Source organism: Eschscholzia californica, unplaced genomic scaffold (genome assembly GCF_041429995.1).
Source record: "Eschscholzia californica isolate CP2 unplaced genomic scaffold, dmEscCali1.0.p SCAF_1, whole genome shotgun sequence".
Classification (NCBI taxonomy): domain Eukaryota; kingdom Viridiplantae; phylum Streptophyta; class Magnoliopsida; order Ranunculales; family Papaveraceae; genus Eschscholzia; species Eschscholzia californica.
In genome coordinates, this window is record NW_028238198.1 from 51,596,597 (window position 1) to 51,651,785 (window position 55,189).

At 37.8% G+C, this 55,189-nt stretch overlaps 5 protein-coding genes and 1 pseudogene across 6 annotated transcripts; 2 read left to right on the plus strand and 4 right to left on the minus strand.

The window, feature by feature from the left end:
• Window positions 1-13,527: 13,527 nt before the first annotated feature.
• LOC147567496 (F-box protein SKIP14-like) lies at window positions 13,528-17,445 on the plus strand. Of its 2 annotated transcripts, XR_015230778.1 has the most exons (4): window positions 13,528-13,850; window positions 13,954-14,947; window positions 15,225-17,207; window positions 17,250-17,445. XR_015230778.1 is itself a non-coding variant. In XM_086654119.1 (3 exons), exons 2-3 carry the CDS (start codon window positions 14,150-14,152, stop codon window positions 15,708-15,710), a joined length of 1,284 nt encoding a protein of 427 aa, XP_086510245.1. In that variant the 5' UTR covers window positions 13,528-13,850; window positions 13,954-14,149; the 3' UTR covers window positions 15,711-17,445. The 2 variants fall into 2 exon arrangements, 1 of the variants encoding a protein (XP_086510245.1); XM_086654119.1 differs by having other exon boundaries at window positions 15,225-17,445.
• A 361-nt stretch (window positions 17,446-17,806) lies between these two features.
• LOC147567497 (Tetratricopeptide repeat (TPR)-like superfamily protein) lies at window positions 17,807-21,383 on the minus strand. Its single transcript, XM_086654118.1, has one exon. It carries the CDS (start codon window positions 21,057-21,059, stop codon window positions 18,507-18,509), a length of 2,553 nt encoding a protein of 850 aa, XP_086510244.1. The 5' UTR covers window positions 21,060-21,383; the 3' UTR covers window positions 17,807-18,506.
• Window positions 21,384-31,596: 10,213 nt separating this feature from the next.
• On the plus strand, window positions 31,597-34,773 carry LOC147567498 (putative carboxylesterase 11). Its single transcript, XM_086654120.1, has 2 exons — window positions 31,597-32,996; window positions 34,034-34,773. Exons 1-2 carry the CDS (start codon window positions 32,104-32,106, stop codon window positions 34,569-34,571), a joined length of 1,431 nt encoding a protein of 476 aa, XP_086510246.1. The 5' UTR covers window positions 31,597-32,103; the 3' UTR covers window positions 34,572-34,773.
• Window positions 34,774-35,574: 801 nt separating this feature from the next.
• LOC147567499 (26S proteasome non-ATPase regulatory subunit 6 homolog) lies at window positions 35,575-39,856 on the minus strand. Its single transcript, XM_086654121.1, has 8 exons — window positions 39,419-39,856; window positions 39,210-39,324; window positions 37,817-37,907; window positions 37,564-37,709; window positions 37,256-37,475; window positions 36,317-36,425; window positions 36,036-36,204; window positions 35,575-35,921 (listed from the first exon to the last, which is right to left on the minus strand). The coding sequence occupies exons 1-8, from the start codon at window positions 39,552-39,554 to the stop codon at window positions 35,747-35,749; spliced, it is 1,161 nt and encodes a 386-aa protein (XP_086510247.1). The 5' UTR covers window positions 39,555-39,856; the 3' UTR covers window positions 35,575-35,746.
• A 1,297-nt stretch (window positions 39,857-41,153) lies between these two features.
• LOC147567500 (uncharacterized) lies at window positions 41,154-41,786 on the minus strand. The gene has a single exon (XM_086657430.1). The coding sequence runs from the start codon at window positions 41,784-41,786 to the stop codon at window positions 41,154-41,156; it is 633 nt and encodes a 210-aa protein (XP_086513556.1).
• Window positions 41,787-41,852: 66 nt separating this feature from the next.
• LOC147567501 (protein FAR1-RELATED SEQUENCE 5-like) lies at window positions 41,853-44,035 on the minus strand (annotated as a pseudogene).
• Between the last annotated feature and the right edge of the window lie 11,154 nt (window positions 44,036-55,189).

Genomic DNA, 55,189 nt, shown 5'->3' on the forward strand with positions numbered 1-55,189 from the left:
GGTTTCGGTTACTGAAGATAATGAAGATCACGGTTACTTTGTTTAAAAACGTGATTGGAGAGAGAAAGGTGGGAGATAAAAATAGAAAAAGATATTTAGGGATTTTGAAGGTAAGTTTGTTTTTATATATAAGGAAGGTTAGTTTAGGTATTGAGATTTATTATGTATTCTGAGGATTTGTGTTTTCTCTCGAGATGGATACAAATGGACTAGATATCCATGTACATTAATATTTTGGTTTTGAAACCCTGTATAGGATTAGAGAGGGCTAAATGTCTTATTAGGGCCCGTTTTTTGGACTATAAACCCAAAAATTTAAAGAGAAATATAAGTTTTGTTCCAACATAACACTTAGATTTGAGATGTTCTTTCGTCAAATTTGTTAGATTTTTGTTTGAATCTTTCCCAAATACAAGTTGTATAAAAAAAACAACCCAAACCAGGGAAGATCTGTTCTTCTTTATGAACCCTAGAACTCCTTGAAATAAAAAATATAAAACCTAGAAAATGATTTTTGGTATCAAACGACCAACAAATCTGTTCGTGTTTCGTGACAAACTACAAGAAATCCTCCCACAGTTTCGTGGCAAACTACAAGAAGTCTTCTCATAATTTTGTGGGAAAACCACAGAAGCAGAACCAAATTTTCGTGGGTTTTCTACGAAATTCTGAAACCCATCTCTTTTACTTCGAATTTTGCTCATTAAATCTTGTCCGATTCTTCCAAATTACAAAAACGAAAATACAAAACAAAATAATAAAAGTTAAGGTTGTACTCCCATGAATATCATTATTTCTTACTACAGAAACACCTAAAAAAACTTCTTTAAGTGGAGATTGAAGACTTTTATCTTCTTCATCCATCTAGAGTTTGAGAAATAAGATAATGCAGTGGTAGAAGTTGAAATTTACTTGTAGTAGTCGTAAAAGAATAAGAATAAGACTAACAAAAAGAAAAAGATGATGAATATTAAGAAGAAGAAGAAGAAGAATGACAATTAGGTTTTTATTTTAATTTATTATATTATTGTTTCTAGTCCTCAAATAAATTAGTGTTTTAATATTTAAGGTCTTATAAAGTGGTCTCTTTATTAGTCAAGCATATTTGATTTACAACCGAACCGGAAAATAGTTATCCACATAAGATAATTGAGTGTCCATATATTGGTTGTAGGGGTTTAAGGACCTATCTGAGCTTCCCCAATCAGAAAAAGTATATAAGATCCTAAACCTTTCGTTTGTTGTCTTGGGAGATTCTCTCTTTATATAGGACATATAAACTTTAGTTTTATTGGTTGGTAATATATTTGCATTTTAATGTGGAGACTGGATTCGGATCTTATATTGCCCAAGTACAGTAAAATTTTTATAAATTAATAAGGTTGAGATCGGAAAAAACTATTATCATAGTGAAGAATTAATTTAACGATAGATTAGTTTATTATTTTGACGAGATAATCAATTTGTGCTGAAAAAAATTAATAAGTATATTGTTTCTAAAAAGTTACGATATGGTATTTAATTAATATCATAATTTGATCATTTTAACAAATTCATGTACTTAGGTACATGATTAATGAGGACCAAATTTCTAAGTTTTAATTCTCCATATAATCTTATTTGAAATTCGAGAGTTAATTTTTTTCCTATTTTCCTTATTTAAATTCTATAAGAATACTACATATAATCAAAGGTCGTCCAGTAAAAACACCTAAGCATGAGCAAAGCTAGGCTTTTGACTCGATTTTTTTTTTCGCTATAACCCATTGCAGTTTAAAACAGAGGCAACATTTATAAAACACCTTAAAGCGTAAATAACATTCTCTGTTAATTGCTATATAAAATTACATGATCTTTTACTCAGTAGTCAATCTACCAGCCATTTATTTTATAATATTTATAATGCAATTGGTGAACAAAAAAAATATTTTGTTCTTATTATATCTTAATCAAATATCTATAAGTGGTTTAATAAGCATATTATAACTAACTCTTCTATTGATGAAAACGAAAAGGGTTATTATATTACAACAACATTTAAGTTATGTTCTTAATCAATCATTATAACGTATCCACTTCGTATACAATAATTAAAATATACTACACATTATGTAGTACAACATAATTATATATATGATTATAAGTATATATGTTAACGGATCTATAGAATCACATTCGATTGGCAGCCTGTCATTGGATATGTTATTGAAAGAATTTAGATAAATGTAACACATGCTTTAGTTCTTTGCAAAAAAGAAAACCCATGATTTAGTTACTATGAATTTTGAAATGAATTGGGGTCAACCCTTAAGGACAATATAAAGTAGATGTACTGGCACATGTAAGACTTACTAAAAAGTTAATTAAAACTATAATTGAGCTAGTGGAAGATCCTAGACTAATAGATTTGGAGTTGATTTAGCTAATACCTGTAGCTATTACGGAAAACACGAGGCAAATCGAACAAGTGTGCATCAAAGGAAGACGAAGCGACGAAACCATCTAGGGAAACAGCAAGTAACAGTTGAAGAACAATCAACGCATCTACACAAACCAAGGTTAGTCTGGATTTACATTAATTGTTATTTAATTTCGTTTTTAACATGTGTCACACTTAGTCTGTAAGAATTTGGATCGTTCATCTTCCCCCCCCCCCCCCCTCTTTGCATGGCCCGAACCGTAGAAGAAATTACTCCTGGCGGCCTCTCTTTGGTTGGTTCGATCGACCCTCTGTTCATTCCTCTCTCTCTCGTATTCCCGAGAAGCTATAGAATAATGATCATCTATTGGTTTAAAGATCTCCTTCTGGTGCAGTTCTCAAAGATATCTTTTGGAGGTTTCCTAGATTTTCTTCCTTATATTATCCTCTCTCATGCCTTCTCAATAAATTCATCTCCCATTCCCACCCAGCCTGAGACAGAGACTCTTATCCTCACCCTCTTTCTTTTAATGTCGTCTCGTTCTTCTGATATCGATATTGAAAAGATCTCTGGTAACATGGCCATCCAGCTTAACCTCTCGGATTATGGCAATTTAACCATTACATACCCGAAACCAGCAGAGAACAAGGAGCTTCAAGAAATTTCATCTGGCTTTGTGGCGAGATTATGTTGTCACTACAATTATGAGATAGGATTTATCAGGAGAAATCTATCTTATCAGTCTAAGTTTTTCAGAGAGTGCAAGATTGATCCGGTCAACATGGGTCACAACTATTTCTCCATTCAGTCGAGAAATAGCATTGTGATGAATGAAATCAATCAAGGAAGACCTTGGATTATAAGAGGTCTTTTGGTGGTGATGCAGGAAGTGGATTTCCCGCTATCAGGAGAGCTCCCTGAACTGATGCAAGAGCCGATGTGGTGCAGCTTCACTGGTCTTCCCTCCTCAATCCAGAATCAACATGATCTTGAGATAATCTTTTCTTGTATGGGTCGTATTATGCAGGTACAACCTAAAAACTTTAGTATGGTGACGAACTCATACATAAGGATTCAATTCATGTATGATGTTCGTACCCCACTCCTAGCTACCCTCAATTCGATCTTCACTGATGGTGGAAAGCCTGTCAACTTCAGCTATGCCCGCTTCCCCAAAGCTATTTATCATGTTTGTAGTTTTATAGAGCACCCACTCACCCCTTGTATCCGTCCTAATCACCATCAAATGTTTGCTCCTATGGAAATAACCCCACCCAATCCCACTACCCCTCCCACCTGGGCTATCTCAGTAGCCACCTCTCCTGTTATGCAAGATTCACCTATTCCCTCTCACGAGCTTTTCCAGTATAGAGGTAAGAGGAAGGAAGGACAGTCCCTGATAGAGGTCAAAGTGGAAGAAGGAGAATTCAGAGAATATCATAAGAAGAAGCAGAGAGAGATGTGGAGAGGAGGTAGTTCTTCAGGGGTCAATAGGAAAGGCAACTGGTCCTCCAGCAACTCTTCTGATTCTCTTGGTCTTTCCCCCATTATCCCAGCTAGCTGGTATTGCCCCCCTCCAGAATCAGTGGACAGCTAGGAGGAGAGAAGGAGGCATATATTTGCTGACTCTCTTTTAGAGTCACCTGAGCATAACTCGATTGCAAAGGGAGTGGGTGAAGATGGGCAGTCCAATTCTCAATCTTAACCTGTTGGTTCAGTTTCAGTTTGTAGTCTTAGTTTGGTTTCTTCTCATGCAATTTTATTTCTAGTACTTGGCCGATTGTAATTTCTTAGTATGAGCAGTTGTTGCAGGTTTTTTGTGTCGACTAGTATAAGATAGTCGATTTCTTTTGATTTTGGTTCCTGCTAGCAGACTTGCATGTTATTAGTGGTGGTTTGTAATAGTCCTTTTGTATTGGAGGTTTTCAGCCTTGGAAGTAATATCATGTTCATAGTTACTGTTAGTTGATTTGGTTAAGCCTCTTTATAGTATTAACTGATATGTAGTAGTGGTTTTAATTAACTAATCTTGTTTCTTAGTTCCTTAGTTCTTTCTGTTTCTGCTTGGCTGTCCTTGTGTACTGTTATTAGTTTTCTTTCTTTCTGCTTCCTCTTCTGTTTCTTGTTTTTCGGTCTTGTTTTGTGACTTGGGTGAGTAGAGGTGGAGTTGGTTCGGTTGTGGAGACCTAGTCTTTTGGTTAGGGTGTGCCCCTAGTACTTTGGTTTGCTCTTTTGGGGCCTTGGTTTGGGCCCTATGGAGCACCCTACTATTTTGAGCTGGAATATTAGAGGCACCTCCGCCTTTAGGACCAAGAAGCACCTGCTTAACCTTATTCGTAAGCACCAACCTGATCTTATCTTCTTGGCTGAGACGAAGAACAAGACTTCCACCATTAACAAGAATATTCCTATTGCCAAGGAGTATGCTAGTTATATGGTGGAACCTATGAACAAAGCTGGTGGCCTTGCATTATATTGGAAGCACCACTTACAGGTTCAAGTCGAATACTCGGATAGTAATATTATTCAGGTAATGCTTCGAGACCACAATAATCACAATAATATTAATATCACGGGCTTTTACGGGTCCCCTTATAGTAAGAACAAGCTCAAACCTTGGAAGACCCTTCGAGACATTAACTCAGATAGAGACTCCCCTTGGATTATGATTGGCGATTTAAATTGCATTCTTGACAGTTCAGAGAAGAATGGGGGCAGCAAGGGTTCTAACTCTAACATTGACAGAGTTAAGGAGATCATTAGTGAGCTTGATCTGCTTGACATCGGCTTTCAGGGCAATCCCTTCACCTGGAGTAATAAGCAATATGGTGAAAATCTGATCCAGGAACGATTAGATAGGGCCCTAGCTAATCATTCTTGGCTCAACAACTTTAACACTTACAGTATTTCCCATCTCGACACGGTGGGGTCGGACCATTTACCTATTCTCCTAGAAAGTAAAGATAATAAGTTTAGTAAACCCAAACCTTTCAAATTCATTAGAACGTGGATGTCTCATCCAGACTGCTTTCAGTACATATAGAAGACAATTGGAAGAAGATCAAGAACAGCAAAACTCCGAATAATAACCAGATGGATCTTAAGAAGTTGAGTTCTAAGCTGACCATCTGGAATAAAAAAGTATTTGGTAATATAGATAATACTCCCTCCGTCTCAAATTAAGAGTCTCATATTGGTAATCCAACTTATTTTCATATTTTTTCTTCTTCCATGTTTACCCTTATTTATTTGAAAACTTTTCTTGAAGTAATTCAAGGATTATAATTTCCATTCTAGAAATACATGTAGCTTTTCTTGAAGTTATTAACTTTTCTTGAAGTAATTAACTTTTCTTGAAGTAATTGAAAGATTACAAAGAAAAACCAACTTTTGTATTGGAAAATGCCAAATATCTTAATTAGCTTAATTAATGCACCATATATTAAGAATATCAAAGAAAGGGTATTCATGGAAAAGTAAGGGATTTTATATGATATATTAGGAATGACACTCTTAATTTGGGACATCCAAAAAAGGAATAGTGGACTCTTAATTTGGGACGGAGGGAGTAATATTAACTGGATCATCAAAGAGCTCCAGAATACCAGGAATAAAGAAGCTTACAACAATCTTAATTCTGAGCTAGAAGAGTTATATAATCATCAAGAAAGCCTCTGGAAGGAAAAATCTAGGGATAATTTCCTTAACTTAGGAGATAAAAACATGAAATTTTTTCACTCCCAAGCTATTCAACGGAACAGAAACAACAAAATCAGGGCGATTAAGAATAATAATGGTGAATGGATTGAGGAGATCTCGGATATTCAAGATATTTTTACTTCTCATCTTCTCAACATCAATACCTCTATCAATCCCAGAGAAGATAGTAATATTCATAATATGTTTCATCACACCATTACCTCTGATCAGAACCATAACCTCATTACCATCCCGGATTCGGAGGAGATTGATTGGGCTATCAAGAGTCTGAAGAAGGAGGCTGCCTCGGGTCCGGATGGGTACCCCCCCCCTTCTTCTTCCAATCTAATTGGGATACAATTAGAGAAGATATTTATGAGTTGGTCAAAAATTTCTTTTCCACGGGCTTTCTTCCTCCTGGTATTAACCATACCAACATCTGTCTCATCCCGAAAACTCCCACCCCCAGACTCCAGCAGATTATCGTCCTATTAGTCTCCTCAATACCACCTACAAAGTCATTACTAAGTTATTAGCTGAGAGACTTAAAGCCACGTTGAACCCTATCATTTCTCCTTTTCAAGCGGCCTATGTTCCGGGTAGGCAGATAACTGATAACATCATTATGGGCCAAGAGATTATCCACTCGTTTAAAAAGTTGAAAGGTGCTCACGGCTACTTTGGACTTAAGCTAGACATGTCGAAAGCGTTTGATAGGGTGGAATGGAAATTCCTGACGGATGTCATGAGTAGTTTAGGATATGATGATCAGTGGATCAAGCTCATTCACGCGTATATCTCCACCCCTTCTATGTGTGTCCTTATTAACGGTAGGCCGGGGAAAACATTCTACCCCACTAGGGGCATCAGACAAGGGGACCCGTTATCTCCGTTCCTGTTTACGATAGCCATGGAAGGGCTCAGCAGAAGATTAATGTCTCAGACGGGCCAGAATAGCTTTAAAGGGTTTCCTACGCCTCACTTGGATCAGGAGATAACTCACCTTCTCTTTGCTGACGACTGTATCATTTTTTTGTCAAAAATCTATAGATAACATTCATAATCTTAAAGATATTTTACAGGATTTCAGTGAAACTTCAAGTCAAATGATTAATTACGCCAAATCTAATATCTTCTACTCGAAGAACTCCTATCCCAAGTTTAAACGTATCATAATGAGGACTCTAAAAGTTAGACATGCGGCTACTTCGGAGAAGTATCTGGAAGCGCAGTTATTTATAGGAGCACAGAAGACTAACGTGTTCAAGGATATTCTTGATCAAATTAATAACAAGTTGAACAAGTGGAGTCATTCTTTCCTTTCCCAAGCGGGTCGCACGGTGGTCATATCGGCCATAGCTGCAGCCGTACCCCGATATCAGATGCAGTGCTTTGCAATTCCTAAAGGAATTACGAAAAGCATCAAGTCTGTTCAACGGAACTTCTGGTGGGGTAAGTCAAAAGGTATATGCACCAAAGCATGGTCATATATATGCCTCCCTAAAAGTCAGGGAGGATTAGGTATTCATCTCCCGGAAATAGACAATAGTGCTCTTAACGCTAAGATGGCATGGCGTCTTAAAACTGAACCGGAAGCTATATGGGCCAGGCTTCTCAAAGCTAAATACTTCCCTAATTCGAGTATTCCGGTCCGGCTAAAAACCATCACTCGTGGAATTGGAAAACTATAAGAAAGCATTATAATATGATTAGTGAGGTTTCCACGTGGGAAGTGAATTCAGGGCAAGAGGTGAATATTTGGACAGACAGTTGGATTCCAGAGCTTAATGTACCTATCAATAACGCCAATAACTCCCCGCTTACCAAAGTTGCTCAGCTGATCACTAGTAACAACTGGAACGAAGAGATTCTAAGGGTGAACTTTGATACATACACGCAAGAACTCATCAAAACTATACCAATCAATAATGAAGGAAAAGATCAACTGAAATGGAAGCTAACCAAGACGGGTAGATTCATTGTAGCCTCGATGTACCAGTACCTCATCAACAATAATATAGCGATCAACCCGACTACACGCAACTGGAAGTTCATTTGGAACCTGCCGACTATCCCGAGAATCAAGAATTTTGTTTGGAAGGTCTGCATCGAAGCTCTCCCAGTGATTGGAAGAATTGGCAAATATATTGGTAACAATTATAACTGCCCCAATTGCAATATCACGGAATCTATAGAACATGCGCTCTTACACTGTTCCTTAGCTAAAAACATTTGGTTCTATTTTGACATCATCTCGGAGAATATCCTATCCATCTCCGACTGGATTTTCTCTTGGGAACATAATGGGAACCTTTGCTACACAAAAGGAAATATTCACCTCACTACAGTTCTATGGGTGTTATGGAAGGTTAGGTGTGATCACTGCTTCCAACACGAGATCAATGATTTGAATCACGTTATTAAACTGATAGAAAACTACCCGAAATTAAGCAAAAAACCTAGCAATAATGATAGAAATAATAACTCTTCAACTGATGAAAAATGGCAACCCCCGCCAAATACGGCTATAAAAATTAATGTGGACGCCTCATTTACTAATATTACTTCTAATATGGGTATCAGTATTATAGCACATAATGATAAATCTATATTCATCGGTGCACAAGTAAAATCTAGCAGAGCGAGAAACAGCGAAGAAAGCGAAGCTAAAGCAATCCTACTTGGTATTGAATGGGCTAAAGAGATGAACCATCTTTCCATCATCATAGAAAGTGATAACATCAATCTTATACATCATCTACACAATGCGAAACATGCAGTTCAATGGCAATCTATCATTCATATAAAGAAAATCAAAACATATATCCCAGATTTTCAGATGATCAAATTCCAGTACACCGGAGAGAGCTGAATCAGAATGCAGACAAATTAGCTAAATGGGCCAGAAAGAATCAGCGTAACAAAGTATGGTCGAATGTACCGAGTATTTTAGTGAATAAATATTGTAATAACGTTTTGATTTAATTTAATGCAATATATTTCAACAAAAAAAAAATCACTTATATATCTTTGTTAGAATTAGTTTTTTGGGAGAACATTAGCCTAAATTTAACACTGAGAACGGAACTTAAGTAATAGGCCAATGATGACACAATTAGACTATTTGACAAAACCAAAACAAGTTGAAAACATAAACACTTTAGTTGTTTGAACAAGAAATAATTATTGAGAGAAGTCAAAACTTAAACTTGTTAAAAACAAAAATAAATTTGACTTAATATATGTCCTCAAGCCTAATTTGTCAAAAGTAGAAAGGAACTATGACTAATATATGCCCTCAAACAACTTGTTAAAAGTAGAAAAAAGTTAAACATAAGCCCTCAAAATCTGTTTTGGTAATTTGGAAAGTAGTTTTGATTTCAAATATATCCCCAAGCCTGTTACATATATTTGGCTTCCCAGAGATTTAGTGAAGTTGGTGCCTTGTTATATGACATGGAGGACCATGATTGGTCAAGAAGGATATACACATGATAAGGCTAACTTAGTTATTAAGTCATTTGAGCAAGAGGTGTCCTAAGTGGATGATAATGAATTGAAAAGCAACACCTAATGCTTGCATGCAAGAATGATACGTGGGTATGTAATTAGACTTTGGTTTTGGGTATACATACCCATCCCATACTCTTTTTCCAGAGAGAAAGTAAATGAAATACCACTTTTCTACTATAGTCTTGAATATCATCTTTCCCTCATACTCTTATACTTTACTGAAAGGATTTAGTTTATAATTATTATCAAACAACCAAGATAAAACTACATTAAAGCCTAAATTATTAAAAGTAAAAAAAAATTATGATTTAGCATATTTCTTGAAGTCTGACTTGTTAAAATCAAAAAAGAAATGATTGTTTAGTGTATATCCTCAAACCTAGGCCTAACATATGTTCGCAAATAATTTGTTAAAACTAAAAAGAACCGAATATTTAACATGTATCTCAAAAACTTTAATTATTAAAAGTAGAAATAAATTACGATTCACCGTATGTTTGCAAGCTTAACTTGTTAAAACTAGAAAGAAATTATGTTTTAACATATTTCCTCAAGCCTAGTTTGTTAAAAAAAAAACTTTTAAAACCATATTTCATTCATAAGTGATTAAATCACTGATTTACATGGACAAAATGATTATTCCTCTCGGTTCAGCGACATATGAGTTCCATAAGTAAATTCTCAGAACTTTGAATGTAAAGTACCTCGTGAGGTGAGAGAAATTGATTAGACTCTGACGAAAAAGAAAGAAGAAAGAAGAAAGATGAAAGGATCCTAAAGATCACAAATTAAAAGACCCTAGAGGTCAACAAAAATGAAAATAACCAAACTAAATAAAATTACATCAATAATAATAAATCTAATAAAAGTGAAATCTTGATCGGTCTTCTCTTGTTTTGTAATTCATCTTCAATCTTCTTGAGATGATCATCGTAGAAATAGGCAACATTAACTCTTCTTTTCTCATGACCTCTATATTCATTCTTCCATTCTATAACCATGTAAATCACAAAAAAGTTGATTATATCCTTCATCTAAATGTAATTTTTGTAAGGCGATCCATGTTGGAGAGAGGAGAACGAGAAGAAGAGAGAATTGACGATCATGAAAATGATATTATTTGAGTTAAGAGAGAAAGAGAAACATTGTTTAAGATGGATTAGATTCCGTAATTTCTCTCTAAAAACATACAAGATCTTTTATAGATCTAATAGAACATAAAAACTAAAAGAGGAAGATCCAGAGGAGGGATCCCTCCTCCAGAGAAAACCAAGATCTGGAAAAAGTTTAAGAAAGATAGAGAGAAGAGAGGAACGGTTATGGGAGAGAAGAGAATCACTTGTGTTTTTTTTCACATGTTTTCTCAAACCTAGCTCCTTAAAATCAGGGTCGGCCCTAGGTAGCGATGGTCCTAAAGCGAACTCTAAAATTGAGGCCCTTCAGACAATTTATAAGAAAATTTTATATAATTTTGTTACCTTATTCCTATTACTAAGGTGTAGTTATTGTTAGGTTACATTTTTCGGATGCACGAACAAATTTTTATTTATAAAAGAATTAAACAATGTGGAAACAAAGTTTTGTTTAATGAAAGTACAATCTTGCTGTCAATTTTAATATGAAATGCATATTAATTTCAAATATTTGTAATAATTATAAATCTTACATACCACTTTGTTTATGATAAAAAAATGAGAGATCATTACAGTAGCATTTACATTAATTTCGATTGGTATAACAACTTTTTAAATTGGTTCAAAAGAGAAAACTTTCTTAGTAGATAGTTAATTTTGGTAATGTCATGTATGTGATAAAATTTAATTTTCACGAAACAAAACCTCTTATAAAATAACCAAAATTTTGTTAAACCTCAAGTTGCAATTATGTAGCGAAAATTACATATGAATAACAAAAATAACATATGAATAACAAAAACTACTTCCCAAAGTAAAAGTCAATTTAATTTGTATTGATGATCAAGAAATTTCAACAAGAAAAGAAGATCAAGAGAATTGATTAAAATAAGAAATCAAATAGAATATCCATGAAATAAATTAAGGGTTATTTCCCTAATGGCCCCCAACTTTGTGACCAGCTTCCCGCCTGGCCCCCTACTTTACGAGAAATACCCATATGGCCCCCTTCCGTTATAACACCGTCACTCTCTCTCCTCCATCATGTTTTTTCTCTCTGCCAACTCACGCCACATCATCTGTTACGCCACCTCGTCACCTTCCCCGGCAGAGGTCGCCGGCCGGCCAAATTTCCGGCCGGCGACCTTCAAGCTAATTTTTTTTTTTTTCTCTCTTCCTCTCTCTCTCTCTCTAAAATTACTCCGGCGAACCCTTCGCCGGAGTGGTCTGTTCGTGAAGAGCAGACTCGGGTCTGTTCGTGAAGAGCAGACTCGGGTCTGTTCGTGAAGAGCAGACTCGGGTCTGTTCGTGAAGAGCAGACTCGGGTCTGTTCGTGAAGAGCAGACTCGGTCTGTTCAGTGAAGAACAGACCTGGTCTGTTCCTTGAAGAACAGACCGAGATATGTTCTTCACTGAACAGACCTGGTCTGTTCCTTGAAGAACAGATCTCGGTCTGTTCTTCAAGAACAGACCACTCTGGCGAAGGTCTCCCTTCGCCGGAGTAATTTTAGAGAGAGAGAGAGAGGGAGAGAGAGGAAGAGAGAAAAAAAAAGATTTTTTTTTTTTTTTTTAGTTTGAAGGTCGCCGGCCGGAAATTTGGCCGGCCGACGACCTCTGCCGGAGAAGGTGATGAGGTGGCGTAACAGATGATGTGGCGTGAGTTGGCAGAGAGAGAAAACATGATGGAGGAGAGAGAGTGACGGTGTTATAACGGAAGGGGGCTATATGGGTATTTGTCGTAAAGTAGGGGGCCAGGCGAGAAGCTGGTCACAAAGTTGGGGGCCATTAGGGAAATAACCCATAAATTAATTGAGATTAAAAAGAAGCAAAAAAAGATTATGAGGAGGGATCAAACTCATAACCTCTCTATTTACAAGAGAAAGGTTTGCCACCTGAACTAAGTCTACATATGTTACTATGTAATGTTTAGTTACTTATATATTTGTTCACCACTTAGGGGCTCATGTTTCCATCATGGCTTGGGGGCCTGCTTAAAATTAGAAACATATTATAATTAATGTTGTAAATCAATCCCACATTGGTGGTGCAGTGTGGTGCTCCTCTTAAGAGGTTAAGCACCCTTCCCTATTGAGGTCTTTTAAAACCGCGAGGTTGAGGTGTGTCAAAGCGGACAGTATCACTAGCATCCCTGAAGGCTGGTCCGCACCATCCTATAACACGTTATCAGCACGATTCGCTCTACTATGATATGATCTTGGGAGAGTGTGTTGTAAATCAATCCCAGATTGGTGGTGAGATGGAGTGCGGTGCTTCTCTTAAGAGGTTAAGCACCTTCCTGAATGAGCTCAGATGTGTCAACGCGGACAGTATCACTAGCAGCTCTGAAGGCCGGTCCGCACCATCCTATAACAATTAACCTGTATTGATGCCAACTTGTTAAAATTATAAATAATTGCTCATGATTTAAAATATATCTTCAAGCTTAAATTGTTAAAAATAGAAATAAACCATAATTTAACTTATATCCCCAACCCCAAGTATGAAGGGCTACAAGGACCCAAGTTAAATTTTAAAAATAGAAAAGAGAAGTAAATACATGTGTGTTTGGGCGGGCGTTGTGTTGAGAGAGATGAGGCGCTTCCCGAACGATTCGCGCCACATTTTACTTCTTTCTCTCTCTAAAACCCACACGTGTCAGTTTTCTACTTCTTTTGGGTCCCTAAACTTAGAAATTTACGGTTTTCTTTTCTCCTTTCTATTCTCGTGTATATATTCTTCGCAACTCTTCTATTTTTGGGTTTATCTCTCTTCTCTTCTCTCTCTCTCTCTCTCTAGTTTTTCGATCGGGGAATATCGGAGTCGATAGAGAAGAGGTTCAAGTTGTTTTCGTTTGAGTAATCGAATTCTCTTTTCTAGGGTTACAATCTCCAAAAAGGAAACAGATCCTTATCTCATTATCTCTCTCTCTAATTTGCTCATATTATCTTTTAATCTCTCTTTTTCTCTCTCTCTCTGTCAATTTTGTTCATATCGTGATCCTTTAAAAGATAAGAGTTCATAGGGTTTTTTGATTGGGGTTAATTTATTTGATTCGGGGTTTGGCTTCGATTCTATAGGAGAAAAGGTCGGTTTTATATTCTCATTCAATTCATCTACCAGTTTTTGTTTTGTTAGGTCAAAATGGGAAAGAATTGATTATTATTTTTCTTTGAAGATTGTGTTTATAGGTATGATTAACTTTCGGAATAACCAAGAATCTCAGTGAAATTTATTTGGTGATTTTGTATTTTTTTTAATTGCCATTTGAAATCGAGGGTTTTCTTGTCCGATTTTTTTTAGAGATTTTGTGTTTATAATTTAGGGTTAGTATTAGGGTTTCGGTTTGGGAAAAAAAAAAAAAGCAAAATATAAGTGCCTTATAGGATGACCTTGAATTTCACTTGCCATAATTTATATCCTCCAAATCCCTCAGAAGTAGGGATCACTGAGAGAAAGGAGGATAGTTGGGGTAGAATCCCTCATTTTAACTTGGAATATTTTGGGATTGATATGGGTGACAGTGGAGAAGACTTCTTTGGGTCTGTTCGATTACCAGTAGATCCTTTTGGGATGATGAACATAACTGGTTCTTCTGGGGCAATTACTGGTGGAGTTGAGAATTCTGATTCAGTAGTTGAGAACGAGAAAAGGAACCCTCAGATTGATCTTGGAAATGGTTTTGATAGATCAAACCCATCTGCTAGATTTGAACAAGTGCTAGAGGAAAATGATCTAAGGGTTGGATCATCTGATGCTCGACGACAAACCCATGTTTCTGATTGTAAAGGAAAGGGAATTGTGATTTTCAACAATGAAGATTCGCTGGTTATTGGTAATCGAAATGGAGAATTTAGCGAGGGAGCTAGTAGTTCGTCTAGTGGAGATGGAGAGGCTCCAAATGAGGGTCTCATGTATGCCCTTAGCTATTTGAGTATACAAGATCTTCTTTCTACGGAAATGGTATGCAGAATAATGTGTTCTGTAGTTCGGGATGATTCGCTTCTATGGAGGGATATTCACATTGATCATCATCCACTGAATGAGAAGGTTACTGATGATTCTCTTCTACAATTGGCTAATAGGGCTCAAGGCAATTTGCAAAGCTTAAGCCTGGTGGAGTGTTGTAAGATAACCTGTGATGGTCTTAAACGTGTTCTCGAAAGCAATCCAAGAATAACAAAGGTCAGTTCTTAGCTGTTTTAGCATTGATAGAGTGATTTTACTATCGTAATCGAGTTAATTGTAGTAATATCTCTGCTAATTTATTTTGTAATTTTCGATTGTCTCTTAATGATAATAACATACTTGTATTGGTTATGGATTTCTACTTTTGCTTCTTATATCTCCTCATAGGTAAATAGTTATTAGGGTTTGTTTATGTTGGTGTCTTCTTTCTTTCTAATGTTGGTGGGTATGTTGATTAAGTGAGTTATGATACATATCTCTCTTCTCTATGCAGCTAAATGTTCCAGGATGTACAAGACTTACCATTGAGGGGCTTGTAAATTGCTTGAATGCTTTTAAGACTATAGCCAACCCAGGCATAAAGCAGCTAAGAGTTGGCGGGGTTTACGGGATGGCACTCCCATATTTCGAAAAGTTGAACTCTTTAATTGTTGTAGATGACTCTGTTCATCTAAACTCCCGCAAGCCAATGTTTTTTCGGAAAGGCAGCTACTATCTCCCTTACGATGATGATCGTGCCATTGATGTGGAGACTTGCCCTAAGTGTGACAATCTGAGATTGATCTATGATTGTCCAGCAGAGGGTTGCCAAGAGGAGAAAGACGAATCTCAATTGTGTAGGGCATGCATAATCTGCATTCCGCGGTGTCGCGAGTGTGGAAGGTGCGTTACCAGTGATGAATTCGAGGAGACGTTTTGCTTAGACTTGAATTGTTCAGATTGCAAGTATCAGAACGACTCCCAAGAGGGGGACAAATAGGGTGGTGATCTTTAACAACGTAGTATCTTCGTTTATGGAAAGAAAACGTTTTAACAACGTTTGGCTTCTGATTATGGACAGCATAACTCAAAGTAGCTTTGGAAATCTATAATGTGGTAATAGAATAGAGCCAAAATTATTTTTGTGTTTTCGAATTGCCATCATCTCAGCTAGCATGTTTGAAGGGGTTTAGTTTCTTACTGCTTGAACTAGACTACCTTGAGTAACCGATTATTGCAGCGAGGATGATGAAGGATGGAAGAAAAAAATGAAAAAAAAATAGAAAATGGGGAAAAAAAACAAAAAGAAGGATGATGTATATAGTAAGAGGGATGGAACAAAATAGAAAGCTTGGAGCTTTTCATGGAATTTACTGTTTTGCTGGTATATCAATTGTAGTGACAGAATGTTCTCTTCTGGGGATATGAAGCAATTAAGAAGCAGTTAGATAAGAACAGTTCTCATTCTATATGCACTTGAGATCAAATATCGGTCGTTATCGGCAAAGTGGGTATTAATTTTTCTGAAAAACACAAGCAAAGGACTGGTTTTGATTGTTGCTGCTGAAAAGAAAATTGTGTTAAAAAGATCGCTGCTCTTAACTTAGAAAATTTCAAAATTGTGAGCTGATCTTATGAAGTGAGCAACTATGGTTGTTCTTGGGGTAGGTGGGTGGTATCACTTCTGCCATTGCCCCTTTTTGTTGCAAATTACTATTTGAGCAATATTCCTGTTATGTGTGTTCTTTTCAAAAACCCTGTTTTCGAACAGCGGTGGTGTTGAATATTGTCGGAGGGGTTGTTGAATAGTGGCTCTCTGACTTGTTGTTTAGAGATGGTTTGGGGAATCAAGACCCTGTGATTGCACACTGCAGGGCAATTATGGTCTTAGAGATTGATTGTGTCTTGGTTCTAGACCTACCTGAGAGATGTATCTGGTTCTCGACCTGGTTAAGCTTTTGCTGGAAGATCAGGAAGACATTTTCCGGTATAATCAAAAGAGATGCCTTTCATATTGTATCTGGTTCAGGCTTTACTGAAAGACCAGGTAATGCTTGGAATCTCATCTATATTATGGTTGCTTCAAGGATTGATACTGTGCTTAGGTGCCTGAGCCCAAGTCATCTTGCAAAATCTATTATATGACTCCCTTATGAGTGAGGGAGATTTCTTTGAGCCCTCCCGACAGGGTTAAGTTTCCGTGAGCAAGAGGCTCCTAATCCAACAAAGGAAGCAATAGTCAGACCCTAAGGATGTTTCTGGTAATGCACATAATCTTCATACACCTTGTTTCGGCACAAAAAGAGTGTAACTTATCGAGACGATGAATTGGCTCCTGCTCATCAATGTAATCCCTTAACTGAGACAGGATCACAAACCTTTTATGCCGGTACAAGATATATGGCCTGTCATGGGGCTACGCTATCGGAGATAATGTTCGTTGGCTTGAGATCATCATGTGGTTTCAATGTCTCTGGTTCACGTCAGATGTCTAGGAGTTGGTTCCGATGTCCGCCGAACTGGTTCAGACTCAATGAAGACTTGGTTCCGGTGTCCGCCGAACTGGTTCAGACTCAATGAAGACTGAGGTATAGTTTTCTCCAAAATCTGTTAGTCTTTGTATTGTTTTATTCAGTTGACTCTTTTGTTGTTTGACTATGTTGATGAATGATGTAATAACTATAAATCGTTTAGATTGAGTTTTCTGCTTTTAATGTCTTAAAACTTCACTTTTATAATGGTAGGCGTGCAAGTGGATAGACGAAATTCGTAATCGATTTGCATTCGTGTTGCAAATATAGTGAGATGTGGATGTCAAAACCTGAAACCTAAAGCTAATTAGCTGTAAGTTGATAATCCATTCACCCTAAAGTTGCTGTCTGTTGAACTGTTGTGCCTCCTTCAGTTCTTCCTTGAACACTCCGAGTTGATTTCTCATTCTCCCCATCTTTCTGATCTCTATCTCTGATCTCTCCATATCTGAACTACATAAATGGAGCCATCATCAACTCTAGCCCTTAGGGTTTATTTCTTTCTATGTAACTGTTTTCTCGCTGTTTTCTCGCTGTTTTCATATACTAATTAAGGCTTGTTATATTTGCAATGAAAAAATTCAATTGAAATTTAGACGAATTTGAACTTACGGACTTATCTCTTTCAAAATCAACTTTAATCCAATACCCGTTACCATATGGGATAGCACATTTGCTATCCTTTCGGATTTTGGATGCTTATCAGATATATGGTTGATATGATTTATTCCAAATTCAAGAATCCAAGGGTTTCTAGTTGCCAAACAGGCCAAGGAATCACGTCATGTAAAGGTACTCAACATTGACCAAAGTTACTGTTAGCTCTTTGTTGCTTTTAGCAATTGGGTAGGCTCTTGTAAAGCTTCGACCTTTCGTCCTCCTGGAAGCCCAGAAAAAGATACTGATAAACTCACACTGCCATTGAAGCCGGAGCCCGGAGCTTCATATCTATGACAACTTACAAGTTCAGAAAATGTTAGCAAAGATGAGAAAGGCCACATTTATTTTGCTACCATGTCGGAAAAACTGCATTATGCCCACTAAAATTCTGTCAAAACCATTCACCCGTCATTTATGATTTGAGGTGAGTTCCAGCACCACTTCAGAATAACTCAAAACTAGCTTATTTATGAAAAATCAGATGTTCACCCGACCCTTTTCTTGCATAGACGGAACGACGAAACAATAAGCTGTTCCAACTTCTGAATTCATGTTTAGTGTTCCATGTTTGCATTGAATTTTAACCTCACAATCTTTCTTATCAATCATTCATCAAAGACTGCAGCTGTATCAGGGACATAACCAGCACCTTTGAGTAATTCCGTCAACTCATCCAACACCATATATATTGATTCAGCTTCACTATGAGCTTTATCTCTTGCAATGAACGTATGGACATTGCTATTCACTTCAATCCAACTATGTCCTGGTTCTTTCAACACTTTATTCTTGTCCATTCTCTTTCTTACATTTTCTACTTCACCCCACATACCTTTCGATGCTAAAATATTCGAAAGTAGTACATAAGATCCACTATCATTTGGATCAATCGAGATTGCCTTCTCTGCTGCATATTTCCCTAAGTTGACGTCTCCTACCATTCGACACGCACTAAGCAAGCTTCGCCAAACAATTGCTGGGGGATCGATCGGCATTTGATCAATGAACTCCTTGGCTTTACTTAGTTTCCCCGCTCTGCCCAAAAGACCGACAACACAAGCATAATGTTCCGTTCCAGGTTCAATTTCAAAGACAGGTTTCATCGATTCGAAGTGATTAAGCCCAATCTCGACAAGGCCTGCGTGATTACAAGCAGATAACACACCAACGAATGTTACATAGTTGGGATGTATTCCTTCTTCTCGCATTCTGTCAAATACCAATAAAGCTTCTTTGGCATGCCCGTGCTGCGCGTATCTCGAGATCATGGAGTTCCAACACACAACATCTCTTTGCTTTGCCGAGTCGAAAAGTTTTTGAGCTTCTCCGATGCTTCCACACTTTGCATACATATCTACAAGCGCATTCGAGACGAATGGCTCCAAGTCAATACCAGTTTTTATGAGCTGGTTATGGAACTGCTGACCATGTATAAGACTAGCTAGGTTGCTTGCTGCTGTTATAAGAGCAACAAATGTGAACTCATTAGGTTTAATTCTTGAATTAGGGAATTCTAAGAAGAGTTTGAGTGCCTCCTCGCCTTTACAATTTTGGGTATATCCAGAAACCATGGCATTCCAAACTACAATATCTCTTTCGTTCATCTCCTCGAATACAAGTCGTGCATCATTAACAGAGGCACACTTCGAATAAACATCAATTAGAGCACTACCAGTATATATATCCAAAGCAACTCCAAATTTTACAATGAGGCTATGAATTTGCTTGCTCAAATCCATGATGGATAGTGAAGCTGAGATCCCCAGAAGACTAACAAATGTTAAGAGGCTAGGACTTAATGAAAACCTCATCTTTTGAAAGAGTTCAAGTGACTCATGAAGCTTTTCCTCGCGTGCATACCCTTCGATCATGGCATTGTAAGAAATCACATTATGTTCCGTCATAACATCGAAAGCTCTTCTAGCATCTAACAGCGAACCACATTTAGCATACATATCAATCAAGCCATTTTTCACGAAATCATCAGATTCAAGATTGGATTTGACCGTGTAGGAGTGCACTTGTATCCCTTGTTGCAGGGCTTCCAGTGAACCACATGAAGTTAAAATGCTAGTGCAAGTAAACCCATCGGGTCTCCAACCCAGACGAGTCATTTCCGAAAAAAGCTTCATTGCATCATGATGAAAGGAATTCTGCATATAACCAGCAATCATGGTAGTCCACGAAACAACATTCTTAACACACATTTGATCAAATAATTTACGCCCAATCGAAACTTTATGACACTTCAAATAAAAATCTATTAGCACATTCATCACGGAAAGATCGGTTTCTGTTCCATTTCTCAACACATAAGCATGGATTTGCTTGCCTCCATTGAGAAATTCCAACACAGAACATGCACTAATCACACTTGAAAGAACATATCGGTCGGGAATCACATCTGTTTCTCTCATTTGGTTAAACAACCTCAAAGAAACTTCACTTCTACCGCTTTGTGAATAACAAACAATGATAGTGGTCCAAGTAACTGCGGTCTTCACCGGTAAATCATCAAAAACAGATTTTGCTTCCTCTATATGTCCAATTTTCGAATAAAAATCAATTAGAGAGGTTCCCACATAAACATCTTGATCAAAACCTGCCTTAACAACAAATCCGTGCACTTTAACCGCTTGTTCTACATCCCTTACTTGCGTACAAGCACGAAGAACACTAGCTAAAATGAACTCATTAGGATTCTCAAATGAAGATTCCCGAAATTGCGAAAATAGCATCAATGCTTCTCTACCTTTACCATGTTGGGTATACATGGAAATCATAGTAGACCATGTAACTAAGTTCTTCTCAGACATTTTATCAAACAATAAGCGCGCATCGACAAGGCAATCTGATTTTGAGTAAGTACTAAGTAGAATATTTGTTAAAAACAGATCAGATTGATAACCCAAAACAATAATTTCTCCATGAAGTTTTCTGTTGTAAAGATAGGGTTTATCTGAAATATGGGCTTGCAAGAGTTGAGCGAGTTCATGCTTTCTCTTACGGGTTTCATGACTAGGCAAATGGGGGATTTTAGGAAGAAGTGAAGAACAAAGAAGAGTAGTAGAGAAATTCAAGGTTAGATTTTTAGTAGGTTTTCTGTAATTTTTGCTACAGAATATAAGGGAATTAGTTATTGAAAAATTAGCTCTCATTTTTTAGAGAGCGAATTTTAATTTATATATATGTACATAATGAGAGAGATTAGAGAGAGAGAGAGAGAGGCAACGGGTGATAAAATTTGAAAAGTAGGTAAAAGGAAGTTTATGTATTTGGAGGGAGGTTTCCGATCAAAAGTTTTTTTTTGAATCCAAGGGAAACATATCCATTAATAGTGATAAAATCACAATGATACAAGGATAATAATTGTTATTTCTCTCTGTCGGATACGTCATGCTATTTACATACCTGTAAATGCAAATGCCTCCTAAAGGGGAAGAAATTGGACTAGACACGGACTCAAACAAAAGACCCTAAAGGCCGACAAAAGATCCTAAAGATCGTGAATGAAAAGACCCTAAAGGTCGACAAAAGAAAACAGTAAAACTGATAAAAGAACCGCAGCCTTGTTGCCGGAAAACCGTCGCCATCGCCGGAAAATCGTTGTCGTCGCCGGAAAACCGCCGATGTCGCCTGAAAACCGCTTTCGCCACCTGAGAATTATCGCCATCTCGTCACCACATAAATCACGTCACCACCACACCATCATCGCAAAGCACCACCCCCTCTCGCCTTAAAAACCTATCGCTCCACCACCCCCACCATCCACCACCATCAATAAAACACACCCGAAACCCTCTTCTCCACCACCACCCACCACCATCATGAAACACTACCACAGAAAACCCACATCCCTCTTCTCCACCACCACCCACCACCCACCACCAACATTTATACACCACCACCAACCATCACATCACCACCACCACCATTGTTAAACAAATCTCTTTGTTCCACCACCACTCCATCTGTTGGTACTTTGAATTTCGAACCCTAGAAGAGAAATAGATAGATTCAAGTGTGATTGAAGGCTTCCAAACCTCTATACAACCACATAAAAACCCTAGTTCCTCACCAACCTCAAACCCTAGTTTTAGATCCACTTCTTTTCCCTTTTCTGTTCCTGAAATCAAAACCATCTTTATATCCTTCTTTAAAAGCCTACCTAAGATTGGGATTCTTCTAGATTTAGTGAAGATCAAATATGTCTTCTTCTTGAGTTGGATTCAGAGATAGAGTTTCCATCATTCCCCATTTTCGAGTTAGATAGAGATCGCTAGTTCCTCGATTTAGGTTTATAGCCCCAGACCTGAAATAAAAGCAATTTTATTTATGTTACACGAACTATTAAAGGATCCGGCGAAGGGAAACCCTTCGCCGGAGAAGCCACTGACGATTTCTGAGTTACTAAGAAACGGTTATATCCTCTCTCTCTCTCTCTCTCTCTGAAAAAGTAGCCCACCCACCTTTTTTCCGATCAAAAGTTTTGACAAAACGACTTTTCTCATTTTGAATGAAGTAGTGAACGGCCAGATTGTTGGGGCAGACCACATGCGGAAAGGTGACGTAGTCAACCACAATAATTCAGATAGTTTCTCTATCCTCACGACCTGACCAATTGGAGTCGACCACCTTTTAGCCTGTGATCATCCCCAAAAATCAAGGCATTTTTGTTTTGAATCACCCTTGATTTAGAAACACCAACTTAAATGTGAAAAGATACATTATTTATTTAAGTTAGAAAACTTTATAGACTAACTAATGACCCTTTAAGTTACCAATGCACAACTATCCTATGGTACATTTGGAAAGTCAAGCTGTGATGCATGCTTTCAATGCACTGACCTTGTCCAGGTTATGACCAAATTAGGGCATTCCCTATCAACTCGGTTAGACCAAGCATGCCCATAAACAATAAGACTGCTAGCATATGGACTCTTCCAGCTCAACCATTTCTCAAAATCAACATGGATGCATCGTTCAGAAAAGGAGAGACAAACATAGGTATCACCTTTCATTATTCATGATCATAGAGCTAAATTTATTGCAGCGAAAAATTCGACATCTATAGCAAGAACCAGTGAAGAAAGCGAGGCAAACGCTATCTTATCTGGTCCTCTATGGGCGGCAGACAATCAACACCACTTTATATGCATCGAAAGCGACAATAAGAGTGTTATCAACCATCTCAACGACAAGCGGAAAATCGTCCAGTGGCAAACTTCCCCACAGATCAAACAAATGGAGAAGCTCACTCCCGCATTCACTAGCATCCAATTCAGACATACCAATCAAACCAGTAATGTTCAAGCCAATAAACTAGTTAAATACGCAAGAAAGCGAAGTCTGGACAAAATTTACGTTTAAGTATTAATCTACTTTTCCCTTTCAACAAGAAAAACTAATGTGTTCAACAGAAAAAAAAAATAACTTGATAGACTCATACACTAACAATGTAGTAATCAAAGTGCACATCTAGGTTGGAAATGTTGGCGGTTTAAATGAGCTTCTTGATAGATTCCATGAAATAGGGATGGTCAAATCAATAAACAATTACTTTGAGGAGGCATCTTCAATTGACAGTCAGAATGGTACACCAGAACTCTAGAATAGTATTGGTCAAAGTGTTATGTTGCACACATATACGACTGTAATAGCTTTTTGACCAAATTTGTCATTTTTGGTTTTTGCTGCAAGTTCCTAGATTCATTAAGAAACAAAAGTATTTACAAGAGTCTTGTTCTTATAGCTCCTGGATCTCTTGTGAAGTTTTGGGAGAGGCCCATCTACAAATGTTCTTTGAATTATTTAGTTCTTGAATTACATAAAAATCTGAGTTCAATACCTTTTTCGAAAAATTAAGCTTCTTGGCTCATTACAGGGCTGGCGATTGCTCAACACTTTCCGAGCCAAATAATGATCAGCTATGACGAAGTTAAGAAGTCAACAAAAAAACCAAGAAATTAAGAGGTCAATTTGTATTCAAGTCACCAGAGAGGCGAATTTGTCAGAGCTCTGCTGATAAGCCCAGAACTCGGTATGAGTTTCATGATGAGACATGAAAATGTCCCATCTGAGTCAATTCACCTTAGCGAGTTTGTCAATTTCGAAGTGTTAGTATAATGATTGGTTTACTTGATTAGGTCTCTTTTATGGAGTTTAGAGTGAAAAACAGATAAAAAATGGAAGAAAGACACGCGAGGGCCATTTAGTCAATTGATGTGATGGGTATTATAGTAACGACCAAGATCAATATGCGGATGAAATGTATAGTCAAAAACAAACTCGGCGGCGAAAACATAAGTCAAATCGGAGTCTGGACAAGAAAGTTATAGAAGGAAGAAGATTTAAGGGATTCAGGACTAACACGGTAAGCATTTGGGCAAGCAAAACAAAACGAGACTAGGTGGCGCAATCTGGGAAACGTCGCAACTTAATTTCGTAAAGCACAAAGTACTTTATCACGCCTCGAAATTGAACCTTCCAGTACATCACACAGCAATTTATTTTGTGGCCCCAAGCGTCTATCTCCGTCCAGATCCGCGCAAGTTTAATCCACGACCTCTATGCGCGTCTCACCGTGCTTATGATGTTCCGCGAGTTACCAAAGCTTGGCTGGCAAGGGCCTGATTGTCTGTTAGGCGAAGCAATCTAACGTCCATACTCCGAGCACACGTGTCAGTCAACATCAACGTCTTCTCTCAACCAACGGTTCCTGTTGTTATTTTAGAAACCGCCGAACAATCCATATTACCAAAATTAATACAGACGCATCTTTTACTAAAATCAACAATTGTATTGGTATTAGTCTAATTATTCATGATTACCAAGCCAATTATACTGAAGCAAATGTTGCAACTCTTACAGCTCGAACATCAGAACAAAGTGAAGCCAAATCTATCCTCAATGCAGTCAGATGGACATTGACCTTGTTAGAACTAAAAGTCGCGGAAGCTATCGAACCTATCCTAGAAATTGATCCGATTATGAAGATTAATCGAAAAGCTAAGTCAAAATCAAATATGCGAACAGAATTCAACGAGGTTCGGCTTTAAAGCCTACGTCCTCGGGCGAACAAGAAATCTTTATTGAAGGATAGATGAAGACGACTCACACAACCCGCAAGTTCGTCCCAAGATGGTACCGTATAGTAATAACCTTCTATACTAAATCTTCGACGACCGAGAAATTTAACACCGCTCAAAACTATGAACAAAAAATTTCTCTCTCACTTGCTCTCTCTCTTTAGCTCTCTCTAAAGAAGAGTTGTTGTTGCTTGTGTTGGTGTTTTGATTGTGGTGATTGGATCCCCTATTTATATATTATTATAAGCCGACAATTGAAGCCAATTTGAATCCAATTTAGAAACCAATTGAGCTTCACCAACCGACTTCAACCAACCGACTTCAATTGATTTCCAAAAAGCTGCCTCCAATTGATTACCAAAACCGCCTATAGCTGATGTGAAACCGCCTCTAGGAATCCAACCAAAACTGCTTCTTACAATTCTCCACCTCGTACACAATTTGATATACTTCAAATTTTGGACGAACACCAGGATACTCCTTGTAAGATATGTCTGCTTCTTGTAACTTCATCCGACTGCGCCATATGACCATGGCTGCCTACGTACCCTTTTACAGGATCAAGCCTACCGTAGTTCTACCAACCCTTCACATAAAGATTACCTTGTCGCCATTACGCCCTTTCGGGCAACTTAACACGAGCCGATTTGTAGCAATTCCAGACAATGCTGAAACTTGCTACATGTCACCGCTTTAGTCAACATGTCCGCGGGATTCTCATCTGTGTGTACCTTCATGAGAGAAACATCACCTTCCTCTATGACATCTCGTACAAAGTGATACCTGACATCGATATGCTTAGTACGAGCATGATGGACCTGATTCTTCGCCAAGTGGATCGCACTTTGACTATCACACCATACATCCACGCACTCCTGCTTAATCCCTAGATCATCCAGAAGACCCCACAACCACAATGCTTCCTTCACACCCTCGGCCATAGCCATATACTCGGCCTCCGTAGTAGATAACGCAACTGTAGATTGTAACATCGATCGCCAACTAACTGGAGCACCATGTACCCTAAATACATAACCAGTAGTAGATCGTCTTCTATCTAGATCGCCAGCATAATCCGAGTCAACATAACCGCTTACCTGACATGTGTCTCCACCAAAGCACAAACCCGTATCAACGGTACCCTTCAAGTACCTCAACACCCATTTCACAGCTTCCCAATGTGTCTTCCCCGGATTTGCCATAAACCTACTAACCACACTGACCGCTTGTGAAATATCAGGACGAGTACACACCATAGCGTACATTAAACTGCCAACTGCACTAGCATACGGTACACGATCCATATGATCCTTCTCCACCGTAGTAGTGGGAGATTGTTTTCCCGAGAGCCTGAAGTGTGGTGCCAAAGGTGTTGACACCGCCTTCGCATTCTGCATCCCGAATCGAGAAACTACTCGTTCGATGTAACCTTTCTGATTCAAGTAAAGTTTCTTACTTGACCGCTCTCTCTTAATCTCCATTCTCAGTATCTTCTTTGCAGCGCCCATGTCTTTCATCTCAAACTCTTGACTGAGTTGAGATTTCAACTTATTTATCTCCACCATGCTTCGTGAAGCAATAAGCATGTCATCCACATACAAAAGGAGATAAATAAAGTCACCTTCGCGAAGCTTCTTGATGTATACACAACAATCATAGTCACTTCTGCGAAAACCATGTTTTAGCATGAAAAAATCAAATCGTTTGTACCATTGGCGAGGGGATTGTTTCAATCCGTAAAGAGACTTTCTCAAACGACATACTTGATTTTCTTTGCCCTCAACCTTGTATCCCTCAGGTTGAGCCATATAAATTTCTTCTTCCAAATCTCCGTGCAAGAAGGCGGTTTTAACATCGAGTTGTTCCAGCTCAAGATCACTGTGAGCAACAATACTCAATAGCACCCGAATAGAAGTATGTTTCACGACCGGTGAGAAAATCTCATTGTAGTCGACCCCTTCTTTCTGTGCATAACCCTTGGCCACTAGTCTTGCCTTATACCTTGTACCCTTGATTTCGGAAGAATCCTCTTTCTTCTTGTACACCCATTTACAACCAATAACAGACTTACCTTCGGGCAATGGGACAACCTCCCATGTCTGGTTCTTGTGAAGAGACTCCATCTCTTCTTGCATAGCAACCAACCAACTCTCTCTTTCCTCCGCGGTAATAGCTTGTTTGAAGGTGACCGGCTCGTCGTCTTCCACCGAGAGTGCATATTCAACCACATTTGCCTGCCCGTAATGCCTAAGAGGTTTGTCTGACCCTAACCTCTGTACCGGCTTATATAACCGTTTCGGCCTAGTGTGTACCGAAACATCCTGCTGTTGTTGTTGTAAAACTTGTGTACCTTCCCCTTGAACCTCTTCATGATCGGGTTCATCAATTTTCTCATCCTGAGTATTATCCTGATGCTCCACCTGATCATGATTCCTAGAAACCCGTTGGTCTTCGGCTTCTACTTCCACTACTTGAGCTTTAGTAGACCCAACATCACCACAACTAGGCACCGTAGCTTTCGCCATAGCTACAATAGACGACTCATCAAACACCACATCTCTGCTGATTACAAACTTCTTGTCTTCCGTACACCATAGCCGATAACCCTTGACTCCTGTAGCATATCCTAAGAAAATTGCCTTCTTTGCTCTATTGTCAAGTTTGTTACCTTTAACATGGTAATAGGCCGTACAACCGAAAACCTTAAGTCTCCCGTAATCTGCATGTTCACCTGACCACACCTCGTAAGGTATGCCGCCATCTAAAGAAGAATGTGGAGATCTGTTCACAATATAACAAGCTGTAGCAACAGATTCTGCCCACCATTCTACGCCTAATCCCGAATTGGAGCGCATACATCTAGCCTTCTCAAGTAGTGTACGGTTCAATCTCTCTGCGACTCCATTCTGTTGAGGTGTGTTTACTACTGTCCAGTGCCTCACAATGCCTTCCTGATTACAAAACTCCTTGAATGCCCCATCCGTGTACTCGGTCCCATTATCCGATCTTAACGTCTTCAGCTTTCGACCAGTTTTGTTCTCAACCATTGCTTTCCACACCAGGAACGTGTTGAATACCTCATTCTTATGCTTCAGAAAATAAAGCCAGACAAATCTCGAATGATCATCAACGAACGTAACAAAATACCTGGAACCACCCTTGGAAGGTAACTTTGTCGGTCCCCAGACATCGGTATGTACATAGTCTAATACCTCTTTGCTCCTGTGCTTGCTTGTAGAGAACGTCACCCTGTGTGCCTTCCCGAACACACAATGCTCACAAAATTCCATGCAAGGCTTCTTCATGTCCTTCAACAAGCCTTTCCCGCACATCAAAGATAGACCCTTTTCTGACATATGCCCAAGGCGCATATGCCAAAGCCTCGTACAAGCCGTTGGATCCCTTCCATTGATTCCTACTGCTACATCTCCAGTAATTGTTGTCCCCAAAAGTTTGTATAAATTACCGTAACGAGTACCTCTCATTACCACCAAAGAACCCTTAACGACTTTTATGGAGCCATTCTCTATAATTATCTTACAGCCGTTCCGCTCCAACACACCAAGGGAAATTAGATTTTTCCGCAAATCGGGTATGTGTCTTACGTCCGTCAATGTTCTCACCACTCCATCGTGCATCTTGATCCGTATTGTTCCGAGTCCCACAGTTTTACATATACTATCATCACCCAGTATAACTGTACCACCATCTATACTCCTATAGGTAGTAAACCACTCCCTATTTGGGCACATATGGTGTGACGCCCCTGAATCAAGCATCCACTTATCGAAGATCTTCTCAGACACCTCTGTCACCGAGAAACATTCGTCCGCCTCTTCTGACACATATCCCGCCTCTTGCATCTCTTGTTTCTCCTTGTAGCCTTCGTTCTTTTGCTTCAACTTTCTCTTTGGACAAGCCGCTTTAAAGTGGCCAAGCTCACCACAACTAAAGCACGTTTTCTTGAAAGAGCCTCTAGATTTGGATCTAGATTTCCCGCCCTTTCCCTTTCCCCTTTCATTACTCCTCCCCCTCGTTACAAACAACCCTTGTGCTTGATCCTTGTCTACTCCACCCGACGCCATACTGCTAGTAGCAACCTTACGAAGGTCATCCGCTAATAGCGAATTTCTCGTCTCTTCCATGCTTAGACTATCACCAACAAGCATCAAAGTTTGAACAAGGTTTTCATAGGAGTTTGGCAATGAAAGTAACAATATGAGGGCTTGGTCCTCATCCTCAACCTTAACATCAATATCCTTCAAATCTGAGATAATCCCGTCAAACCTATTCACATATTCCTGAATAGAAGAACCCTCTTCCATTCTACATGTGAATAATTTAGATTTTAAGTAGACCTGATTCGTTAAAGTTTTCGTCATGAAACTGCTTTCTAGTCTTAACCACACACCCGCCGCCGTTGTTTCTTCGTCTACTAGGAACGCCACGTCCCTCTCAAGACACAACATAATGGTAGCCCGTGCTTCGAGATCTAACTCCTCCCAATCCTCATCTAACATATCTCCTGGTTTCTTTCCCGTCAACGTCATGTGTAATTTCTGTGAGATTAGCAAATTCTTCATCTGCATCCGCCAATAAGAAAAATCGTTTTTCCCATTGAACTTCTCTATCTCATATTTTCCTGATTTGACCGTACCACTTCTCGATCCCATCTTCTCTTCGTTCAATTTCAACAAGACTCTGGTACCAATTGTTAGAACTAAAAGTCGCGGAAGCTATCGAACCTATCCTAGAAATTGATCCGATTATGAAGATTAATCGAAAAGCTAAGTCAAAATCAAATATGCGAACAGAATTCAACGAGGTTCGGCTTTAAAGCCTACGTCCTCGGGCGAACAAGAAATCTTTATTGAAGGATAGATGAAGACGACTCACACAACCCGCAAGTTCGTCCCAAGATGGTACCGTATAGTAATAACCTTCTATACTAAATCTTCGACGACCGAGAAATTTAACACCGCTCAAAACTATGAACAAAAAATTTCTCTCTCACTTGCTCTCTCTCTTTAGCTCTCTCTAAAGAAGAGTTGTTGTTGCTTGTGTTGGTGTTTTGATTGTGGTGATTGGATCCCCTATTTATATATTATTATAAGCCGACAATTGAAGCCAATTTGAATCCAATTTAGAAACCAATTGAGCTTCACCAACCGACTTCAACCAACCGACTTCAATTGATTTCCAAAAAGCTGCCTCCAATTGATTACCAAAACCGCCTATAGCTGATGTGAAACCGCCTCTAGGAATCCAACCAAAACTGCTTCTTACAGACCTGAAATACACTCACATCATAATAGAAAGTGAGAATCAAAGCTTAAATCATCATCTTCATGATCCACGTTAGAAGATTCAATGGCAATCCGCATATCACATCAAGCAAGTAAAAGCGCTCATTTGGGAGTTCAACAACTTCTCATTCGCTTACATTCTCAGTGCTTAAAATTCCCATGTGGATAAGCTTGCTAAATGGGTTCATAAAATTCAGAGCAATAGATATCGAAAATACATTCCAAAGTTAATTCTTAAGATGTATTATTTTTATGAGATTTGACTCTAAGAGTGATTACATTTCAATAATTGATACATCATGAATATAATATGTAATACATCCTAAATTTGAATAAGTACTATAACCGCCAATTAAAACATTTTGGGTCCTACGAGCCATCCTAAGAGCCTGAAAGCCTATCTACTAGAAATAAAAATAAAAATTGTTACTCATTTTAGTCCAGATAGATACCATTGTATCATTTTTCTAGGTAGTTAGAGCAAGTCCAATGGGCAGCGGTCCCAGGGCCCTTAATTCACCTTTTCATTCAAATTTAAGGGCCCGAGCTCAGACCCTCAAAATCAGCTCCAATGGGGAGCGGTCCCGGGCCCTTAAATTTAAAGTTTCTTTAAGTTTTTTTATTCAAGTTTTTTAAGTTTAAGTTTTTTAATTCAAGTTTTTTAAGTTTAAGTTTTTTTATTTAAGTTTTTTATGTTTTTAAATTAATGAGTTATTTTATTTATTTTTATTTTGTTTTTACAAAAAAAAGAAAAGAAAAAAAAAAATAATCCCACCGTTGGATGTGATCCAACGGTGGGATTTGCTCCCCAATGTGACCGTTGGGGAGCAAAGGGCCGGCCCCTAATAAGGGGCCGCCCCTTATTTGGCTCAGCCCTCCGCCCGGGACCGGCTGGAGTCCAATGGGGAGGATGGGGTGTCCCGGGCCGCCCGGGACCCCTCCCCATTGGATTTGCTCTCGTCTGCATCTTCCAACAAAAAAGTACTCCTAAAAATTACTACTGTCCTTTATTTGTCTTGATTGGTCGGTGGACAAAGATCGGCACGTTAAAGTCCGTGAACATAGTACTGTTGTTGTATCATTAATGTCCTCTTAACCATCTCCGGATACTACTGTCATCCTCTATTTACTCCCCCAATCCATCCTTATCGACCGTCCATTCCCAAATGATAAACAATCAAACTAACGGCTTAGATCGTCAGATAAGTTGAAAAACTTTCACACCGTCAGATCTTAAGGACGACAAGATCAAATAAAAAGGTGTACACTAAATGAGACACTTTTATCTCACACACTCCATTATAATCCTACCTGGTAAAAAGGTGTACACTAATACGACTAAAAAATACTTGTATGCGTATCACGCACCCACGCCACGACCTGATGAGAATTTTATAGGCGCCCTCAATATCTGTTAAAGCCGCCCTATAGATGTGTCAAAAGCGCCTCCCTCGTAGCAAATTCGAGGGAGACTTTGTCAAGGAAGGAGGCGCCTTTGAAACTTATCAGTGGCGCTTATAAATCTTCCCACTACCTAATTGCTAAGTAATTCCTTTCTCTCTATATATTCCTCTCCTTAATAAGGCATTCCAAATTGAATCAAACTTTCTCTCTCTAGAATTCTCAGACGCCATTGAAATTTTGAATTGAATAAGTCATCGTTTATTCATTTCAAATTTTCAATCAACATTTTTTCAAATAAAGGTGCCCCCTTATAACTTCTTTCTTGGTCTGCCATGAATTCACCTTGAGGGATTCAAGAGTGAGAAAGTTTTAGAGAGAGAGAAAAGGAAGTGGGAGAAGGAGATATGCCTAGCGTGACTGTAAAAATTTACAGCGTCTTCTTTAAATTTCTTCTAAAACAGAGATTACAGAATCGAATTCAAATGCCTATTGATGATACCAACAACAATAATAATAATAATAATAAACCATTTGGCGTCACATCTCGACCTGAAGAATCTGTTGTTGCTGCTAACCCTAGTTTCACAGAAGGGGTTGCTACTAAAGATATTCACATTGATACTTTAACCTCTTTATCAGTTAGAATTTTCTTACCTGAAACTTGTCTCTCTGATTCAAAATCCCAATCTTCTAGGGTTAGGGTTAAAAATTCTTCTTCTACACAGTCGTCATCCAATCCCAATTCAAGATCTTCTTCACCTTCTGAATCCAATCATTCTCTTCGACGTAACAGCTATGGTCCTTCCTCTGTAATAAACCCTAAAGGTGCTTCTTCAGTGGACCAGCCTCGAAGGAGCAGTTATGGTGGCAATATTAGTTCAGAAGGTTTAAATTTGATGAAACAAGAAGGTGTTTATAGAGGGTATTCTCCATTAATAGAGAATAAAAATCAGATCTTTAGAAAATTGCCTGTAGTTTTACAATTTCATGGAGGTGGGTTTGTTTCAGGAAGTAATGATTCAGTGGCTAATGATTTCTTTTGTAGACGAATTGCGAAATTGTGTGATGTGATTGTAATTGCAGTTGGGTATAGACTTGCACCAGAGAATAGGTATCCAGCTGCTTTTGATGATGGATTAAAGGTGTTGAATTGGTTAAGAAAGGAAGCAAATTTAGCAGAATGTAGTAAATCACTTGGCACTACTAGGATTGGATCAGATGTTCAGAGACATATTGTTGATGCATTTGGGGCATCAATGGTGGAACCTTGGTTGGCTGCTCATGGAGATCCCTCCAGGTTAGATTTATAATCTTCTTCAATCACCATTGAGTAAAATTTGAAGTTTTTCTTTTAGGTTTCTTTCAATTACAACTTGCCGCTTTTAGCTTGTTTATGACTTAGTAACTAGATCATCCTACACAATTGTTGCCATTTCTTGAGAAAACCTACTCTGAATCTCGAATCTTAGTAATTTTTTAAACCTTTTTATCAATGTTAATATCACTTTGATTAGCTCTGAACATTTACTTATTGATGAATTAGTTGCTTTGAAGTTCATGTAGTCAACTTCCGTATACTTGCCTTGTTCGTCCATTGTTCTTAAAGCATTCTTTGTGGCCCTATATTCGACTTGGTATCTTTGCAGATGACACCAATAAAGGGTTTCCGTTTCAATTATTTGATGGTTCGTTTTGGTTTTTGTGGGGTCGTCAGATCCAATCTCTTTCGCATTTATTTTAATTTTTGTCGTATCCACACAGCATAGCATAATAAATATTCTGATTCTAAACTCAACACTAGATTACTCGGGTTTTTAGTGCAGCTAGAATCTTCTACACATTTGGATGAATACGATGTCTAAGTTGCATAAGAACCTACAGGTGGCACCTCAGCAATATTTTCTGTAGAATCCTAGTTTGGACATGTATTAACTGTGATAGATTCTTCCCGTGTAACTTCGTTCCAAAAATGGCAAGAGGCAAAAAATTGGTGGTGTCTGTATGTGCGTGTTCATGTCTTCTTTGCCTCTGACCCGTATGCTATAGTAAAATAGTGAAATTTGTGTAAATTTCATCTATATGCAGATTCTGTAGTTTTATTTATCATATTGGACTCTTGCATTTCATTGTTCAAATCTCAATATGTAAAATTGAATGAACACTTGTGTAATTTTTGTTAAACAATAAGTACCACCAGCCCATCTTCGCTTCAACAATCATGGGATACATTATATATAATCTTGCCCTATATTTATTGTTAAGTTTGTATCAATTAGGATCTGAACATTTAAACATGTACGTAACCTATTACATGGTTTTGTGTTGTCGAAATAGATGTGTTCTTCTTGGAGTTAGCTCTGGTGCAAACATTGCAGACTATGTAGCCCGAAAGGCAGTCGAAGCAGGCAAGCTTCTGGATCCTGTCAAAGTAGTAGCCCAAGTTTTGATGTACCCTTTCTTTATGGGCAGTGTCCCAACTCATTCAGAGATCAAACTAGCAAACTCTTACTTCTATGACAAAGCAATGTGCATACTTGCATGGAAACTATTCTTACCCGAGGAAGAGTTCAGCCTAGATCATCCAGCAGCAAACCCTCTCATCCCTGGTAGAAATCCTCCACTAAAGTTAATGCCTCCAACACTGACAATAGTGGCAGAGCATGACTGGATGAGAGATCGTGCTATCGCCTATTCGGAAGAGCTTCGAAAGGTAAATGTAGATGCACCTGTTCTTGAGTATAAGGATGCCGTTCATGAATTTGCAACCCTTGATTTGCTCCTTAAGACACCACAGGCTCAAGCTTGTGCAGAAGATATTGCTATTTGGGTAAAGAAGTTTATCTCTCTTCGAGGGCATGAATTCTCGTACTAAGTATTTTTTTCAAAGTTCAAACTAGGCCGTCTTGTGATGTGAGGTCAGTTGATTCTCTTCTGTCTGTAAGATATGGAAGTCTTTATATTAGTAGCATTGCCAAACTATGAAAGACATTTTCACCTTTTTTTTTTCTTTTTCTGTAAGATATGAAGATGTAATCTTTGTTGTGAAATAGTGAATTTACTTGAACAAAAACAAATTCTTTTATTTTTGCTCAGAGATCTTTACGAACACATTTCTTTTAACTGAGGCTATACACAAAACAAGATGCGAGTTGCTTGATTACAGTACAAGATAACCAAGTTGCTTGATTACAGTAAGATAACCAATGCAGGTTTCTCGCTCTTGGGTTTTTAATAGAGTATCATGTCATTTCCTACCATCAAGGGTATTGAGAAAGACAAAAGTGACAGAAGGAAAATAAACTAGAAAAGGGTATTTGTTAGGGTATTTGTTCTGATTCACTCTCCCTCCATGAGATGTCATTGGAGTTGAGTTATCCCAAACAGAGTATCTACGCAAGTCCTAAACTCCGTCATCTTACAATACACGTCTCCCTTACCATTTAGGCCTTGGTGCAACATAAATGAAGCCTTTGATCTTTGCTTAAACTGATTTCTGAGTACATTTTTATAGAAGTGGGACCGCATCTCAAGTAAGCATCTCTTTCAACTCTCGAAGACTTGTAAAACTGCAAATATTTGTTCGTTCCCAACCCCCCGAAGAAGAACAAAACCTTTATAAATTGAGCACATTCAGGGCTAAGGGCTACAAAAGAGTGCAAATTTAGCAAGTACCGAAGTCTTCTGGATGCGCTAACAATGTGTCTACTCCGGGTGATAACGGTGCCCAATTACCAATACTCTCCCAAGAAAATGAAATAAAAATTTGGACAATCATTTGACCAACTTCAGGTGAACCCGCTGCAGATTAGCTTACAATGCAGCCAACACAGTTGAACCTCACAACAAAATACTTGTTAACACAAGTTGGATTGTTATTGTTGAGGAAGTTAAAATGTTAAGTTTTACTAAAAAAAAATAAATATCTTAACAAAAGCGATAGTCATAAAACAAACAACCAAACATGACATCATAACCAGTTCGCAATTTGGTCTATCATATGAAAGGCTAGCTATCGGGCCTGCTCGTTTTTTTGCTTCAGTAACTGTCTCACAGATCGATCACACGAGATAACTTCTGAATTCTGTTTAACAAGAAGTCTCCTTGCTTGATAGTTGCTTGGTATAGAGCATTCTTTGCATCAGGCCTGTTTGTTTCTAAAACCCCAGCAACTTTGTCGATTTTGCAGTGTAGTTTCCCAGCAGCAATAAAACGAGATAGCTCCCTTCAGTACACACAATAGAAATGTCAGAGACCCAATTCTCTGAAATCGGAGCACAGTTTAACAACTAAATAACTAACAAGTAAGCACTTTTGAAGTATACGGTGGAAAACTTACAGATCAATGAAGTTGACTGTCACTCCAAAAGCAGTTGCCATCGCTTCCATGGTTACACTCTTGTATGATTCCAAAAATTGGGAGTACACAACTACTCGAACTTCCCTCATATAATATCGGAAATGAGGATTTAAATAACGGTCCAACTTTATTTGCTCCGTCAAACCAGCTGAGGAAATCATAAAGACATGGATTTATTACTAAAAATTGAACAGATATAATTGTTGATACAGTATAGAGGAAGAACAGAGTTATAACCTAGTTCTTAATAGTGCACTTACCAAACGCTAAGAAGAAAGACTTGTATTGGCAATCATAAAGAGAGTTCATAAATTCTGCGAGATGTGGAATTTTCGCAATCACCGTCAGGATTTCTGGAGCGTCCACAACCTGTCATGTATAACCATGAGAAGACTGATACTAATACATAATGAGACAAGTACTGTACAGCTTCCAGTAGTCCTAGATTGGGTAAAGTTTCTCATAATTGGAATTTGCAGCTTCAGGTTACTCCTTCCTCAGTTATTCCTTGTATTTGGGTTGCTCCTCCTCCAGGTACTGTTTTGATAAATACAGATGGTTCTTATAGTAGTGATCAGGCTGGTTTTGGTTGTGTGCTTAGAGATTATACAGGTCAAGTCATCATTGGTGTTCAAGGTGGTGCTCAGCCTGTTAATGTTCTTCATCATGAGCTTCAGGCCATTAATGAAGGGCTCATTACTGCTTTGTCTCATGGTTTTGAGAATGTGATTGTTGCCACTGATTCAAAGAATGCTTGTGATCTGTTAAACAGTGCAGATGCTATTCCTCCTTGGCAATCCTTAAGTGTGTTTAGAAGCATCAAGAGTAATATGACTAAATTTAGATCTTGCAGCATTGAGCATGTATTCAGGGAGATTAACCAGCTTGCGGATTTGTTATCCAAGGCTACACATACAGTGGGAGTTGGCTACCTTGCAGCTAGTGAGCTTAGTGATGCTATGCAGTGTGTGGCTGGTGATGATAGGCTGGGTCTTATTAGGCTTAGGCTGAAGTGATTGGGGTTTTTTTGTGTGTTTTTTCCACTTAGTCTTGTTTTTATGTCTGTTATTTACTCTTGGGCTTTTGTATGGGCTGGGGTTTTTGTTGATGGCTTTTTGTCTTTTTTCTTCTCTTTGTTTGGTTTCAGGTTTTCCTTAAACCTGCTGATTAATGCAAAAAAAAAAAAAAAAACTGATTACCTTTTGTTTTAGCGAAACTCTGTCCAAAGATATGATGCTAGTAAGGACAGTGTAGAAGATGAAGGTGTCATAGGGGAAAAGATCATAAGTTGTGAAAGTAGAGATAGAATCAAGAAATAGGTCAGCAGCTTTCTTGAAGTTTCTTGTGGACATGCAAAACAAGCCTTCATACACCTTCAACCGATTCTTCCTCTCCCAATCTCCTCCTTCGTCAAACAACCTGTCAGCAGTATAAGATCAATTAAGGCACGTTTTGGTTGATGCTTCATTCTCAAAATAACATTATGTCAAGACAGTTTTGATTTTACTTTTTCGCTTTATCGATGCTTTTTGAGATGAGATCGAAATCCATATAGAAAAAGCCAAGCTGTAGGGTATAAAACACTAAATCCATCTTTTGGCCCACAGCTACTGTTTTGCTTTCTGTTACCTTAAGCTGCTCCAATGCTTTTTCCTGGATGTTTATAACAAAATTAGCTAGCCAGATTTAATTCATGTATCAAAAAGGAACTTAAGTTAACCAGTAAAGTGTCTGGATGCATTATAGAAAGCTACACATACCTTGTCACTAATTCGAATGAAAAATAAGGATTTAGCTAAATGAGCTTCTCGAACTTCACTCTCACCCAAGTTTTCTTCAGCATCAGCAATTCTACGGTTCAATTAGAATATCGTCATTAGTATAATGAAAGGACACCTTAACTTAACTACACAAACACCACCAAAGACCTAATAGAGCTTGAAATTAGACGGAAGTACTTGGCAGTCATATATCAAGAATATAGGCAATGAGCAAGACTCTATAGACCATCTATCCAACGTCTATGCTAACATTGAAATGAAAGAATCAAGAGATTCACAAAAATGTTTGATGACTTTTGCAGGCATAGATAATAGATGACAATCGCAGTACTCAAATAAAAGCATCCATGAAAACCAAATGGCAAGTCTCATAATAAGTAATGAAAAAAATTTTACAGGAGTAAGTTCTTAGCTTGCTCTATGCATATATAACGGTATTGGTTGTCCTTTGCTTAAGCGAATGTTATAGTATCATAAAATAATTACTCTTGTATAGTTGTATTTTAGTGTTCCTCAACAACTGCTTTGAATATAACAGCCATTCCAGTGATCTTTTGGGTCTTTCTCTTTTAGTTTTTCTCATGATTTTGTTGAAGTTTGTAACATGCTAACATAAAAACTACAGTTCATCATTTCCACCCACAAACCCATCCCCCACCAACCCAACTAATTTAACTTCTATCTCAGAATATTGTTGTTAGGGTAATGAAACGACAACCCGATTGCACAAAATCACCGAAGACCTAATAGTGCGTGGCATTTAGAAATAGTACGTCGCAGTCATATATAAAGAATATACGCAATGAGCAAGACTCGATAGACCATATATCCCACCTTCTATGCTAGCCTAGAAATAATGAATCAAGAGATCGACAAAAATGTTCGACGACAATAGTAAAATTTAAATAAAACCATCCATGTAAACCAAGCGGAAAGTATGAGATTAAGTAATCAAGGAAATTCTTGGCTTGCTCTCTGTATATATAAAGATATCGGTTGCTCTTCGCCTCTTCGTGTAAGAGATGTTATAATATAATCATTCCTATATTTTCATGTTCCTCTAGAAGTTGCTTCTGCTATAAGCCCTAGTCTAGTGATCTTCAAGGCTTTAGTTTATCTCCTCTTTGATTTTGCTACGTTTTTGTAATTTCTACCATCAAGTACCCTTTTCCCACCAATCCAACTAATTTAACTTCTACTAACCCAAGTATGCCCTAAGTCCCTAACTCCACACGAATGGAAAAGTCTGGAAATTTTGAAGTTGTATAAATCATAACAAGAAAACAAATACAGTGAATATCAATATTCCATATACATAATTTGAGGATACAAGATTTAATTAAGATCAGATTAGGTCAAAAACGAAACTCACTTTTCATCAAGTTTCTTGAGTTCTTCCTCGTTTTTAGAACGCATCGAACTAAGAACGACCGGATCCAACACCAAGACTGAACTTGCAGCTAGGGTTTCATAAAGGGGAGCCATGTCTGCAAAAAGAAGAGATCGATACCATAAAGATTAGTATAAACACGGTTAGAATGAGAGATCAAACAATGGGGAGATTTTCTTTTTTGAGTTTACCATCGGCTTTAACGGATTTGAGGACTTCTTCTCTGAGATGAACTTTCTCGATGTCTTGAACGTCTGGGTGAGTGAGAAGGAATAGTTTGTTAGCAAGTATCAGATGTGGTTCTTGAATCCCTTCTTGGCCTTCCATGATTCCTCCTGCAATTCTCTCTCGATCTTCCTCTCTCTAAAAATCCTCTCACTTCCTCTTCTAAGCTGTTTCTTGCTGAGAAGGACAAAGAAGTTCTTTCTTGTATAACCTTTAGGGCGCGTTTGGTTATGTAGACTTGGACGACCACTATTGGACTCACCCGTTCAATATAGGCAGACTTTTTCTTTTCTCTTTTTTTAATGTGAACTTCGAGTGTGTTTATCGGCCAAAATTTTAAATGGAGAGAGAAAGGTTACATCCGCTAAAAGCATCTCCAACCGGACACTCAATCTCTAACATTTAAAATTTTAAATGGAGAGAGAAAGGTTACATCCGCTAAAAGCATCTCCAACCGGACACTCAATCTCTAACATTTAAAGGGCAGCACTTTGGTGGAAGCTAAATAGTTTTCGGGGTTTGAAATTCTAAAGGGAATAGGTAAAATTTTGAAATTTTTCCGAAGAAACATATTTTATGGGGAATATATTTTACCTCTCTCTCTCCCCACCTCACCTCTCTCTCTCCCCACCACTCTCTTTGTCTTCTCCGACCAGGTCGCCGGTCTGAAAATTTTCCGACCGGCGACCTAGAAAGACTAAAAAAAAAATTCACTCTCTCTCTAGAAACTCCAGCGAAGGGAAACCCCTTCGCCGGAGTTCCGATCTGTTCTTCAACAGACCAGATCGGGACTGTTCTTCAACAGACCAGATCGGGACTGTTCTTCAACAGACCAGATCGGGATTGTTCTTCAACAGGCCAGATCGGGACTGTTCTTCAACAAACCGGAACTCCGGGGAAGGGAAACCCCTATGCCGGAGTTTCTAGAGAGAGAGAGATAGTGAATTTTTTTTTGTTATCTTTCCAAGTCGGACCGGAAAATTTTCCGGCCGGTGACTTGGTCGGAGAAGATAGAGAGAGTGGTGGGGAGAGAGAGGAGGGGTGGGGAGAGAGAGGTGAGGTGGGGAGAGTGAGAGGTAAAAAATATTCCCAATAAAATAAAATTGTCAAACAAATTGACCAATTTTTGACCAAGTCTTCACAACCCGGAAACTATTTTGCTTTCCCCAAAGCGCTGACCCATTTAAAGTGCCACATATGACTTCTTAGAGTTTTTGTTAAAAAATCATCTCAAATGGAATACTTTGTTAGACACTCTATTATGAGGTGGACACATTTATTCACGGTGTGAGCTCGAGCTCTGGTTGGATTGTAACATAATCTCCACGTCCACGTTTACTTTCTCCTTAAATCAAGGCAACTAATAACCAACGTGTATTAGTTATGGAAGGACAACTTGCATTTACTTTAGGGTAATATTAATCCACTAGAATAAGCCTTGTGAAGCTAATTATTTACTGTTATTGCCATTCATTAATTCCGTGGCACAAAACACAAGCCTCACTTCCCATGAATCAGAGAAGACTTCTAATTCTAATTCAATAAAACAGTAGTATAATTATTGAACAAATTAATTAGCATACTTCTAAAGGTAATGATATAATTGTAAAATTCTTGTAAGCATAACAAAATAATAGTAAAATTTATGAATCTTAAAATACTTGTAAACATAACAAAATAATAATAAAATTTTTGAGAAAATTAATCAGCTACTAAAGAATTCCATGTTTCGCTTTTGGGTCCAATCCAATGTGGCCATTCAATTGCACAAGGTAGACAATATCGAGACCAACCTTTATATATTTGTGGAATTGGAGCATTTTCTTTTAAAATTGTCTTGACAAAGTGATTTTGCCTCTCAGATATTACAATTGCAATAATCTTTGGCTCTTCTGGGACACCGCCCCTAAGCGGTGGATACGTTATATTTTGAGTTTCTGATAGCACACACAAAACACAATTGAAAGTGGTAGCAAATAAACAACCCATATCAGGTAAAGTAAAATAATTTCCCTTACCACAATATTCTTCATAATAGTCAAGTACTTTTCTAATATATATGTATCGATCAACACCCAAATGCTCAGAAAATAAAATTTCACTTTCTTTTAACGTTTCAACCATTTTCTTGCGAACAGTTACCCAACCATCTTCTTTGTCCAAACCTAAAAGTTCTGCACAACATCTGTATCCACAATGACCATCACCTAAAACATCTTCTAACCTTTCGATCACATGTTGTTTAACCTTTACACCCAATTCGGATAATAAACTCTCTAACACCCATTCATCAGACATATCTTTTAACGTGAAATCTTGACTAACATAACCCATCTTCTTTGTATTTTGGTTATGACAACTTAATAATTGGTCAGAATAAAGAGATATTATATCCATGTCTCATTGTGAGGTGTTGTCTTCAATTTCATGTGAAAGGTTCTCGTTGAGGTCCGGTAAGAGATTTTTTTTTTTCTTCTTATTAACTGAATAAGCATCAACCATGCAGGGACCCTTCAAATAATCAAGATAGTTAGTAAATTTCAGAAAATTTCTTTCAAATTACGTGTAACTTAAAATTATTATTACCTGACTCAGTAGAATGCCGCTGCTGGTACTAGAAATTATGTGTTTATCATTACCACTGTGATACAAAATACAATTTTTAAGTTAGCAAGATTTTTTATTGCCTCTAGTAAAATTTACACTATCTTATCTTAATTAATACCTGGTTTGGTGTTGTAATACTGTCGACTTTTCTCCTTTTGTATTATGAGGAATCTTCTTTGTTGTTGTGTGCATGTCTTTTGAGCTACAAAAATTCCGAATAAAAATTATCAATATTTTAATACACTATGACAAGATAAATACTTTATTAGAGACCATAAATTAACATTACCTCCTTGTATCTCTTTTAGATTTTTTGTTACAGTTTGAACAACATTCTTCTTCGGTAACTGATCAATCCAAGATTTTATTCTTTTTTTCCGGCCTTTGTGTTTGACAATAGGTGGTTCTAACAATTGTATTTTCTCTTTAGATGAATTGCTAATAATATTTTCTTTAAATATATTAGTCGTCTCATTCTTCATTGCACTTTCAACTTCTTTTAATCAATCCAAGATTTTATTCTTTTTTTCCGGCCTTTGTGTTTGACAATAGGTGGTTCTAACAATTGTATTTTCTCTTTAGATGAATTGCTAATAATATTTTCTTTAAATATATTAGTCGTCTCATTTTTCATTGCACTTTCAACTTCTTTTAATGCATTATGTAAGCTATTAATTGCCACCTTATACAATTCAATAGATGTTGCACCCTTAGCTGCAATATTAATTGCCTCTTGACAAAGTTTAGTATATCTCATAGTAACGGTTTCATTCAAGTCACCTATCACTTCTTTACCTTTTTCATCGATCACCGGTCCATATTTTGCATATTTTGTCCACCTCTTTAGTATGTACTGAATTGGAATATTTTGAACATCTTCAACTAAAAAAATCTTAAGAATATGTCTACATAAATAGCCCGCAAATTCTAAAGTTGACAACTGCAACTTGTAGTCATGTCAAGAGAATCAAAAGTGACCATACGTGTTGCTTGTTTGTGCTCTGGTCCCCATACATGATATCTATTTTTTGTCCCCTCTTTCTTTACCAATTCATGCCGGTATGAAATACCCTCGAAAAGTTGACTTTGAAATTTTTGATAGATGGTTCTTGTGTAAATTTCTGCTGCTTGTTTCTCAATACATATTGAAAATCTCAAAATCCTTATTTTAGGATTGGTTTCGTAGTCTTCGTCGTTTTCTGCTTCTCTTCTAGATAATAATGCTCTTTCATATTCTTTAACAAATTCAGCTAAAGGCAAACTCTTTTTCAAGTAACCATCGAAGAAGGAATTGATACTCTCACTACGTTGAGTTGTATACATTGTTCCGCAAAATATATCCCTTGTATAAACTGATGCCCATTTTTCTTTTTTGTGAAATAGTCTTGTCAACCAATTATTGTTTTCTAAATTTTATCTTTTTAACATTGCTTCCCAATTTGAGTGAAACTCTTCAATTGTCTCGTTTCCATACAAACAATTATTAAAGTCACGAGTAAAACCCTTGTGTTGATTAATAGTATGAGTTAAATTCTTCATTGCATTTCTACATATGCGCCACAAACAATAACGATGTCGAGTACCTGGTAATATCCTCGCAATGGCTCCCCCGATAGCAGACTCTTGATCAGTAAGAATAACTTTTGGTTGTTTACGATTCATTGATCTCATCCATGTTTCCATTACCCAAACAAAAGATTCTTCAGATTCATTATAAAGTAATGCACCACCAAACAATATTGTTTGATAATGATGGTTGATACCAACACTTGGGACAAAAGGCATGCCATACCTATTAGTTCCATATATAGGATCGAAGCAAACGACGTCTCCAAAGTAATGGTAATCCATCCTTGACCTAGCATCAGTCCAAAAGAAATTTGTTACTTGACCTTCTTCATTAACTTGGATTGCATAAAAAAATGATGGATTTTCCATATGTTGACGTTCAAAATAATCAAGTAAAGCTTCTGCATCACCCTTTACATGCTTTTTTTTTCTATTTGCATTAAAGAAATTTCTCGCATCTCTTTCTGTAAATTCAACATTGCGATTGCCCCCAGCTTCACGGATCAGATAATTCATCATCAGATTTGTTTTCATACCTGCCGAACGCATGTTATTTAACAATACTCCTTGACTTTCTGTTATCTTCCTATGTGATCGAAGTTTATGTCTTTTGCTTGGGCTTACAAGATTGTGGTTATGCTTTTCTACAAATTGAGAGACTACCCATTTAGTTTCTTCTCTCTTTCTATACACATCATTGCTTTGCAATCTATTCTTGTCTCAGAACGAATTTTTTTTCTATCTTTGAAATTTTCAGATGTAGTGGAATTAGAAAATCCTTGTAGCGAACAACAATATTTTCGACCTATTATTGTGTTGGTGAGATTAGACTTACAGGTCGAAGACTTTCGAACACTAAATCCCATATTGGATGCATATTGATTGTAGAATTTGTAAGCTTCATCGGGAGATTCAATTTCCATGCCAACATATGGTCGAAATTCATCTATCTCATCTGGAATATCATCATATTCTTTTTCTCGTACATCTCCTTCTAAATCTTCATGTTCTTCGTTGATGTTATCCCTTAATTTACGTTCATCATCTCTCTCACTGTAAATATCATCTTTTTTCTCACTATCAATATTTATATGTTCGGATTCACACTCGTTAATGTTGAGAAGCGCACCTTTTTGTGGAAGCATGTTACGGAAGATGAAATTTTTTTGCTATCGAATACGTTAATTACTTTGAAATCTCGTAAGGAAGAAGATGAAGAGATAAATTTTTTGTATGGTTATAATTTAAAATTATGTTGCAATTTAATGTGTTATTACTTCTTTTATTAAAATTTTTTTCTAAAATAATAGATGAGAAGAAAAAGAAACTCACTAAACTAAAGAAAAATTTCAAAGAAAGTAATTAATATGTTGGCAAAAATTGAAAGGACAAGAAAAGAAAAAAAATAAATAATGATTATGACTAAAGTGAGAAGTTGTGCATATGAATTAGAAGTCTTTTCTTTTAACAAAAAAAAAATAGAATTCGTTTAAGATACATGGGAAGTGAATACGTGAGGCTTGTGTTTTGTGCCACTGAATTAATGAATGGCAATAACAGTAAATAAGTAGCTTCACAAGGCTTATTCTAGTGGATTAATATTACCCTAAAGTAAATGCAAGCTGTCCTTCCATAACTAATACACGCTGGTTATTAGTTGCCTTGATTTAAGGAGAAAGTAAAGGAGGACATGGAGATTATGATACAATCCAATGGCACAGAGAGAGAAACTCTAAAACTGGAATGTCTCTTTGAACTCTCTAAGTGTCACTTTAAAATTTAAAACAATAGAAATCTTTCCTTTTCAACTACCGTTTTCCTATTCAATTTAAGAGTGACATGGGTATTAAGTAAAGAAATATTTTTCTTTTTCTCCATCCCTTGTCCTTTTCTCTCTTTTTATTCATTTTTCTTTATCAAAGTAATATTTTTCTTCCTCCTGTTTTTTTGTTGATTTCTAAGCAAAAATTGTTGATGTTTATTGTTAATGTAGACTTTGTACTCGTATGTTTAGTTTGTTGTATGGATACCATTATAATTCATTTAATGAAATTGTGAGTATTGAGATTTAATACTTACAATAATTACATCAAATTTATTTTGATTAATTATTTGGGGTGTATGATTCTTTTTTTTATTGTCATATTGCGATATAAAGAGCCCCGAATAAAATTTTGCACCGGGCCCTAAATTCTCAGCTACGCCACTGAATGCCGATTGGGGGTCTCTAAAGGATATAGTCCTTCAGTGTGAAGGAGATGTCCTTCTGGAGGAGTGTCCTTCGACCAAGGTGGCAATGCGTATAATTTGTCAGTTAGGATGACGATGACTTTATCCGGAAGATCATCTGGTCCGGTCCAATTAGGGGTCGTAATGCTTAGCTAGAAGCCGCTTACGATTGTGGTTAATTAGTGTTAAACATATGATGTTTGAGATTCCACTTACAACACTAGTTAGATGATTAGTATGTATTAGATACGTACAAAACCCTACAGTCTGCCAACTAGAGGAGGACGATCTGGGTGACAAAGAATTCTGTCCTATGGTTGTCCTCTATCTTTTCCCTTTTTGTTTGGTTTCTTCCTTGTTTTTCAGTTCAGAATCGTCGGGGGCTGCTGATTTACTCATTTTCCTTTCCGCAATTTCTTCTGTAATAGACCTGAATGGTCACACTCTTATTGATGTCTTTTAATTGCGATTTCTTCTGTAATGATGGTGAATAAAATTGTCGTCACTTTCCCATTGTCGTTTGAAGTTTTGTGACTACTGGCTTTCCCTATGCGGGGTTGCACTCGATCTCCCTTTATTGTTTGAACTTTTAATCGTCTGAAATTCTCTAGTCATTGGCCCTCGGTCGTTTTGTCTTCCTTCTGCCTCTATAAACATAACTCGAGTGAGAGGATGACTTCATCGTCTTCCCCATGGCCACCTTGTCGATTAAGAGTGTTGATATCAAAAATTGGTCTTCCGTTAGATTAGCATGAATAAGGGAGTTGATGCATGACAGCCTCCGTTATGTATGATTATTCTGTTATGTTGGGTGTTATTCAGCTTAGTGTTCCTGCTTCCAGCTTTGCTTCCTGCTCTGTTTCTCTTTATTCCAGCTCCTCACTCTTGCTCCTTGCTCCTGCTCCTTGCTCATTGCTCCTTGCTCGAGCTCCTTGCTCTTGCTCCTGTTCGTCTGTTCCCGAGGGGGGAAAAACCTGCAAAGGGTTCGAAAACCGCTCCGACGCTCAAACCAGTCAGGGTGCTCTTTGTAGTGAAAGAATGAATATTGATTGATCCTTTTGGGAGCGAGTTATGAGAACTCTGAGTTTCTTGTGATCTTTTTGGGGTAAAGAGATCATGTCCTGTGAATGACGATGTGGGGGGCCTTTTATAGGCGATATTAGGCCGATTGTGATTAGTGGCGGTGGTGAGGCGGTTGCCGTCAAACCGAGGGAAAAATTTTCTCTCTTGAGTATCTAGGGTTTTTCTTAGAGTCTATCTCGATTCTTTGATAAGTGGAAGTTCCTAAGTTCAAGGATTCTTCGTAGATATCTTGCCGATGTGATAGACTCTGAAGGAGAAGTTTCCTCCTTTAGATACGTGGAGTCCAAACTGACTTAAACACTTCGAGATGTGTAGCCGACTGAAATCTTTCTTGAAGTTTCGGGATTAAGTCGGTAGGTCGCTTGGCGCTGCTGCCTCCTGGTGGGCCTAAAAATAGGTCTATTCCCGCAAGTATACGGGGTCAAGTTATAGTATTTATAATAAGATCGTGTATCGTCCCAAGAGATAGGTAGGTAACTTCGGATATTAACGGCGAGTTTAACCCAATAATCAAGATGTCAATATCTAACTTAGACTAAAACACACACACACACCCCTCATAAAATTGATGATTGATATGTAAGCAATAAGAAAACAAATGAAACTATCTAAACTATCTAAGAGAGGGGAGAAGATATCTAAGGTTATAAAATCCATCACATAATTTCACTTTATAAAACAAGCACTTAATTATTTAAATCTCTTTTGTATTTACTCGGGATCCAATATAATGAACTATTTGGATTCCGGATGATGTTCTAGATAAAATAATTTTATAATTACTAATTCTAATTGTCTACCTTATAGAGATTCGGATTGCTAAATTATTATTCATCATCTAAAAAGCATACTCCATCTAACAACTTAACGAAAGTATGAAATATCTAATTATGAGGCATGAGTAATGGAAAGAAAATCCAATCCATATAGATAAACAATCAATAGACATTAAAGCACATCAAAGGATTTAATTAATCAAGCACAAGTATCACAAAGATCTATTATGGGTTTCATTCACAACCTTAGATTGCTAAATTAACTATACATGGAATCTAGAATAACATTCATTGACATTGTAAAATAAATGAAAATACTAAGAAATTAATGGAAAGAAATCACCAAGAATGTTCCAACTCCATATCCCCATATATCTCCATTTTATCCAAGATTTGCTCCATTTTTGCTTAAGAATTTTACTCCAAGAAATCCAAATAATAGCTATTTTATTGCCACCCAAATAAGAAAAAAGAAAGAGAAGGGAGAAATTAGATCTAGAAAGAAGTTGGAAAGAAGAGATGAAGTGGGTAAAGATGATAGAAGAATATGGAAGAAAGAAGGAGAAGACTATTAATGGAAGAAAGAATAGTAGTAGAGAAGAAGATGGAAAAAGAATGGAAAAGAAATGGATTTAGTAGTAGAGAAGAAAGATTAGGTAAGAGGAAGTGGTATGGGAATAGAGAAGAAGGGATATTAGGTAAGAAGAGGTATTGAGAGGGTTTGCAAGTCTAGGTTTTAATGGAGGAGAAAGGGATTTATTTATAGGGTTAGGGTTTTGGTTGGGTTAAATGGTAAAAAGAATGAAAAGATAGGGTCACATTTGGAATTTATAAGGGCTTAAAATATAAAACCCTAAATCACAACCACATGTTGTCGGCGGCTGGGTTTTGAAATGATGGACACTTGTCGCAAGGAGGGAAGGTGAAGGATTTGGCCGGTTAGGGTTTGAGAAGCGGGTGGACACGTGTCGGCGTCTGAACCTGCTGGAAACTCAGCAGCTGCTGTGTGACAGGATCCATGGAGTATAAGTTGCGAGTTACCTAGAATCCGTCGGATTAGAGGACGCGGGATCTGGACGGACATGAGCAATACATGCGTCCGGGAGCATAGAGGTCAAGCTGCTTCGGTTGCACGGAATAAGTATAAAACACGGGATGCACAGGAGCCGCACGATCTGAAGAACGCGGTAGCGGACGACCAAGATTAAAACGTGGGCTCGGGATCATGGGAGCTAAGTGACTTCGGTTGCACGGGATAATGATAAAGGAGGGACGCACAACAGCCGTCAGATCTTGGACACGCGGAAACAAACGGTTAAGATTAAAACGTTGGGGCAGGACTACCGAACTAAGTTGCGTCCGAAACACGGAATCATGCTCTAAGGGCCCATTTCGGTGCTCAGCGCTAACACGGTAATTGGATACACCGGCCTTCTTCCTTCGCCACGTGTCTGTTAGTGTACCGCGCGCCAAATTTGTGCCCGACACTGTACCGAAAGCTGACCAAATGTTGACCTGACTTTGACTTTGGCTAATTTCCTCATCCGAACTCCGATTTAACTTCCGTTTTCTCCTACGGACTCTTCTCGACCTCTAGTTTTCAACCACGCACTGACCTTGGCCAAATTACCAGAATGTCCTTGACTCCAAATGACCAAAATACCCTTCATGCATCTTTTCCTCGTTTTTAACCGTTTTTCACACCTAACTCTGCAAAAGACACCTAATCAAGAAAACCAACCATTTTATTATAATAAAGACTCGAAACCGACTAACTTGGCTAAATTAAACGACTTAGATGGGACATTTTCATGACCAATCACCTCCCCAGTTCTGGGCGTAAGAAACTGGTCGGACCTGTGCAGACCCCCCTTACTCCTTTGAAGACCCAGGGTTAATCTGTCCATGTCAAAGGCGTTTTGCAGGGTTGGTTTCTTCTGGCCGACCTCCCAGTTAGGAGAATATTTGGGTTGACCCAGTAGACTTCAGGTCTGATCTTGACTCTTCAGACATTAGTCAACGTCTGGACATTTTGTGCATCATCAGAGAGGACTCTTCCCAGAGATAACCTCAGGGTCAGTTTCTACCCGACTCTTATTACCGATGATCTCTTTATTCGTCGCTGTCGTATCGAAGTTGAAGGTGAGGGTTTCATCAGGATTCTTCGCTGGATGGGCCTAATCGTATTTGAGAATTTAGAATTGGCTCTTTCTACTGATCCCTTCTGTCGCTTGAATTTTTCTCAAAGGGGGGTCTTGAGCGACGACGGTCGACCTGTGACTTTTGAGGTGATGGGGTACTTGGTTCGTCTAGTAAATGGTCGGCTTGTAGCGGTGGTTATGACTACTTTTGTAGAGTTAATTCCTCCTGACGTAGTTTCTCTTTCTTTTCAGTCTTCCACTTTTTCTATGTATAAGCTGCGGTATATATATCTTTTGACATTGGTTTCTTTGTTTCTAACTGTTGTTTTTGCTCTTTCTTCTGATTCAGTTCTTTGCTTGCATACTTTACTTAAACATGGAACTGTGATTTAATCAACATAATCCTAATCTTATTAATGCAGTTTCCTAACTTACTATGTTTTACTCCGAATGCCTTCTCCTGCACAGAGATAAAAGTTAAACCTAGTTTAGTCATGCATGACCTAACTTATTATTTCCTTCTGCAAAATAGAACCCAAGTTGGAGCTTTCCTGTTGGTTGCCTTAGCGACAATCGAGTAAATATGGTGTTGTTAATCTCCTACTGTAGATAATTGAGCTTCTCATAGAAGTAATTGAACTTTCCCCTAAGTCGAAGTTGATATCCCAATAACAATGAGGAAGGCTGCCCCTCGTCAAAAATCAATTTCCTCTTAGTAAGACTTCATCTTCCTTGTTTATATAGCAACCCCCATGAAAGATGAATTGGAGCTTCCTCTTTCTAGATTTCCAATATCAAAACAACAAACAAAAAGAGATTTAAGGAAGCCAACAAAAAGGTGGCGACTGAAAGCCTTGATTTTTCGACCGAGAGATAGATCGATTAACTTCAATCCATGAATCTGGCTGTGAATATCTCGGACGATCCTTGATGCATCACGCCATGTCTATTGCCTCCTTGCACCTTACTAGTGTGTTCATCAGCTAATTCGGTCTCACCTCGTGTATGTGGGGGTCGACTAAATTCCGTCGTTATTTCTTCCTACTTATTTTGGACGATTCAAAATCATTGGAACATGTTTATGATCATAAACTAAATCAGCCTAAGTATTCTTCCTCAAATCTTGACGGACACATGGTTTGTAAATCCGTTTAACAGACCGGATATACTCACTTGTACTCCTTAATAATCGTCATTGTTCAGTTTCTCTTAGATTTGAGGATGAAGCCCCAATCCCTAGCTGCAGCCAAGAAGAAGAGTTAGGGAGAAGATAAATTTCACTTTCCCTCCCTAAACCGACTTGAAGAAAACTATCCCCCAATTTTAGCCGCCATTGATACTCCCTCCGAAGAAGACCAGGGAGATATAATTTTTCGTGGCTAAGAAGATCAATCAGCGAATATGACCATCAGAATTAACCCCATTATCAGAGAACTTTAAAACTCCTGGTCAATCCGTTCAAAGAATGGGATTGCTGAAACCCTAGTTTTTCAAACTTTCTTTTCCTTTTCTTCCTTGAACTATTACTAAAACAGAAACTCAAATTCTACTATCTTTCGACAGCAGTCATCCATAAAAGAATAACCTCAACAAGGGCACCTTGAAGAGATGAAACCATGATTTTTATGACTTGATTTCGTTAACGAAATTGATGAAGGTGATTCAAGAACATGAATTGTTAAAGATGAACATGAATCGTCAAAGATTTTGCTTGAGAGATGTCCTCTTTCTAGCGTCATATGCTGATGTCAAAAAATAGTTTTCCGTTATATCAGCATGAAAAGGGAGTTGATGCATGACAACCTCCGTTATGATCGAATATTTCGTCTAGATGATCGATATTCCTTTGATTCCCGCTCCTTCTCTTAGAAACCTGGGGGGAAAACCTGCAGAAAGAAAGAAAACGGCTCCGACGCTCAAGACAGTCAGATTGCTCTTTGCAGTAAAAGAATGAGTATTGATCGATCATTTTGGGTGTGGAGTCTGTTAGACTTGTTTTTTGCCTACCATGAAGAAGATGATACGAAGCCCTTTTATAGGCCGAATTAGGGTTTCCCTTCATAGTTATCCTGTATCTAGGATAAACAGAAATATCCTAAGCTCAAGGATATTTCGTAGATATCCTGCCGAGGTGATAGATCTTCAAGGAGATATTTCCTCCCTTAAGACTCTTGAAGTCCAAGCTTGCTTTAACACTTCCAGATCTATAACCGACTAAGATCATTAAAGATATCTCGGAATTAAGTCGGTAGGTCAGTGCGCTTCTGCCTCCCCAATTCTGGGCGTAAGGCGTCGACCGAACCTACGCGGACCCTCCTAATTCTTTTAGAGACCCCAGGGCTGATCTGGTTATGCCGATGGCGTAACAGGGCTGGTTTCCTCTAGCCGACCTCCCAGTTAAGGGAGTGTGTAGCGGATCGTCAAGGGTTCAACGATCCTGCTGCATTAAGCCGGTTGACCCGTTGGACTTCAGGTCTGATCTTGACTCTTCAGACGTTAGTCAACGTCTGGACATTTTATGCATCATCAACTACCACCATCTCTAGTTACGACCAACAACCCATTGACAGAAGAGGATAACTCCAATATAAGTAAACTGCCAACAAAAGAAGAGATTTTCAATATGATCAAGGAGATGAAGGCTTATTCCGCTCCAGGACTAGATGGGTTCTCCATTCTATTTTATAGAAGATGTTGGAATGTAGTAGGCGAGACAGTAACAAATCAAATTCAACAAGTCTTTACAACAGGTAAAATATCGGGTAACATGAAACATACACATATTGCCCCCTTTCCTAAAGTTCAAGCGCCTGAAAATTCGATTGATTTTCGGCCAATAGCTCTGTGTGATGTAATTTACAAAATTATTACTAAAATTCCTGCCAAAAGGATCAGGTCAGTGCTTTTGCCTTGAGGTAGACATGGCAAGGGCATATGCCCAGGTTAAGTGGAACTTCTAACATGAAGTATTACTTATATTCGGGTTCAGAGGATAGATACATCATCTAATAATGAATTGCGCGACTACTAACTGAGTGTCCACAAGGTAATTTTAAGAATGAACGAGGACTGTGACAAGGTTGTCCGTTTAGCCCATGCAGGTTTATACTTTGTTCGGAGACTCTCACCAGATTAGTAAGCAAAGCGGGAGAAGATGGATTATGCAACAGACTAAAATTTAACAAATATTCCTCAAGTGTAAGCAACCTTATGTTTGCAGACGACCTCTTCTTCTTTGAACATGCATCAAATATTAATATCAGTTACTTGAATCTATTATTAGATGAGTATTCGTTTGTATCGGGTAAGTAAATAAACTTTCACAAATCTTCTATACGGTTTAGTAATAATTGTAAATAGGAAAAGAAAAAACGAATTATGACTACTCTCGGGGTAAATCAGGTGAAGATGAATGACAAATATTTGAGAAACTTTCTGCTAAAATAAAAGAATATGTGCAATTCATATGATTTTCTCTTACAAAAAATGGCAAACAAACTTTCAGGTTGGAAGAAAAACTCTCTCTCGCACGCTAGAAGAACCATTTTACTAAAGAACGAGCTAGCAACGATACATGTTTACTTCGTCTCAACTAATTTAGCCCCTAATAAAATCTTAAGTGATATCAAAAGATTTCAAAGAAATTTTTGGTGGGGGTATGATAAGAAAAAGAAAAGAAATGCATTTCTTGGGAGGGAAGAAATCATAGAAAGATCTAAATAGCAGAGGTCTAGGTATATGCAACATGAAGATGATAAATATGACTTTAGTGGGTAAACTTGCATGACGGGTTCTGGTATAAAAAGATGCACTATGGGTGAAGCTATTGACAGACAAGTATATCAGACATAATGATTTCTGACTCGACATAATTAAATCGCCAACGACTAAAACTTGAAAAAACATTGTTGAACTACAAGTAGTACTTATACTTCCAAACTCCATGACAACCAAGTAAAGAAAAAAAGGACCGTAGAAGGATGTACTGAAGATGAGAATACAAGAGAGCAGAAAAAAGTAAAGACAAGCAAGTCGAATTCGAAAGTCTCAAAGGCAATGTCGACCAACCCGATAAGGTCGCAAACCCAATGATAGTATTCAGCTGGAATAGCTGAGGTTTGGGCAATACCTCGAATATTTGAAAACTAAATACATTCCTCTGGCCGACAAAGTCTGCCGTCGCTTTTCTATTTGAAACGAAACTATCAATGATTTCTTCAAATCATTGAAACCAAAAAGTAATTTACGAAAATCATTTTATTGTACCATCTACTACCATGAATGGGGGACTTTGGTTAATTCGGAATGATGACATTCAACTGAGTAAATTAGTTCTACCAATCACTCTCTGTATAAGAGTCTAAACTATCACTTTCACCACCCTCTGTATAAAGGTCTAAAGGAAACAAGGGGAAGATTTATCAAAATTCTTACAGGTAATTACATCATCATGAGATAAAATGAGGTTGATTCACCTAAATTCACAACAGAGAAACTTCTTAACCAGCAACCTTGATTTTCTGTAGACTTCAAGCACATCTACAACTCAGAGTCACAATCTGTTAACTCATCCAAACTACCAAACATTCAATAAAATTAGATAATTCAAGTTCAATGCCAACATAAAACAATCAAAGTATATAATCCAACTTTAAACCTTTACTTACCTTTCAAAAGTGATACCACTATAGTTTTCAGAATAAATCTCTACCTTCAAAGGTTAAAGTATTAAGCATGAACATCTGATATTTTTCAATAAATCGGTGTACTTGATTTACTCATTATCCATCAGAAAATATTAAGCATGGACATCTGATATTTTTCTTCATTTGCTCATTAATATGCATCATTTATACCTTAAGAACAATAAGATAGAAACAAATATTCAAAACCAGAGTATCTCGAGGAGAAAACAAATTAATATGAAAACAAGGGAGTCAGATTGAATATCTTCAAGATACTTGAAAAACTTCATAATATTAAGATTATTTCATCATTGGACTAGCACAACCCCATACATGTTGCTAACCTTTCTTTCAAGGTAGCCATCATGTTGGTTAATAGTCCATTAGAAAATATTAAAACACCTGATATATTATCATCATTTGCTTATATCTACAATGTTACATTAGTATGAAAGAAAACAAAAACATAAGATCTTCAAAGTTCAAACATTTAGATGTGCTCATGAGTCAAGATAGTTCCCAACCTTTCTGATCTTGGATAGGAGACTGAGAGGAACACAGTAAAGAAAGGGAGAGAAGTCTGGAAAGGTCAAGAGGAAGAAGCAGTGAAGGGTTTGGCTGGAAAGTGGAAACTACTAATCCCTACT

Bases quoted from the DNA above. Each gene is read 5' to 3' on its own strand.
- LOC147567496 (XM_086654119.1), top strand. From the start codon at position 14,150: ATGACCTTGAATTTCACTTGCCATAATTTATATCCTCCAAATCCCTCA. The intron at 14,948-15,224 runs GTCAGTTCTTAG...TTCTCTATGCAG, and splicing joins GCAATCCAAGAATAACAAAG to CTAAATGTTCCAGGATGTAC.
- LOC147567497 (XM_086654118.1), bottom strand. From the start codon at position 21,059: ATGAGAGCTAATTTTTCAATAACTAATTCCCTTATATTCTGTAGCAAA.
- LOC147567498 (XM_086654120.1), top strand. From the start codon at position 32,104: ATGCCTAGCGTGACTGTAAAAATTTACAGCGTCTTCTTTAAATTTCTT. The intron at 32,997-34,033 runs GTTAGATTTATA...TTGTCGAAATAG, and splicing joins GCTCATGGAGATCCCTCCAG to ATGTGTTCTTCTTGGAGTTA.
- LOC147567499 (XM_086654121.1), bottom strand. From the start codon at position 39,554: ATGGAAGGCCAAGAAGGGATTCAAGAACCACATCTGATACTTGCTAAC. The intron at 39,325-39,418 runs GTAAACTCAAAA...TTCTTTTTGCAG, and splicing joins CAAATCCGTTAAAGCCGATG to ACATGGCTCCCCTTTATGAA. The intron at 37,908-39,209 runs GTGAGTTTCGTT...ATTGAACCGTAG, and splicing joins CTCAAGAAACTTGATGAAAA to AATTGCTGATGCTGAAGAAA.
- LOC147567500 (XM_086657430.1), bottom strand. From the start codon at position 41,786: ATGGGTTATGTTAGTCAAGATTTCACGTTAAAAGATATGTCTGATGAA.